General features: G+C 42.6%; 1 protein-coding gene across 1 annotated transcript; it reads right to left on the bottom strand.

The window, feature by feature from the left end:
* Positions 1-18,970: 18,970 nt before the first annotated feature.
* Positions 18,971-59,823, bottom strand: ABCB7 (ATP binding cassette subfamily B member 7). Its single transcript, XM_054169340.1, has 16 exons — positions 59,646-59,823; positions 50,548-50,625; positions 49,315-49,401; positions 43,941-44,060; positions 36,025-36,157; positions 35,326-35,594; positions 33,996-34,084; positions 33,826-33,913; positions 32,694-32,868; positions 31,185-31,342; positions 30,491-30,654; positions 30,190-30,319; positions 29,550-29,721; positions 27,245-27,348; positions 25,561-25,668; positions 18,971-20,445 (listed from the first exon to the last, which is right to left on the bottom strand). The coding sequence occupies exons 1-16, from the start codon at positions 59,811-59,813 to the stop codon at positions 20,227-20,229; spliced, it is 2,262 nt and encodes a 753-aa protein (XP_054025315.1). The 5' UTR covers positions 59,814-59,823; the 3' UTR covers positions 18,971-20,226.
* Positions 59,824-61,603: the final 1,780 nt, after the last annotated feature.

Below are 61,603 nucleotides of genomic sequence, written 5' to 3'. Positions count from 1 at the left end.
GGACTTGCTGATGCCCAGCACCCAAAGGGGAAGGCATGGATTCACAGACACTGCCCTTTGCAGAGCAGGACGGTGAGAGAAACAGGCAAGGAGGGAACCTACATCTATAGATCATCTATAGAGTCTGTGAGCTTATAAAATACACCCATTCTCACAGGCCCCCCACAACAGCTTTTAGTATTGCACTTCTGTTTCTCCATGACACCTGCAGCGCTGCTCACCTCACACAGGCACCATGTCCAGAGTTACTGCACTGGGGACAGGCTGAAAGTTTTGCTGTTCTGTCTTCTGAATCCACACAGTTGTTTAGCAAAGGGTAGCTACAACTGAGGAAAAGCAAGAGGAGTATTAGCCTTTAAGTTCAATTAATTTAATTGTGTTATTTGAGAGAGGTTCCTATTCTTAAGTTACCACTTGAGTGCACAGGAAATTCTGCTGCCTTTTCAACAACACAACACATAGAGTCTAAAAAGTTGATTGTGTAATACTGTGACTAAAATGGAATATATTGAGAACTTCAGTCCTTGTCCTCATGGCATCAGGGAGCCCCCTGTGTATATGCAGTCATAAACCAGGAATAGCATATAGCAACATACATAAGTCTCTGAATTCAGAACACTTTATGCATCAGCTTCCAGCACTATAAAATAAGCAACTAATCTCATTTGGTCTTCATTAACAGTGTTGCCCAGGCTATGCCATACACCGAATAGATGATTTGTTCCCACTGTGGCAGAGTACAGGCTTCAGGTGTTGTGCCCTGCTGTGAAAACCAGCGAGCAGTTAGGGGATTTGACTGAGTCCACAGAAGGAGTCACTGTCACAGCATCACCACCTCCCAGTCTGATCCTGAAGGATGTTTTTTCTCTCCACCATCACCATACTGCTGTGGAAATCACACAGGTCAGTCCATGTACCTTTGTAATCTTTACCACACTGCTGCATTTTATTTCACACACAGAAAAATTAATATAAGTGAGTGATTAATCTGGGTCAGGTAAGATGGTGACAGTGCACCTGCTCAGTAAAATAAATGCATATTTGGATGGTGTTCTTGAACTGCTTTCAAAGTTCATGAACTTAGGGGAGGTTTTGCCCTCAATCAGTCTGCCCCCAGCACACTCACACACAGGCCACTACCTTCAAAAGTACTCCCAGCATATCATAGAATGGTTTTGTTTGGAAAAGACCTCTTAAGATCATCATGTCCAACCACTGACCTAACACAAATATAGCCATTAAACCAGGTCCCTGAGTGCTATGTCTACATGGGTTTTGAACACCTCCAGGAATGGGGTGAGTCCACCTCCTTGGGCAACCCATTCAGCTCCTCTCCTGAGGCACCTCCTTGCATTCCAGATTATATGACTAGGAGCACCAGGGCACCAACAGAGTGTTTTTCAGACCGCTTCAATTCCTCCTGGCATCTCTGGGAAGGAGACAGCAGCAGTGCAGGGAGGTTGGCAACTACAGCAATCAGCAGAATATAATCACTTAGATAAGATTAGACGTAAGCGTGGGGAGAGCCGTCGAGGAGATGAAAAGATGCATTCAATTAAACAAGCCTTGCACCTGGATCTGGTTTAGAAGACGACAACCCAAGTATTTATTTAAATGCTGTCTTGTAGAGAGAACACAAACATAATGGCTCAAAGATTATCCTTGTAGCTGTGATACAAATATAATGCCTTTGTTTTCACTTATATTCACATGCTACTCATTGAAGGTGCTGCAATTACAGAGCTACCACAATGCTGATCGATCAGCAGCATGAAATTCTATGCAGCTTCCTGGGCAATCTCAAAAATTAACAATCTGTGCACTGTGATCTTTTTATGTACTGCCACAAACAGATGTAGAAAGTGGGCTGACATGACGGAAGTGCAGCTACCCACCATGGCTGGGTATTCATTTTCCTGACTGTCAGAGAAAGAGCCTCACAGGTGTGAGAGCAAGGTGCTAAGATAGCTCCCTGGGGCAGGAAGGGCTCAGTAAAACCCTGAGTGAGAAGTGATTGTGATGCCAGCCTGCGCCTTGCTCTGCCGTGCCATGCACCCTTGCTGCTCTCCTGACCTCCCCAGTACAGTGCAGCTGCAACGTGCATCGTAATCATTCCCTACAACCTGTAAGATGGAGCAGATCAGACATTTACATCTGTCCCATCCTCCCAGCTGTCTTCACACCAAATCCGTGTGCCCAGACACAGAGATGTGCTGGAGCCTACGCTTGCCTGTCTGTCTAGGAAGCAGAAGTCAAAGCCTAAAATAGCAGAACCTGGATTATGGCAACAGGCCAATAACATGGTGTTTTCAGTCCTCCAAGTGCCTGTTTCCTGATCTGTCCTTCTTTTCCTGATGCCTGTTTTTCCTCACACGTGGGAGCCTCACCAAGGAACACTCAATAAGGGTTAAATCCTTCATCTGCCATACACAGTCCCACTGGTAGACACTACCAGAGAAAAAAGCAGAGGTTCATAGTAGGAGTCTGGTTTGCCTGTGGCACAAGTACGAGACAAATGTGATTTTTGACCCTCTTGGGTAAGCCTGGAAACCCATGGTTCAAGCATAAAGCTGCCCAGGTATTACAAACCTTAAAAAGCCAAAGCAAAATGCAGCAGGAGAACAGGAGACATCACCCTCCTACCCTACTCTACCCTGCCACAATGAGCAGAAGAGGGTTTTTTCCCCCATGCCAGGACCAACTTTTGAACAAGAATGGTGTGATGTAGACCACTGGCAGAACAGGAGGCACTGCATGCTGGAGATGTGTTTGCTTCAGGTGGGTGAGAGACACACACCATCTCCTCCTTCCTGTCTTCCTAGATCCTAACATACAATTCAGAACTAACTGTATGCTGCAGGAAATAATGCTGAGCCTGCAAACGGTGACTCACTGAGGCTGAAGCAATTCCTGAAGAAGACACAAAGCTGTAATAAAAAACTGCCTCACACAGAAATTCTCCTTTCCTGTCTGCCACATCTGGCAAAACTTGGAGCTTTGTCAAACAATCATCACAACTCTCCCCAAAATAGTTGGTCATTATAAACCTCAAAGGTTGTGGAAAGACACCCTCAAAACTTCTGTCTTTTTGCATTCACTTTCCCGTTTGCTGTGTAAGAGGAATTGGGGAAGCAGTGCTGCTTTGTCCATATCTTCTCTCTGCCCTGATGGGTGATGCTTCAGGAACACTCAGAAGAAACTCAAAGCTGCTGGTGACCTACCTGGGCAGGACAAATTTCCAACAGGCCTGACAGATCTACAGAAGGAAGGAAGATGAGGAGGGTCCCAGATTAGTTGTCCAGGCTTCTCCATTCCTTGATAGGCTCCTTGCTCTACTTGCAACCTCCTCCACCCCAAACCACCCAATTCTCCCTTGCAACCTCCTCACAAGGCTAAAAATCCTTCTTATTAAGGTCAGAGAGTCCAATAGGTCAGCAGCCTCTGAGGCTCTCACGGCCCAATACAACACTTAAACCTTGCTGCTAACAGACTCTGATTCCCTAAATTAGTTTGGCTCTATTTCTCCATTGCCCCCCACCTCCCTCCCACCATTTCAACTTGAACTTCTAAGTCTTTGCTTCAGTTGTGCATTTGTCTTATTGTGTTTCCATGGCCAAACACCTCATTATTTGAGGCTTCTGAACAGGAGGAAAGAAAAGCTTACATCTGTGCCTTGGCCAAGAGAAACACTGCGGACAGAAGGCTCTGTGTTCTCTCCTTTCCTTGGCAGGGCTAACAACCTTGGCCACTTTAGGGGAGGCTACTGGAGTAGCAGGGAGGAGGAAAAAAGGAAAACAAAACCAAAAAAGCCCAACTAGTCTCATGTTTTTGCAATGAGCCAGAGTATGGTTTAGAACAAAATCTGGGGAATGCAAACGGATCTGAGTATGTCACAGTAGAAAGCTGGGATGAAGGGCAGAGGGAAAACTGGGATGAAGGACAGTGGCAGCTTCTGAAACAGGACAATCAACTGCAGCAGCAGAGCTGTGGAGCTGTTTGCCCCTGGACAGCCCCTGAGCTGCAACTCCCAATGTAACATCACTATCAGGGCCCAGGTCCCCTACTGGAATCCTACATCCATCAGCCCAGTGCAGGAGACACAGATGATTATGAAATAGAACAGAGAGATGGGGTTGACTCCCTTGGTTTAAGGCTCCTGCACTTCTGCACAGAATTTTGGCATGGGAGCAGTGAGCCCCACACAGCCTGGGCACACTTAATGTTCTGTTCCTGGAAAAAAATCAGTTCATTATTGATTGGATTTACTCAGGACAGTAAATCTAATGTCCCAGGTGAAGCTGGACACCTCTGCTCTGTGCACTAGATGAAGAAACCAGAGGTGCAGTAGATGTTTCTGGATATCCCATAGGCCAAACTTCACTGCTGCTTTGACCAAGCTGGCTGGCAGCTGAAACTCCTGGACAAAGATGACAGTGACAAGCGCTGGTGAGGACTCTATTAGCAGGTGGAAACTCAAGGTTCGCTGACTATTGGCACCTTTCCTGATACTCTGTTTGGGGCAAGCTGCATGAAAACAGGAGAAAAGTTCAGTCCTGTTTCTTGCTGAGGGAATTGTTGCTTGTTGTATTCTAATAAGTCATTTAATTTCTTTAGGAAACATTAAGCTCCTTGTGCCTCGAGGCACCTTCTGCTTTATGCTCTTGCTTCTAACAGAGGACACTCCAACAGTCAACAGAGGCCACAGCAAGTGGAGCTGATGAGGATGGTTATTGCCATGCAGACAGGGCAGTAACATAACATGGCCACAGAGGTCTTGCCATCCCCATTGCTGCTTGGCCACTCTTCAAAAGTAAATCCAGCCTCAGAGAAATACAGAAAAGTATGTCCATCTCAGCATCAAAAACATTCTCTCAAATGGACATCCATGAAAATGCTCACTTCCTTTGAACCTAAACATCCTTCAACTATTTTCCTGAAGCACCGGAAGCATGGGAACATCTATGGGTTAGCTGCAACTCACCCTAGCAGCAGTTTTGCTGAATATGCAACAGTCCCCTCACCATATTTGGATGTGGGGAGATAGAAGAAAAAGGCCATTTTGTTTCCATTGCAAGGATTCTACAGGGTCTGAGTGACATGGAAAGGACAGAGCCTGCTCCTGTCTATCCCAAGTCATGCCTCTTGCTTGCATCTCTTGGATGTGCCCACATCAACCTGAACAGAAAAGTGTAACAAATCTCAGCGTTTTCCCTCCCCATTGTTCCTCAGGACTGCAGTTCATTAACTACAAGAAATGCAGTTTCATTGCTGTGCATTAACCAACGACTTCCCTATTAGCACTGCTGTCTCCAATCAAAGAATCATTTATGGAAAACAAGGGCAGAGGGAACAACATGCTTTGGCAGCTTGGAGATGATACACCCAGAGCTTTTAGACCCTCTGTCTTATATTTTTATGTTAAAGTATCACGAGATATTACCATATTTTTCATTATTATTTGTGGCACTAAATACTGCAGCACTCAGTGCCAGATGGCTAATATTCAGAATAAAAATACTGCGAGGCCAATCTTAGAAGGGCTCAATGAGAATCTAACAGCATGTATTCATCCTACTTTCCTAATGCACACAGCTAAAATATTAGCAGACTCAAAATCTGGTTTTCCAATATAGAAGAACAGCATATTATAGAATTATCAGCATGCAGATAGGCATATATTTAAATATGGATGGGTAAAGATTTTAATTTCTTGCCATTTTATTTGCATGTTTTAAGGGTCTTAACATAACACATGGATACCTCTTCTGTCTCTCTTTAGAAGGTTATTTTGACCAGTAGAGAAAAGGAAATAATTTCAAAATGCATCAGGAACACAAGCAAAAAAACCTTTTCCCAGAAACTGTTATTGGTACAAAATACTTTTTTTCCCCCTTCTTCTTTTTTAATATATAAACAGCTTGAGTCCTAAACTTAACCAGATGGAAACGTGCCTACAAAGAGTTGGATCTAATTCAGAAGAGACTGACAGCCAACAGATGAGCCAATTTAGACCATCCCATGCCAAAAATGGTCAATCATGTTATCTTATGTGTGACTCTACTCTGGCAGATGCCAACTCTATCCAAACAACTTCAAGCATCTCTTTGGAAGTCAGGATTATTTTACACATGCTTAAAAAAATATATCATAATAATGCCTGATTTTTCTGGAAACATTCCACTTAGTTTCAGCATTTTCACATGAGATTTTTATTAATTTATTTTAAGGATAGATCTGGTTTTTAGAGCCTCCTAACACAATAAATGCTCTCAAACCCAACAAAGACTGATTAAAAAAAAAATTAAATTGCATTTCAGTGATTTAAATATTAATAAAAGGAAAGCTTTACACCTGTGCAAACCAATTTAGCTTCTTTCTCAAGGCAAAATGTTTGCTTTCAGAACCACAAAGAAACACAACAGTAAGTACAGATTAAATGTGCCTCCTACATTCCTCATCATCTTCCCCAAAATTAAGACTAAAGTTAAAATTAAAGGACATTTCTTTTATGGTGAGTGATTATAACCAAGGCTTTTTTTGTTTTAATTGGTAATTCATAACCTCCCAGTGAATTTATTTTTTTTTCCCTTCCAGAAGACGTGTCAACAGATTTGCTGTTAATCTGCCTCAGACTGCAACAGGAAAGGACCAACCTCCTCCTCTGTCTCCAGTGTAATGTACACACTCCCCCTCCAGGGAATCCACCACTGGTATGCTTGGGTTCTTTTCCCCCTGTCTTGCCTCTAATTTGGACAAGAATAGTCAAAAAAAAACAACAAAGGGGGGGAACCCACTTATTCAGTTATTAGTCCATCCAAACAGCACGTGGCCATTCAATCCATTCTCAGCACATCACATAACCTGTATTTAAGTCCTGTATCTGCTGCCAGCTTCATCTCTTTAGACTCATCCAAATTTTAGCCTCACACTACAGCCCTAGGAGGTCTCAGGTGATGAGATTTTTTTTCTCTCTGTTAGATTGAAAGCTGCAGAAACCAGTGTAAACACTTGGTAGATCATCATCTTTCACAGGACACCTTGAAAGGCCACATTTAAAAAAAATATTAACGTCTTCAAATCTATTGTTTCCAGAGAGAATAATGCAGGCTTTTCTCCCAAAGAAGAAGAGGGCAGCAGTTCTGATAGATAGCCTGTAGTTTGGGTGTCTTCTTGACAATTGCACACAGAGTTGCAATTTCATTTTCCATTTGTACAGCAGGTAATTGCACTGCTTGTGTGAAGTAACCTCACCTCACATGGCATCAGGGAGCCAGGCAATTATCTGTAGGAGCTACAGCAAGGTCTCAGTTCCCAACCTTTTCGTGGTGTCTTTTGTGATGACAGTCCCAAGATTTTGAGATCCACATGCATTAATCTAGACTGAAGTCTAGACATTTGGAAGGTTTTAGAGAGCTTCCTTATAGGACAAATACATATTCTCAGTTGTGCGATCATTTTCTGATGTTGTTCTTGCTTCTCTTCAAAAAGATGTGTATGACAGCATGCCTGGATGTGGATGTTGTCTTTGCACTTGAGACAACTCTCACAGAAAGGGTCAGTCACACTGAAAAGGTTCACATACAACATTCAGTTTTCAGATGATGGAAACACCAGGGTTTGGGTAACTGCTCACTGGTCACATCAAAATTTCCCTAACTAGTCCTGGTTTGTAGATTATATTGTTCTTGTACCTTGGCAGCACGTTGGGCTCCACTCAAACAGTTCTAAGATGTTTCTGCTAATCCTTACAGGCTTCAAGTATTTTTGACACTTCCAGAAACAGAGCATCACATCAAATGGTATAATACAGGGTCATAAAATCCTTTAGGCTAGAAAAGAATTTTGAGATCATCAAGTCCAACCATTGACCCAACACTACCAAGTCCAATGCTAAACCATGTCCCTCAGCACCATGTTCACATGTCTTTTAAACCCCTCCAGGAGTGGTGACTCCACCACTGCCCTGGGAAGCTTGTTCCAGGGCTTAACTATTCTTTCAGTGAAAACATTGTTCCTAATGTATAACCTAAACCTTCCCTGACATGACTTGAGACTGTTTCCTCTTATCGTGTCACTTCTTATGTGGGAGAAGAGACCAACTCCCACCTGGCTCCAACCTCCTTTCAGGAAGCTGAGGTCTCCCCTCAGCCCTCTCTTCTCCAGGATGAACACCCCAAGTTCCCTCAGCTGCTCCTCACCAGACCTGCTCTCCAGTTCCTTTACCAGCTTTGTTGCCCTTCTCTGGGCATGGTTCAGCCCCTCAATATCCTTATTGTAGTGAGGAGCCCAAAACTGAACCCAGTATGATATGCTGCAGACTGACCCACTAAGATCCATTTCCAATCTGTGCTGAGGAGCAGCTTCAAGGTGACTCATTGGTAGGATCAGAAATGCTCTGTCCCAACCTGACCCAAGGCTGGTGTGAAGGTCTGGAGCCCCTGGAGAGAACCATAAGCTGCTGGAGGGGCTCATGGAAAGAATGGAAAGCTAACTTTCATCACCTAGGTGGATTTGGTTTTCTAAAATAATTCACGTCCTCTGTTTATGGACAGCTTAGTCCTTGGGTATAGAATAGAATAGAATAGAATAGAATAGAATAGAATAGAATAGAATAGACCAGACCAGGTTGGAAGAGACCTTCAAGATCTTCGTGTCCAACCTATCAACCAATCCAACCCACCTAAACAACTAAACCATGGCACCAAGCACCCCATCAAGTCTTCTCCTGAACACCTCCAGTGATGGTGACTCCACCACCTCCCCGGGCAGCACATTCCAATGGGCAATCTCTCTCTATATAGAACTTCTTCCTAACATCCAACCTAAACCTCCCCTGGTGCAGCTTGAGACTGTGTCCTCTTGTTCTGGTGCTAGCTGCCTGGGAGAAGAGACCAGCATCCGCCTGTCTACAACCTCCCTTCAGGTAGTTGTAGACAGCAATAAGGTCACCCCTGAGTCTCCTCTTCTCCAGGCTAAGCAGCCCCAGCTCCTTCAGCCTCTCCTCATAGGACTTGTGTTCCAAACCCCTCACCAACTTTGTTGCTCTTCTCTGGACACCTTCCAGCAAGTCAACCTCCTTCCTAAACTGAGGGGCCCAGAACTGGACACAGGACTCGAGGTGTGGCCTAACCAGTGCAGTGTACAGGGGCAGAATGACCTCCCTGCTCCTGTTGGCCATACTGTTCCTGATGCAGGCCAGGATGCCATTGGCCCTCTTGGCTGCCTGGGCACACTGCAGGCTCATGTTCAGCCTACCATTGACCAGCACCCCCAGGTCCCTCTCTGACTGTCCGCTCTCCAGCCACTCTGACCCCAGCCTGTAGCACTGCAAGGGGGTTGCTGTGGCCAATGTGCAGAACCCAGCACTTGGATGTGTTAAATCTCATGCCCTTGGATTCTGCCCATCTGTCCAGTCTGTCAAGGTCCCTCTGAGCAGCACTGGTTGAATTTAGTTGGCTATACTGTAGCTACATGGTAAACCAAGTTCTTCTGTGTCTGTGCCACCATTCTAGAAGGTCTTAAAGCAGGTTCAGCACTGAGGACTTCAAGGACAAGTGTGTATTAAAACAAGTTGCCTGCATAGTATGCCTTAGAGGAAACTTTGTTCCACTAAGATGCATATACTTCCATCACAAGGCCCAACAAACTAATCTAGCAAGGAATCTTGTAGAAAGACACAGCTCTTCTACTTGACTGAACACACTTAGACATTTTGCATATTCAAGGCCTTCTACAGTTAGATGACCTCTGAGTTTGCATCTCTTCTAACACTGTCCATTTCTTTTTAAACTGTTGCTGATTTGCTCTGAACCATAAAGCCATTAGTCTGCATCCCCTTCCCATGCAGACAGCACTGGTCACCTGAAAGCACTCAAGAGCAAGGATTCCATGAGGGTCCTCTCCTCTTCTGTTCCCGGCAGAGTTCAGAGGCTAACTATTTTCACTTCATTTTCTCCTGCACTCAGAGAGAAATAATCTGTTGAGTAACTCCATTTTAATCAAGTGTTAAGAATTGTGTCACGGTCATGTCTATGGAAGTTCACCTGAGTGACACTGCGGAAAGTCCTGGATGAAGACTTTTGGCTCCCACTTTGGAAGACAATTGCTCCATTTCTATGAAATACCACCTGCATCTCACTGCAGTCAGTAGGAACAAACCCAAGCATGTTTAACAGATGTCACAAACAGTTCCCAGACTGTCACAGCTTTCCAACATTTCCTAGTTGGTTGTTATTACAAGATCCCTGTAAGTCCCCAGCAAGCACTGCAGCCTCTTACTCTGCTCCTCACATTCTGACTGGTGACGAGAGCTGTCAGACTGTAAACTCAAAGTTGTCAAATAGCTATAAATTTGCAGATTTAGTAAAAGAGCTTAACATTCCTTTGAGCAAAGTACTTAAGAGATGTATGCCATGGAATTTACGGTCTGTGAAAGTCTGCACAGTTTTCTGGCTAGAATAGGAGCTCCATAGGACAGCTCAGATGTCAGGAAAGCAGCTTTGGTCTAAATCAGGCACTGCCATTAGACATGAGCTTATGTTCCCACTGAATGAACTTCCTCAGAGACTTTAATATCCAGGTCTAAAACCAGCCATTTGTAGGATTTGCTTTTCTAGACACCTATTAGAAATCATATGGACTTTTACTTCTTAGACCTTGACTGCTTTCCAGTAGACTAAATAACAGCTAGAAAGTTTGGGGCCTTAAACTAAACACCCCTTCCCCCCCCCCAAAATAATCTACAGAAAACATTGCTGTCAGCTTCTGAAGATGATCATACACTGAAAAGCAGCTTCATGTATTTCCCTTTGGTTTGCACAAGTGCTATTTGCATTTAGCTTGCCCTCAATTACTCCTGTGCTGTTTATCTTCTCAATATTGCCATCCACCTTCAGTGGTTTCCTGTTCCTTCTTTTATTAACTGTGGTCTCTGTGGTTTTATTTAGTACTTAGGGCTTGATGGTGTGGCATGATGGCTTTATCTGCAGGAATTACGAGAAGATATAAAGTGTTTTAAACACTGGTGTGTGGATAAATACCTTCCAGACTGTGGCTGAGAGCCCTTGCGTCATGGAAGTATCCAGCTAAGTCTGACAGAATTACAGTAACTAGTGCACAAACCTATGACACAAAGGAAGTCTTAGAAAGCTTTAAGCGATCACTTTTGCATGCAAAATACTTTGTGACTTGAGAGTCTAACACCTGATGGACATTCCAACCACCAGTTCTGCTGGGAGCACAGCCCAGACAACAGCAGCTGCTTGTAAGAAGCCCATCCTCACGTTTTGCACCCTGCTAGCAAGCACAGGAACCTTCTTGTTTAGGAGGGCTGAATCCTGCCTACCCTGAGTGGTTTTAGCCATGGAATTCTCCATGTGGTGGAGGAAGGTTTCTGTGGTCAGCTTGAGATTTCTATCAGAAGTCCCAGGGAACTGATAAGAAAGCACAAAGCTGATAAGAGCTGGACTCAATTGCCTCCACCTCTTACAGTGCTAAGCACCTGAAAACATGCTTGCCCAGATATGTATGATGCTCTTTGCAGCACCACTAAGCAGAGTTGAAGGGTTCTGGTAAACACTAGTTTTTGGTGGAGATGACATTCAAAATTATTCTTTCCACACTGCAAGAAATGTGTGCAGCTACCTTTCTCTGAGATACCACCTCTGACCATTTTGGAGGCTCTGCTAGGTAGAATGATCACACACAGACACTGCTGAACATCAGATGCCTGCACAACTCCAATAACATATAAGCCACAGAGGACAAAAGCCAGCTCCGAGCAGGCTGTTAGCAGCTTCCTCATATTTCATGCTACTTGCCTGCCCGGCTGGAATAAGCAGGCACTGTGGCAGAAAGGTTTCATAAAGCAAGCCTCTCCCCACAAGAGAGCTGCTACATGAGAGGTCCACAGGCAGCACAAGGGCCTTCATTGTGCAGTGTCCCATCCCAACAAGGTCACCTGGTAAGGTCCTTTGAAAGACAGAACTTCCCCACAACACATGAGGGGAAAGGGCCCAGAGCTAAGACAGAAGCTGCCAATGTTCCTTTGAATTCATAGACAGGAAATATTTCAGGTAGGATTGCAGGAAAATTGCAGCCCAGATACAGAGCAAAGTGAGGTGATGTTGGAGAAATGATCAGCTTGTGTGCAAAGCTGCCAAGAGAACTCCTGCAAGCACTGTCTGGGATGAGCATTCAAAGTTTGCACGTAGGGGGTTGAACTTAGAAATTCTTCTTTCCCCCACTAACCCAAACTCACCTCTCTGAATTCCTCTTCCTTTGATATTTATATTTAAATACTGTAACATATCAGTTTTTAAAAAGTTGCTGCATTGTACAACTTAAGGTCATTCATTTACTTTTACCCTAGAACTTCAGAAACCGTTTGCTTGGGCAAAGGACATTTTCAGTGACATCCAGCACAGTCACTCTATGATCACATCACACACCACTAAACTTTAATCAATTCCCTCCACACCCTCAAAGATAAACTTCAGGTGCTCTGCAATACAACTTTCCAGGTTACTAAACTTTACAGATTCCTCCCAGTCTGGTAACACCTGAAGTACTGGGTCCAGTTCTGGGGTCCCCAGTTCAAGAGAGACAGGGAACTACTACAGAGATACCAGTGGAGGCTACAGAGATGCCGAGGGGCCAGGAGCATCTCTGTGAGGAGAAAAGGCTGAGAGACCTGGGACTGTTGAGCCTGGAGAAGGGCAGCCTGAAAGGGAAGGGAGAAACTTTTTCAGTGTGAGGGTGCTGAAGTCCTGGAGCAGGCTGCCCAGAGAGGCTGTGGAGTCTCCTTCTCTGGGGAGATTCCAAACGCCCTTGGACATTGTGATCCTGGGCAACCTGCTATGGGTGGCCCTGCTTTATCCAGTCCAAACTGGATGATCTCCAGAGGTCCCTTCCAAACCTCACCACACAGGGATTCTCTGATTAAAAAGACTAAAATCTGTCAAACATCTTTTTCTTGTTAATGCTCCAGGGATATGTGATGCTGCTACACAGCCTGGGGGAGAGCTGGCCAATACAGCAACATTCACCTACATTCATCACACCAGGTGATGCACAGTTCCCCAGGTAAGTGGTAATATGTAATTACTTTGCATTTTAGTTGTTTTCTTACTTGCTAGCATTTAATAAGCTGTTGCTCAGAGCTTCCTTCCCAGTGAGACCTTACTATCTCAGGTCCAAATACCATTACCAGCAAATCTTTACACAGGCTTTAAAAGAAACCAAAGGGAAGTTTGCACAAGGAACAACTCCAGCCTAAAATGCCTTGTGCTCTCCTTGCTTCCTTGTGTCCTGCGAAATACCTTAGATTACTTGAATCACAGAACAGTAACATTAGCAACAAACCATGTCACTCACCATCTCTCACAAGCTCTACACTGCTCTTCCCAGAACACTTTCCCTGCTTTTCATGGTCAGTAAGCCCCATCTTTTGCCCATTTCATAATTCACGGATCAACTGTGTTTGAAATGTTCACTCCAAGTTACAGACTGACCTTCATATTCCACTTTAACTAGTGTAAAATAGAAACTTTTCATCTTTTCAGCCTCCATTTCTATGAATATTTGTTGGTGCACACACAAGGTCAGGCAAATCGTCAGAAGACACTTGCAGAGTACTTTACCAGGTATTCAAAGGACACAACACCAGCTGGCATATTATATTTCAACTTGTTTCTTTCTCTCCATAATGGAAGGAAAGAATATTCTCTCCTTCTCCCCCTCTCCAGGATAAGGTTGATAGCTGTACAAGACACATTGTAAGTTGGTGTGACATAAATGCTTTACTTGACAATTTCATAAAGAGCTACAAAGCATTGAGGACTGGAAATGAAATGTGGAGGAGCTGTCACGTTAGTCTTTCAACTTTGGGGATGCTATTTTAAATTCTGCCCTAAGACACCAGTAAAAATGCATTTTTCCTCTTCTTTTCAAATTAATAAATCCACTGTGCAACTCAGTACAATTGGCACTTCTCATCTGAGAGATCCTGTGCTGAAACATTGAGGTGACTGTGGTCACGTGCAGGAAACTTGCATAGCAGCTCTGAGAATTCAGAGATTTAATTATGCACACAAAGCCTATCCCACCAGCCCTGCTTTCAGAAGTGCCCAGTAACTCAAAAGAATGTTAATCATCATTTACTCTCATGGGACATACCTGGAAGTCTACTAAGGAAGATACCTTTAGCCTAGCACACAGCTTGCTGGTATATCTAGCATTATCACATGGAGGATCATAACTGCTCTAATGACTGGCTGAGACAACTGGGGTTGTCCAGTCTGGAGAAGGCTCCAGATCTACCTCTTCTAGTCCAATCTTCCTACAGTCAGCAGGGACCTCTGCAACTAGAGCAGGTTGCTCAGACCCACAATCAACCTGACCTGCAGTGGTTCCAGGGATGGGACATCTACCACCTCTTTGGATGTATTGGGCCAGGGTTTCACCACCCTCACTGTCAAACATTTCTCCTTTTCCTCCAGTCTACATTTCCCTCTTCTAGTTTAAACCATCACCCCTTGTCCTGTTCACAACAGGCCTTGCTTTCTGATCAGCCACTTAAAGTTCTGAAAGGCCACAATTAAGACTCCCTGAAGTCTTCTCTTCTCCAGGCTGAACAACCCCAACTCTCTTCAGTCACGTGAAGGGCTCAGGCAAATTCTTAAACCCTGATGTACTTCTGCTGTTCACAAGTTGAGAGTTTACGTTTATAAAATGCAGACGTTTAAAGTAAGAACCAGTCAAGGTTTTTCTTGATTTGTTTTGATGTGTCATTCTCATCAGCATGACACATCCAACATGAGTGCTCTTGATGTTTTTGCAGCTCCATGCACTGAAAGTTAAATGAAAGCTGAGTGGGAACAGAATTCAGGTGCACTCTTTGGACTTACCTCTCTGATCCGTCAACTGGAATGTCTTTTCCTTACACTAATCCACATCCCCATCATTTGTGATCAGCTTCACTGTCATTACCAAGCTCCTCATCCATTGTTTTCATTTAAAACACCTATCCCAAGCTTCCCAGAGCCCCTACAGCTGTAAGACCACTGCTCTCAGTGTCCATACTAGTGTGACTGTGTCCCCTGCAATCTCCTGCAAAGCTGGAAGAGCCATTTTGACAGGACACCCATTTCTAGTCACAAAGATACATCTTTTATTTTCTAATCATTATCTCTATACTGAAGAACATCAGGAGTCAGGGGAGGATATTTATACAATTTGTTGTGGTTCCTGAACTCCTGTCATCTCCCTGTACAATGGGAATTTATACATTTTCATTCTGAAAAGGAACTTGAACATCATTTCAGTGCTAAGAGAGGTAGATAACTACTCATCCATGTAACAGAAGTGCTGAGGGTAAACTGAGGGATCAGCTGCAAACAGCAAGTTATGAACATCCATTTGTGAAAACAAAATAGCCTCCCCCCCCAGCCATTAAGATTTCTCCTTAAGAGGTGAGAAGAACCCCAAATCTCTGCTCCATTCTCATGAGACCCCACCTGCAGTGTTGTGTCCAGCTCTGAAACCCCCAACAGAAGCACATGGAATTGTTAGAGCAGATCCCTTCCAACCCAAAAAACATTCTATGGTACCATGAATAGCAACAATTAGTATGTTGTGTCTTCATATCTTGTGCCTAACAACTTTTTACATGGGAATTATAATCAAACTCTGTATGTTCATTGTTAATAGATGAACACTGCAAGGAGCAGCCCCCTTTTAACACCCATTGTTCACAAACACATTTCCTTTAAGAACAAAAAATTAAAAGGGAAAAAAAAAAGGCTTTTTCCACTCTAAAATTGCAGACAAAGACTTTATCATGGGAGTAGATGGATGGCTTGAATTTTGAAAAACAGGCAGGTTGTTCCAGAATATGAAAAGCTGCTGTTCAGAAAAGTGATGCTTCCGACTGCAGAGGAGCAGAATTATCAAGATGCACTGAGGCTGGCAAAGAGCTCCAAAACCGACCTGTTTGTGGTCAGACAGCATAAAGTCACAGATGCTGTCCTAGAAGCCAGTGCAGAGTCCCTCCACATCCAGGACACTGCCATTCAGCATTCTAAATGTCTGTTTTAATTGGTGACACTTTGGAGTCATAATGTATCAATAACAAATAAAATCACAGAATCATAGAACTATTTTGATAGGAAAAGATCTCTAAGATCATCAAGACAACCACCAACCTAACACCACCATGGATATTAAACCATGTCCCAAAGTGCCATGTCTATGTCCACAAGTTTCTTGAACACTTCCAAGGATGATGACTCCACCACCTCCCTGGGCAGCCTGTTCCAATGCCTGACCGCTCTTGCAGTGAAGACATTTTTCCTAATACCAAAACTAAACCTTTTCTGGCACAATTTCAGGCCCTTTCCTCTCCCTCTATCACTTGATACTAGGGAGAAGAGACCAACCTCCACCTCACTATATCCATTTTTTAAAACAATAAAACCAAAAAGAGAGCACAAGTTTTACTCTCTAGCGGCTGAGACGATCACCCAGTTTGGCTCTGCTCACAAAATGTAACTCAGTATTTTGTTCTTGCATCTCCGACAGAGCTGAAGCAGCAGAGGATCCTGCCCACAACGCATCAGCCACAATAGGACCTTTTCTGCTTTTAGAGGAATTTTGTCCCATTTAACTTGGGAAAGTAATGGGGCAAGCAAACCCTTTTGGCTCTCATTAGTACAGATGCTTTTTTCCTCCCCATCCCGTTCTCCATTTCTTGTGCGTAGCTGCTATCTGGTGAAGTCTATTTCTATAACCTGTGCCTTAGAAGCAGAGAGGCAAGCAGAGAGAGCATCCCTTCAAAAAAAGCCCCAAACTCTGGAATGCTTATCCAGCAACTCCACCACACAGAAGTTTTCTGTCATCTCCAGAAACTCACTGCAACTCTTCAAAGCAAAAATTCTACTCTGCAACTGGCCTCTGCTTTTAGTTAAGTGCCTTTGTTAAGAGCTACCTCCCCTCATTCAGTTTGTTCAAAGCTGGACAAAGCTGCAGTGCAGTCACTGGCATCAAAACTGATGGCAGAGGTTGTGCATGACATTGCAGCTGTAGTGAACCCTTCACAGATTTCAACAAATGGGAATTATTTCTGGTATCTACCACAGAAAACAAGCCTCATCCCAAACCTGCTATACCCAGAGGACTTGCAAAGTCCATCCCCACTAATAAATTCATCAGCTTTATACAACCACTTGTTCATCTGCAAACTTCCATTCCCCAAATCAATCATATTTGGCATTAGAATGGCTTCTGCTTTCAGACAGTGAAGATCACACCAGCTCCTGTGCTCTCTGCAGTTACCAGTATGTTGAAGCCCTGCAACATGGAATACCGTTCACCAAGGGAAAAATCTTCTCCAGCTTTCAGCTCAGTGACATTTCTAACCCTCATGCCAAAGGAAATCTTCACGACTGAAATATTCTCATTTTCAGCCTTTGCACATGATCTGCTGCAAGCAACAGCAGAGAAATTATTTACTTCCAACCACCAGCTCCTGCAGAGACTAGGGAGGGACAATACATGGGCTAGGTTTTTACTAGCCACAAAACAGGAAAGGGAGATGCCTGAGAAAAAGACTTTTGAATAAACCTTTGCTAACTGTTTCTGGCAGTTCAGAGATAACTGCACCTTGAGAGCCAACCTCACTGCTGTCGGAAACTGAAAATGAGACAATTAGTGAAAATAAAAGGAAGATGGTAAGCTAGAAGAATTCTGAGCTGCCACCACAGTAATAAGGCTTTGCTTTGCTTCTGCACTCCAAGAATGACAAGAGAAGTCCCTCCATTTGCTACACTTTAAACTGGAGATTGATGCCAGGTTGGTTTGTGGGTTTTTCCCAACCATGTTGTTTGTTTGTTTGTGGGTTTTTGTTTTCATCCACGATTTTAATACAGCCAAAATAAGTTTCTAACAGAAACGACAGCAAAGGTTTCACCCCTTTATACTAGTTCCCATGTTCATTTACAAGGGAAAGTATAACATCAAAAAACAAACACTATTTGCACCTAAATTTCCAGCAGCACTGAATTCAGTGCTTTGCTAGTGCCCACACTGAGAAATCTTGCATCTGATTTACAACCATAATTACAGTGTAGTTATACTGCTAAAATTCCCCAGGAAAAAAGGGAAGAAATTAAAAAAAAAAAAAAAAAGAAAAGATGTTATTTTTCAACATCCAAGAGAAAGATTTTTATTTTTAATTTCAACATGACGAATTCTACCAGAATAACCAGAAATGGTAAATTTCCCTGAGGAGATAAGGTCCTGTTGTACACCAGGTGCCCACCAAAGCCACTGTCGCTCCCCCTCCTCAGCTGGGCAGGGGAGAGAAAAATACAAGGCTCAGCTCCTGGGTCAAGAGGAGTACAGGGAGATACACTCAGCAATGACCCATCACAGGCAAAACAGACTTGACTTGGGGGAAAATTAATTTATTGCCAGTTAGAAGTCAGAGCAGGGTAATGAGAAATAAACCCAAATCTTAGACCACCTTTTCCCTATGCCACCCTTCTTCCCAGGCTCAACTTCACTCCCAAATTCTCTACCTCCCCCTCTCAGCAGTGCAAAAGGATGGGGAATGGGAGCTGTGGTCAGTTCATCACATGCTGTCTCTGCTCCATCTTCCTTCTCACACTCTTCCCCTGCTCCAGCGTGGGGTCCCTCCTACCGAAGACAGTCCTCCATGAACTTCTCCATCATGGGTCCTTCCTACAGGCTGGAGCTCTTCATGAACTGTGCCAGTGTGGGCCCCTTCCATGGGGCATAGTCCTTCAGTAACAGACTGCTCCAGTGTCAGCTACCTACAGGGTCCCAGTCTCCTCTGGGCGTATCCACTTCCTCAGGTGTGAGGTGCTCTACCATGGACCTCCATGGGCTGCAGGTGGACAGCCTGCCTCACCATGGGTTTCACCATGGACTACAGGAGAATCTCTGCTCTGGAGGACCTCCTCCCCCTCCTTCACTGCTGCCTGCAGAGTTGTTTCTCTCACATCTTCACTCCTCTCTTCTGACTGCTTCTGCTTTCATGTGTTTCCCCCCTGCTTCTTAAATAAGTAATCCCAGAGGTGCCACTACTGTCACTGATGGGCTCAGCCTTGGCCAGTGGCAGGTTCATCTTGGAGCTGGCTGGCAATGGTTCTGTCAGACGTGGCGGAAGCTTCTGGCAGCTTCTCACAGAAGCCACCCCTGTAGCCCCCCCGCCACACAAACCCAATCAGAGCGCCTGAGGTTTTTCGACACTGAAGAAGTTCTGACTATTGAAATGAAGAGATGATTATTGCAAGGCTTTCCACATTATCCAGGTCATTTTCTCATACATTAATGACATAATAGAAATTTATGGAAGGCTTTATTGAATCTTAATTGCTCCCTAAGACCATGACTGAAATAGAAATTGTGACTGCATTCTGTGTTGACTGCTGCAGCAGATGCTGAGGATACAGAACCCTGAATTCAGGTTCCTTCCTTTAAGGATAACTTCCTACTCTTCCTATTTACACATGTTTTCTATGTTTTCTGTAAAGTCACACAATACTTTGTCAACTACAAATTTTTGCCAGCTCTTAAAAAATTCTGTTAGCTTGTAGGCTAATACCCAAACATTCATGATAGTCCCCTGTGAAAGTTGTTTTGGAAGGGTGAGATGGATAACTCCAATATTTAGTTTGCTACTAGAAGGCTCTAATTTTTTCTTGAAGGCTTCTCTTATTCTTTTACAAGGAGGAACATTTTAAACCAGAACACCGTGGAAGAAATGAAATTGCACCTTCCTCACTAGCAAATGAGCTCAAAGTAGCCCAATTACAATTAAAACATGACATCTTTATCATCCATTAATGATGAGAAATACTGTAAGTCAAGGACAAATCTGTTTACAATATAATAATCCACCTCAAGCGACTACCAGGAGAATTTACCAATGCCTAAAAAATTGCCATAAATTACACTCTTAGTGGAGAAGTCTGAAGTTTCTGACACAGTTCAGCTCTTGCAGACGCCACTGAATATTAGAGATTTCTAAATATGTAAAAATAGAACTCCTTTGGTTGAAATGATGTCCCTCTGAGAAAGTGGAAAACCCAGAAACTGCAAAACCCAGGAAAAGTTTTTTGAAGGCTGACTTAAAAACAAGAGCTGCACTCCAGTGTGATCTTGTGCATTTGTAACCTGTGTTAGAAGATGGATGCAGGACCATATTTAGCAGGAACAGTTTCCACAGCCTTTCACACTGTTGCTAATTTCTTCCTCTAGTTTCTTCCTTTCCTCCTCTTTGGACATCCGGGTGTTTCTCTCTTCCCAGCTGGGATTGTTGTGGCTATTCAGTACTTTGCTGCTCTGTGTGTGCCACATCTCATAATAGAGGTTGTTTGGACTTGCAAGGAGATCTGAATGTCTACCACGCTCCACAACTTTACCCTGCAAGAGAAGGCAAGTGAGTCAGTCACCAACATCACCAGACCTTCAGCAATATAAATGCTACCAACACACAGGACAGGGGTTTGCAATAGGGATTAGCACAGAGAAGGATGTTGGGATAGCAACGAGAGACTGAACATGATGCACTGAATTGTGTGTTACATGGTGAGCAGGAAGGGGAGATTCAGACTGGAGATCAGGAAGAAATTCTTTCCAGCGAGGGTGGTGAGACACTGGAACAGGTTGCCCAAGGATGCTGTTGATGTCTCCTCCCTGAGGGTGTTCAAGGCCAAGCTGGATGAGGCATTGAGTAACCTGGTCCAGCGGAAGGTGTTCTTGCCCACAGCAGCAGGTTGGAACTAAATGATCTTTTTAAGTTCCCCTCCAACCCAAATCATTCTATGAATCAATGAAAAAAAAAGGAGCTGTGCTCCTCTCAACTGAAAATAAATGGGAATGAAAATGCCTTTTGTCCAGTTGGTCAAAATGTAAAGCCTATCAACATGAAGTTTTAATGTATCTTCCAGTTTAAGCAGTAAATGTAAACATAGAGATCTGTTTGAGGAGCAAGATGTTAAAGAACTAGTGCAAAAGTAGCAGCAGCATACCAACCAAATGTGTTTGGCTTTGCTTGGCAACAAACTCACTGACACTAAGGAGCTAAAAGAAAAGAGCACAGAGAGATTTGTACTAGATGTGTGCTACAGGTCTTAGCACAAGAAGGACATTGACCTGGTTTAAGCAGGTATGGAGGAGGCCAGGCTGAGAGTTTGGGTTGTTCAGCCTGGAGAAGACAAGGGTCCAGGGAGACCTTCTGGTGGCCTTCCAGGACTTGAAGAGACCACTCAGAAATCTGGGGACAGACTTTTGAGCAGAACCTGTTGTGACAGGACAAGGGGTGATGGTTTGAACTAAGAGAGGGAGATTTAGACTGGAGAGATGGGAAAAATTTTCTTATACTGAGGGTGGTGAGACCCTGTCCCACGTTGCCCAGAGATGTGGTAGATGCTCTGTCCCTGGAACCATTCCAGGTCAGGTTGTCTGTCACTCTGAACAACCTGCTCTATAGTTGCAGATGGCCCTGCCGACTGCAGGGCATTGGCCTAGATGAGCCTTAAAGGTTCCTCCCAACCCAAGCCATTCTGTGACTGTATGATTCAAAAATCCAGACTCATCCCTTCACTCTGAGATACACTTCTATGTTCATGGACACCAAAGTACCGTAATATATTCATCCTGCAGATCTTCTGTCTTTTGGGAAAAGACAGTGTTAGATGGACAACTACATGGATTTTATATTAGTTCTAAATTCTGATCTACAATTAAATCTACCTCCTTGTGACAGCTGCTGATGAACATGCTGGGAAAAAGAAATGGGTCTTGTCACTTCCATTACCAGTCATGCTGGTGGAATCTGAATAAACAGACACTTGACCAACATCACTGCAGAATTTACTCAGACTTTTCAGCGGTTAGATTTCGGAGCAGCAGAGACTAGGTGTCCTGGTCTGAGCTAGACCAGAACTAATTCTGTTCAATGTTTGGATTTCCCAGCTCAGGCTCTGCTCAGTGAGGCATTTTCTGAAGTTCAGGGCAGGTTTACACAGCCAGGGGCTGCTTCTAGCAGTGCGAAGCTCATGGGGAGAGTTCCTGCCAAGGGCTGGGCTGCAGAAAGGCTCTGGCTTGGCTTTGCTTCTGGGCACACTGAGGGCACCGTCACATCTTGTGCCCCACCTTGGAGTGGAGGAAGTTAAAAGGTGGCACTTGCAGGTGCCCTTCAACTGACCCACAAGGGATTCCATCCCATGGATGGCATCTTCAGGAGAAAGCTAAGTGTCACCAGGATCAAGCCTCTTCTTCACTGACCAGTGTTCAAGGAGGACTCTCTCCCTTCTGCCTTCCATTCTGATCCCTGTGTTCCTGAATCCAGTTCCAAGATCCAGCTCCTGAATCTAGTTCACATTTGCCGCTGATTCCAGTTTGGGACTTGCCCAGTGCCTGCCCCCGAATGTTCTTCTTTCCATCCCAGCTGGTTTAGTTTCTTTCTCAGCCCATCAGGCTCCCTCCCTTCTTCCCCTTCTCCTCCCTTTGGAGAGCAGAGGAGTTCATGGGAAGCCTCTGACACTCGTTTGGTCATCAGCCCATCCTCAACCCTTGACACCAGGCTTTTGAACTATGGCTTCTTGTTCAGTTGGGGGTTTTTTTAATAACTCTTGAATGCTCATCAAAATGTAACTGCTCTGTTCAGCTTCACAGTGTGAAGATCAATATAATTAATTCAACATTAGTTTACTCACTCAGGGATTATTCTGATTTTGCCTAGGCAAAGATGCTGGAATTATGATGCTCCATGTCCACTGCTAAGCAAAACTAGTCACAATCACCTCATCTCTACTCCTCAGCCCTGTTTATCTGGTTCTAGGACAGTGCTGATCAATCAAGCTGGGACAACAAGAGGCATCTTTCTGCTGAGCAAAGAATGCCTCACAAAGCAGTGAGGCACCCCAAGTGCTGCACCACCCTGCCTTGCTCATTCACAATCTTTGTTCCATCACCACCACTCAGGGAAGCGAGAGCTCTGCCTGGTTTACAGCTTCAGGTTGTACTTTTATTTGCAATTTAACAGTTACACCCTAACACAAAACATGCTCTTAGCAAGCTGTGAAATCTTGCCTTGAAAATAAAATGTTGCAGATTGTCTTGTAACACTATAAAAAACCCCACAAAACACTTGCAAGATGTTTTATCATGGAGTTACAGAAAGGATACACCTTAGGAAGTGGTTCTGCAGCCAAAGCTGAAAAAACAAGCTGATCAAAAACAAACCAAAACTCCACAGAGCAGCAGGGGTGGTTTATTCCACCGCTTCACTTGTGAGTTGGAAGAGACCTTCAAGATCGAATCCAACCTTCAACCCAGCACCATCAGGGCCATTAAACCAGGTCCCCAGTTGCCACGTCCACACATTTCTTGAACACCTTCAGGGACAGTGACTCCATCGCCTCCCTGGGCAGCCTGTTCCAATGCCTGACCACTTTTCCAGTCAAGACATTTTTCCTAATATCCAACCTTAACCTCCCCTGGCACAATTTCAGGCCATTTCCTCTCCTTCTGTCACCTGTTACTAGGGAAAAGAGACCAACCCCACCTCACTCCAACCTCCTTTCAGAGTTGTGAAGAACAATGAAGTCTCCCCTCAGCCTCCTCCAGAATAAACAGCCCCAGTTCCCTCCACTGCTCCTCATAAGACCTGTTCTCTAGACCCTTCACCACCTTTGTTGCCCTCCATACGAAGTTAAAACTTGTATACCAAAAATAGTTCTGAATGTCACCATTTCAGGAGATTTTGTTCTGATTCCCCATGAAATCTTTAACATACTGTAGGAATAATGTATTTTCTTTTAGATATGCATATTTTAGTCACTAAATACACCTATGATCACAAGCATATAAATAGCAACTGAAAAAAATGAACGCAGAGATAAATTTAACATCTATTATCAGTAGATTAGAGCACTAGATTTTCAGCATTATCAGTTAAAAACCTATGAAGGTATAATAAGGACATGTTTATTTTAAATTTATAGCCAGACAGGGGTAATAGAGAAGAAAACGGACTTAGGAGAGACTGAATGTAAGATAACAACCAAATAGTGATATTAGTAAATCAAATGATGAAACTTTTTCCCCCTTAGAAGCCCATAGAAAGAGAATAATCAGGTACAATATTCTCCAGGTACAATAGAGAACAGTGCTCAGATTTATCACATAATTAGAGTGAACAATCCTACAACAGTTTTATCTGCATGGAAACAGAACACACTGTCCTCTCTCTTTCCATTGAAAGAAAAATAAACAATGGATGTATGTGAAAAACAGACTCACTAAGCACTGAGAGTAAGACAAAAATTGGGGAACACACGAGGAAACCTGATCTGACAGAAACATGGAGCAGATGATACAAAACACATGCAACATGAAGCCAGTGTAATGACTGAAATTTGTCATAATCCAGATCAAGAACACAGAATTAAATGAATCCCTGAGCCCCAGCATGGTGGGCTTGGAAAAGACCTCTGGAGCTCATGTAGTCCAATCCCCCTGCTGAAGCAGGGACACACACAGGTGATTGCCCAGGATCACATTGTCCAGGTGGGTTTGAAATCTCTCAAGAGGAGACTCCACAACCTCTCTGGGCAGTCTGCTCCAGGACTCCAGCACCATCACACCAAAGAATTTTCTCCTCCTGTTCAGATGAAAGCTCCTGGGATCCACTTTGTGCCAATTGCCCCTTGTTCTATCACTGGACTCCACTGAAGAGTCTGGCCCCATGCTTTTGCTCCTACCCTTTAGCTCTTGCTGATCAGATTCCCTCTCAGGCTGCTCTTCTCCAGGCTCAGTGGCCCCAGGTCTCTTAGCCTTTCCTCCTCACAGAGTCCACTGGACTCTCTCTAATAGTTCCCTGTCTCTTTCAAACTGGGAAGCCCAGAAATGAACCCAGTACTCCAGATGTGCCCTCCCCAGGGCAGAGTAGATGGAGAGGAGACCCTCCCTCAATCCAATGATCACACTCTTCTGAATGCACCTCAAGAGACCATTGACCTTCTTGTCTACGAGGGCACACTGCTGGATCATGGTGAACTTGCCCACCAGCACCTGCCCATATGTTGAACTAGACTGGACCCAGTACTGACCCTTGAAGAACGCTGAAATGCAGGACTCCATCTAGACCCTGCATGCTGATCATAACCCTCTGAGCTCTGTCCTTCAGCCAGTTCTCAATTCAACTCACTGTTCACTCATCCAACCCATGCTTCCTAAGCTTCCCTGTGAGGATATTGTGGAAGACAATGTCCAAAGCCTTGGTGAAATATGCAAGTGAAGTAAAAACACAACACACAAGAGAGTCTCACATCCCAAGTTTCTGCAACTGATAAACTGCAAAGAGCAACACAAAGAGCAAAGCTTGGCCTAGGACTTTCTAAAGTTGTTCATTTCCAAAAAAAGACCTTTCAGGAGCTTGGTGGGAGTGTAATACTTGAAAATGGACACACAGAGTCTAAACCAGACACTGACATGATGTGAAAATTACACATCACCAGGTGATGACCTCACCTTATCCAGCACAATGATTTCATCTGCATCAACTACTGTGGACAGCCTGTGAGCAATGAAAACTGATGTCCGGTGCTTCACCATGGCCCTCATGGCACTGAGGATGTTCTGCAGGATTAAGAGAGAGAGAAACTCTTAGACACTCCTGGGTGGTCTGAAAAGCAAAAATGCTGTCTGGAAGCAGGCAAATTACTGTAAATCAGTTTTGAAAAGTGTCTCCAGCACTGCTCTAGCTTCACAATGAGATACAGCTACAAGTAGGGACAGAAAAAGCCCAGAATAATCAAAAGCAGGTTCTGATGAGGTCCTCAAACAGCAAAAAACCAAACAACCTCGTATTCATAGAAAACAGTTCAGGGAACACAGAGAGAGAAGTGTGCCTTGATTTCAGGTCCCCACATCACCATGCTACAATAGCAGTAAAAACATGAGATTTACAAATCATCATCAAACTTCCCAATTACTGAAGCGAAAGAAAAAGAATCCCTCTCAACAGCATGCCAGTGTGGAACATGGAGTTAAAGCAATCATGTGAGTTATCTTTATTGTCTTCCTCTCTTCCTTCCCTCCCATCTTCTCTTTCTTTCTTCTTCTCTTACTCTCTTCCATCTTCCCAAAGCAAACTCAGATCCTAGCAGTGCTAAATGGGATGTTGTGCCCTGGCCATAAGAAGCACAGCGCAGTGCTGTCCTTCTCCTGAGCTGCCTGTGTCAGACAGCATCTCAATTACCAGAGATACTTTTGTGCAAAGGACTCATTTTAATTTGCCTGCCTTTAAGAAGCAGTTCTGCTCTAAACCTTTCAGCTTTGCTCATGGTTCTTGCAATAAATACAGCAAAGCAAAAGAGAGAAAGAATCCAAGTTGAGTTCTGCAGAACTGGGTGTTACAAACATTTCTGGCCCAATGAGGAGCTGGGCTACAGTTGAATGTGCACTGTAGAGCTGTGCAGTTTGGACTTGTATTTCTTTGTGTCTGGAAAATGAAAGTAATTTAGTGATCACAGGTCAATACATTTGCTCGATAATCTGCATAAGTGAACACAAACATAGCTCAAGCTATGTTTGTGAAATTACGGCTGCTGTTGAGAGTTGAGTGTTTAAGCAATGATGTGGTTATGCAGCCTGATGCAGTTACTGTGGTAGTGTCATGACATCAATGTCACAACACACTGATGTTCCACAGCCCTCCTGTGAAAGGAATACAAATTACTGCAGGTTACACCTCCCCGATTTGCATCCACAAAAGATGCTGCACAGTCATCAAGAGGTTTTCTGTTCTGCATGATGTCACCATTATTTATAAGACATTTTTAGTGAGTGCTAGATGTCATCTAAAAGCTTTCAAAGTGGTTGGAAATGTCCACACTTCATGGCCACATGAGGTACACAAACAGCTTCAAGAGAAGGTTTAATGGTGAACAGGACATCAAGACTGCAAAAGAGGAAATACACCCAGGGACAGAGTTGGTGTTCTTCACTTTGTCTGATGGTGAACAGCCTCAGTACCTCTGTTCTGGCCTTTAGGACCAGAGACTTAGACACAGGATCTCTGAACAATGACACCAAGAAACCATGAAAGCAACCAGATGAAAAGAACAGAGTCCTTTCTGAGAGGAAAAGAAGGGAAAAGCATCAGAATCAGACATCATTACACCACTTAAGGTTTAGATTATTTTTTTATTACCTCTTCTGTAATTGAATCTAAAGATGATGTGGCTTCATCGTAGAGAAAAATAAGTGGCTCCTTTAACATTGCTCTAGCAATTGCAACTCTTTGCTTTTCTCCTCCTGAACAGGTGGGAAGGAAAGAAAGAAATAAAAAAGATGACATTACAATTGTGCTATTCCAAATCCAACAGCAGACATGACATTGGAACAGGTTGCCCTGGGAAGCTGTGGATGCACTCTCCCTGGACTTGTTCAGGTCTTGACCAACCTGGTATAGCGGAAGGAGTCCCTGTCCATGCCATAAGGGTTGGAACTGGATGATCTTTGAGGTCCCTTCCAACCCAAACCATTCTGTGATTCTGACTGCTTTGGGGGTTGGCTCTTTTTGCTTTTTAATATCCACCATAGTTGTTACTGATAAAGGTCTGCACATGTTACATCAGGTATCACATGACTTTCTGCTCCTGATTCAAGACTAATCATCCTTTTTGGAAAGGACAAGGCAGGAGCTACAAGGCAGGAGCCTCATACAGGTAACTAAGGACGATGTGCAGTATGTAGCACACCAGGGAGCACGCTTATTCAGCCGGTGTAAGCTGTACCCCGAGCAGTAACTCCACACACATCCATCCTGGTTTCTCTCACAAATAAACGCTGCTCTGCCCACGCTGCTGTATTGAATTTCACACACCTTGCACACACATTTTTTTCCTTCAGGTCTCTCCTTGAAATTAATCTTCCCACTCCATAATGGCCCAGATTTAATGTGTCATAGAATCATAGAACCATAGAACTGTTGAGGTTGGAAGAGAGCTTTGGGATCATCAGGCCCAGCCACTCACCTAGAACTCACAATTCCATCACTATTGCTAAGCTACTGCCACTAAACCACACCCCTCAGTACCACATCCACACATCTTTTAAATATCTCCAGGGACGCTGACTCCATCACCTCCCTAGACAGCCTGTTCCAGTGCCTGAGAACCCCTTCTGGGAAGCAATTCTTCCTAATACCCAACCTGAACCAATCCCCTGGCTCAATTTGAGCCCATTTCCTCTTGTCCTCAATTGCCGCATGTGAAAAGAGACCAGCTCCCACTTCACTCCAGCCTCCTTTGAGGTAGCTGTAGAGTGATGAGGTCTTCCCTCAGCCTCCCAACAGTTTTAAGCAGCAGATTTCATTAAAGAATCAGAGTATCTTTGGGCGGAAGAGACCTTCAAGGTCATCCATCACTTCAGGGTCACCACTAAACCATGTCCCTAAGCACCAGGTCCATTTGCACCAGGGATGGTGACTCCACCACTGCCCTCATACTAAAACCCACCTTCATTATGCAATCTACTGCCCACTGGTTCCTAATGTAACCCAGTTTCAGGCTTCTTTCCTTCCTTCACAATTCTTACAGCCAACATTTACTCCAGAATAACTGAGGACAACTTTCACAGACAAGAAAACAGGTGCATCTGGGAACTTAAAATCTGCTAAACATTTGGCATGCAACACAAACACTTCACGTTTGTGCACTTGTCCTCCTTTGTTTTATTCAAGACTTCAAAACATTCCATTTAATACCACTATATCCTTGTTAATGTTCCATTCCTATCAGGAGAGAACACGCTTTAATAAACCATTTAAAAGGCTGATAATCATGCTGCAGTTCACATTTTCAACTGTCTCTGGCAGAACTCAGTGGCAATTAGAACTGTACAATTTGCTCAGTCTATTTTAATACACACTCTTTATCTCTCTCTCTCTTCTTTAAAGCACGTTCAAAACTCACAGCTTGACAGTATCCCTGTCTGAAAGATACACTGCAATAACAAAATCCAAGGTCTTCCTTTACTTTTGCAACATACTGACACATTGCTTCATGTTCTTCCCCATCCATCTTCAGGACAGCAGCAGGTTAATTGTTTCATTTACAAAATCAGGAGTTTGGGGCTGCTACCTCCCAGGAATTAGGAAACACTGAAATGGATTCTACTTGAAAAAGTCAAAATAACTTTTATTTACTTAATGAATCAATCACCAAGACCAGAATTTTTTTCCTAATGTCTAATCTAAACCTCCCCTGGTACACCTTGAGGCCATTACCTCTCATCCTGTCACTTGCCACTTGGGAGAAGAGACCAACACCCACGTGTTTCTAACCTACTTTCAGGGAGTGCCAGAAGGTTTCCCCTCAGCCTCCTTTTCTTCAGGCTGAACAATCCTAGTGACCTCAGCTGCTCCCCACAAGACCTGTTCTCCAGACCCTTTATCAGCTTTGCTGCCCTTCTCTGGACCCACTCTAGCAACCTGTGTCTGCTTCAGGACCTACCTGAGAGCTTGAGTCCTCGTTCCCCAACCTGAGTGTTGTAACCATTCGGCATTCGAAGAATAGCCTCGTGGATCCCTGCCAGCTTCGCCACCGCATGCACCTCTTCTGGAGTGGCACCGATATTGCCATAGAGCAGGTTGTAATAGATTGTATTGTGGAAGAGAACAGCATCCTACAGGCATGGAGAGGTTAGGTTAGATGAGAGACCCTGAACAAGGGTTTAAAAACTGTCCCCAGTTCATGAAAGAAATCAGTACAGAATAGTTCATATTTTTCTATAAAGCCTGAAGGTAAAAGTATTTGGGGAAATTTCCCAAAACTGGGACTAATACATTTTGTGTCCTAAATACATGTTGTGGATATTTTAACCACTTTGCTAAATCATTATGGGTGGTAATCAACTACAAAGCTAAATCACTTAAAGCTGGAGGCAGTTTCTCATGAAGAGCCTTAAACACATTTCAAAAATGGGATCTATATGATGCACACAAAAACATCCTGAGGGGACAAGAAGCATGGCGACTTCCAGAGGAATGAGACACCACCACCTGAAAGGATTTGCCTCCATTAAAGCACAGGGTCAAAATACAGGGAACCACTGTTCCGACAGACTCTTTGGGGAGAAAGGAACACGGTCTACCTGAGGTACAACTCCTATGGCCTTTCTCAGACTTTCCAAACTGACATCTTGTATGTTCTGTCCAGCAACATAAATATTTCCTTTCTGAGGTTCATAGAAACGAAATAACAATCTCACAATTGTGCTTTTCCTGAAATATAAAAGAATTGAAGCTTGTGTTACACTGCTGGTTTGCCATTTACAATCTCCAAACAGAACTGATGTCACAAACAAAAACGATGACAAGCAAAACATAAGAAGAAATGCTTTTAAGAAACAGAATTCTGCATCATTGATTGGTGTATTTAGTCCATTTACCCACCCTGACCCACTACCTCCTACAATGGCCACTTTTTTCCCTGCAGGGACTTCAAAAGACACTCCAGCAAGAACTTTCTGCCCCTCAAGGTATTCAAAATGCACATTATCAAAGGCGATGGAAGCAGTCTGTGGTGTGATCTGCAGGGGTGGAGCCAGCTCTTTGTCCTGTTAAAAGAAGAGTACCACTTTATCTGCTGTCCAGAAGGTATCTCCAGCAGTTCAACAAACTGAACAGTCTATTTCCAAACTCAGAAAAAGGCAAACAGACACTGCAGCTTGGATATGTTGAAAGTAATTATAACCCACCACAGAAGTGGAATAGGTTTGTTCTTCCTTTCCCTCACAGAAGGTAAAAACTCCTCCTGTAAACACTGCTTCATAACTTCTTTTGCAGTAATAAATTCTGCATCATTAATTGCTAATAAAAATTCCAGCACATGGCATGAATACTTAAATAAAACAATCTCAATACAAACACAGCTTCCGTGAAGGTACTTCTGCTGTCACTAAAAGGTTCTGCAAGAAATAAAGCAGCTGCTGTTGCACAAGTTGCACTTCAAGAGGAGGCAGAACAACATCCTTGCAACAACATCTCTTTCTTGAAGAGAAACTAAAAGCAGAGTGAAATGGTGGCATTGCCAGGAAACAGCCCTATCAAACACCCAGATACTTTAGGAAAATAAGATACTACTTACTTTAATTTTGGTATCTACACTGAGAAGTGTGAACAAGGTATTCATATCTATAAGTGCTTGTCTTGTCTCTCTGTATACTGTTCCCAGGAAGTTTAGGGGAAGAGAAAGCTGGAACAACAATCCATTCACCATTACTAGATCTCCAACAGAAAGGCTGCCTTAAGACAAAAGCGATGTGAGAGAATAAGGAGACTTGAAGGGTTGTCTTCTTAGGAAGCACCAAAAGGTTTAAAAATAACAATCAATCAAATGTAGTTGCTTTTATCCCATTTCTAAACCCAGCTGTTTAAACAGTAAACAAAACACATTCCCAGAAGATCAGATTTTATACAGGAAGGTGCCTGAAATAAATGGCAGTATTTGTGTGGGTTACTCTTAAAAGATGTAACAGCACCTGGAAAATAAGACAAGCAACATATCAGGAAAGTCACAGAAAACATTAGGTTGTAAAGTTGCCAGTTCCACAGAAAGAAACATAGATGGGGTCCAAATCAGTTTGAAGGAGGAGAACTAACACATGAAAGCAAGAATCAGGAAAGACAATCTTAAACACAATGACAGACAAATCCAAACCATGGAATTTGTCATGGGAAGAGAGGCCTCTCATGCCATGTACAGCAGAGCTGCCAAAACATACAGTGAGGACCTCTGGGCAGCTTAACATCAAATAGGCTGATCAAGGGAACACTCAGGATAACACGTAAGTTAAAGGTAAGCGCCAGGTCAGTTCAGCTGAAGCAGATCCACAAAGATGATTTAAAGCCATATTTCTATCATCCTGCTTAAAGGCTATCCTAAATGTTCTTAAGAACAGCCATAAACTGCACCTCCTGACTTATCCACTCTCAGTTTAACTCTTCCCTGTCAGAGCATCTCATAACAAAAGAGCAAAGCAGATGCAAAGACAACATATAAAGGTCTACACTTTAAACTCATCTGATACTAACAATGTTTAAAACATCATTGTTTTACTCTAAAATCACGTTGTTTTGCTAAGCCTCATCCCCATGCCTCTACAGTGTTTTCTGAAACAATCAGGCTTCGCTTCATGGAGTAAACTAGACAAACAGAGATTCAACCCAAATTTTAGTGATATGTCCTTATTAATCTAAGAACAGTGAGGAATACTGGTATTAAAATAAACCACTGGGGAGAAGTTCTGCATCGTGCCAACATGGGAGGGAAGAAGGGTAAAATGAAAGGGTCTTTGTAGAAGGTCTAGGGAAATATTTGTATTTACAGAAGCGTCTTTGATAATCCTTCAACAGAAATTTCCCAGAGTTACATTTCCTTAGGATCTTTTTCTAACTGCTAAACATTTAAAGTGTTTCTAATAAAATCATGCTAGACACTGTTGTATGCATGTGACAGAATTAATAATACTCCAAGAAACAGAAATATCCCAAACTCTCAAAATGAACTCACATGAACTCTAAGTTAATTAACACTTCTATTATCTGTAATTAAGGTAAATGAGAGCCATTTTTAGCTTATAGACAGATGAGTTACCTGCGACAATGCCTTGACTGGCAAGCACCATGATGGCTGTTAAGCCAACGCTAAAGATAGCACTCTGTCCAAAGTTCAGGAGAGCTAAAGTAGAGATAGTCTTCAGGGAAGCATTTTCATATATCCTCAAGAATTCATCATACCGTTGGGCTTCGTATTTTTCATTGTTGAAATACTAAGATATACACAAAAATAGTAACTGTCACATTCCCAAACGTACTGGACTGTGTATTTTTCCAGTTATAAAATTCACTATAAACATACTCCATGCACAGACAGAAGTGCTGAGGAGGGGTTGTGTGTCTAACAGCTAAAGAGAAAAGATTAATGTGTGAAACAAAAAACATGAGCAAACGCCAGCAGACTCTGCACTGGGAAAGGAGACACCATGGAGATCCCTACACCAGGCATCTGGTCTTGCAGGACTTCTACCTGATTAATGTCAAAACTAAACACCAGCTGCCACTAGGTACTACAAAGACAAAAAAGTTACAGTCCTCTATGTACTAGAACATCCTTGTTGCTGTGACCATGGCAAATTGTCTAGAATGGGAGTTCTCACACAATGTCTACCTCTGGGTCCTTCTTCACAGGTAACTGCTGTGCTTATTTTTCTAGTTCGAGATCTTCCAATTAAAAGAAGCACAAAATAAGTGTAAGCCTGGAAAACCTCAGAGCTGTCCACAGGATTTTTTTAACAGTAGTAGCAGAATGACAAATAGGGTTGTGCTCTTTCATGTCTGGTTGCAACCACACTAAGTAATGAAAACAGTGCGTGTGGCCATTGGCGAAGGCACCGTGCTCCAGGCTGACATTCAGAAGACAATTCAGCAAACAAGTGAAGAGAAGTTTTTCCAGGACTCTAAGTTTACATCTTGCACAAACTGATGGTCAAGCTGATTCAGTCACAAAAGAAACTTCTCACTTTTTGTTTGCAAGTGGATTTCCACAAGGCCCATTAACAACTTCCCTGCTACCCTGTCACTACTATGTAGTACTCTTCAATGAATAAAGTTTTAAAAGCACGCTATCACTCCACACACATAGCCCTCTAAAAGATGAATCTTATGACTCACCTTCCTTAGGCTGACAGAAGTAAGACAAAGAGCCTAGCAGTAAAGATTGGTCTTACCTTCACAGTCTCATAATTCAGTAGGGAGTCAATTGCAGCGTTACCCGCATCATTATCTGCTTTGTTCATTTCTATCCGAAACTTAGTCCTGTAAAACAAAGGTTTCACACAGTCAAGACTTGAGGCTGAGGCAACACTACACACCCTGAGCAATCTGAGGGCATCCTTACCTCCACTGTGTGACCCCTATCGTGAATGCTGCATAGGCTCCCAGAGTTCCCAGGGTTACTAAAGCAAACTCTGCACCACATTTGTAATACTGGAATATTGAAAACAGGAGAAAAAAAAGAGTCAGAGTAATTTTCAAAACCTCACTGTTGCCTCAAAATTGTAACAACTTAGTCTAAACCTAGAACTGTGAAGGTCTCTCCCACCACACTCCCTGCTCTGAACAGCTTCAAAAAGGAAGGAGCAAGAAGAAGGGCGCAGAGACAAAGGCTGGAGAAGATAACCAAGAGCAGGTGTGTGTCTTAATGCTGCAAAATGATTTTTTTCCATCATAAAACATAAATGGTGCTGATGTTTGTGCTGTCATCACTAACAAACACTTATTTGTATGCATTTTTGGTGGATTTGGAAAGAAAGCTCAAGACTGCAGAAGAGGAAAAAAGTGGCCTTGCAAAACAATTTATGAAGCATTTGCTCTACTTCAGGGTGCATCAGGAGAGAAAAGGCATAAGAAGAATTAAACCATCAAGGCAGACTGGCTGACAGCCAGCTTGATCTGCAGCTTCCAAAGGCTGTAAAATTTAACCCAACAGGGGTTTTAATTCATTTTGTTACATTCAAATTTGATTAATTCCTTCTAAAAAACCCCAACCAACCAAACAAAAAAGAACAAAGGTTTTGCTTCTAATTTAGACTAAGCCACATAATCTAGATTTAGATTTTTAGAATGAAAAGGTCCAAAGATCCTGATTTCAAAAACAGTGAAGTGGGATTTATAACTTGTAAACAAGCAAAATGTACAAAATTATTTATAAACAGAAGTTTAAAATTGAGCTTACTAACCTTAAAACCTACAAAAAAGGAGAAGCCATTTTCCAAAAGATAATTTTCCCTTTTAAGTTCTGGATAAGGATTGACCACCACTATTCAGAAGAGAGCAAACAATTACTCCCTCCTCTACACTCAACACACTAAGACAGAGCCTTCCTAGGCATCTATTCTTTGCTTCCTAAGTATTTATCCAGATATATTTCACACTTGTGTGCAGAGTTTCCTTCCCTGCTTTCTTTGCTTTTATAACAAATCTGAAGAAAAATGATGAAAACTAGTCACATAAATACCACTGTCTGAAGACAGGAGTTAAATGTGAAAATAATTTCAAGTGAGCCAATTTAAAGTAACTAATATATGAAAATTATGGCCTGCTCTCCTTTACAGTGGCTGCTTTCACAAACACCCTGTAAAATCAATTATTAACACTCAGTAGACTTTGGTAAAAGAAAAATCAATGTATTATTCCGAAATTCCAACCCACAAACAAGCAACACTTACCAGAATTCCACTGACCAGAGCCACTTCAAACATCGTTGGCCCCAGATTAAATACTAAAGCACTAAGAACAAAACTGATGCCTCTCGTTCCTCTGTCAATGGTTTTTGACAGAGCTCCAGTTTGCCTACTTAGATGGAAGGCCAAATCCAGGTTATGAAGGTGCAGGAAAACATTCTTTGCTATCCTTCTGATTGAATTTTGAGCTACTTTCCCAAATACTGCATTTCTAGCTTCATTAAATAATGCTGCCCCAGCTCTTGAGATACCATCTGAAAAAAAGATGAAGAAGTTTACAAAATGAAAATAATTAGATCTCCAACTTCCCTTCATGCATGAAATTACACTAGACTCATTCTTTATATATTTTCAACCTTTTTAGTCAAAGGTAATCTATACTTAATTGGTCCAAACCTTTCTGCTATTTTTCATTTCTAAACCATTGTGCAGACATTCTAAATCAGTTTCTTTTGCAGCTGGTTCTAAGAAAGGAGGGGAATTATAATCAAGAATCATTTCTGTAAGTATGATTTCATTTTTTAATTGGAATACCACAAGCAAGGTCACAGAACATTAGAGACAGACATAACACAGAAGTGACTATGAAATAACCATCCTAGATGCTTGGGTCAGAACTCTGCCATCCCACAACCTTACAGCAGAACATCAACCCTCGCCAAGTGATTTGGGAATGCCACTTACAGCCAACAAGAACAGCAGTTGCCACTGTTGCCACTGTATTTGGTGCAGCCTCGAGATTCAGAATGTTTCCAGATATTTGGTTGAGGTTGTCTACTGCGTATTTAAACATGAAGGGGACCAATATATTCATGGCCTAAAAGCAGGAGCACACCAGTTAGTTCATATGCATTAAACCACTTAAGTAGCATGCCTGTTTTTTTCTGAAATTCTCTCCTGTTACATTAATTCTGAACCACTTAGTGCAGGTGGGATGGCTCTTTTGATTTCCAGCATGATATTCCCCATACTATTAAGTCTTTACCCCTGGGACTGCAGGGTTAGTTTCTGTCTCTCGCAGGCTCCTTTTAAATACTAGTTTCTATCCTGAACAAATGGTATGCTGCAAAGGCACTTAAACTGAGGCTGAGCACACAGCACAGCAATGGCAAGACCAGGAAGATTACACACGACACACACTCTCAATGCTGCCAAATGATGTTACAGTGGCTTGCTCTGGGTGATACTGGCTATACTTAGTAGGAAGAGCTACTGCTACAAAAGAAATAGAAGTCATCTACATAAGTCAAGGGAGGGGTTTCTGCCCCTCTGCTGAGACCTCACTTGCAGTGCTGGGGCCAGCTCTGGAGGCCACAGCAATGACGGGAGGGCTGGAAGCCCTCTGCTGTGAGGCCAGGCTGACACAAGTGGGGTTGTTCAGCCTGGAGAAGAGAAGGCTCTGGGGAGACCTTCTGGTGGCCTTTCAGGACTTAAAGGTAGCTGATAAGCTAGAAGGGGACAGACCTTTGAGCACGACCTGTTGTGACAGGACAAGGGGTAACGTTTTAACCTAAAAGAGATTCAGACTGGAAGGGAGATTTTTTTTTTTTTTTGACTCAGAGAGGTAAGGATCAGGTTGCCCAGAGATGTGGTAGATGATCCAACCATTCCAGGCCAGGTTGTTTGGAGCTCTGAGCTACCTGCTCTAGTTACAGATGTCCCTGCTGACTGCAAGGGGCTGGACTAGACAAACTTTAAAGGTCCCTTCCAACCTAAAGCTTTCTGTACATCTATGACAATGGTTACACTGAGTCAGTTGGGATGTATTAAATCAAAGCTCTAGTGAAGCCAAAGAAGTTAATCCATCCTTTGTCTCCTCTGTTAGTACATTCATATTTAAATGATGCTTTCCATTTGCAACATCTCTAGATACAGTAACTTAATGTCTACATTAACCCCAACACTTGGCACAGCAACACAAGAGCCTTTCCATACAGCTGACATGACACTACAAAGGTATTAAAGTCATATCCACAACCTAACACATCACTGGATGTATATGTAAGAGCATCAAAACCCAAATGCATCTCCTCTAACCATGGAGTCTCCTCTATATGCAAAAAGCAAGACAGCTCTTGATGTAAATGGAGCAACTTTAGCATGTTTAGTTTCCACAATACTAGCATGAGAAAATACTGAAAAAAATCTTAAAGAAAGCAAAAAATTCTTACATCTTTTTAATGCTCACTTGTAACATCACTCATTCATACAAGTATTTACTGTCAAACTTCACATAATTAATAGAATTCATTAATTCAAATTGCTTCTGTGAAAATGTGAAAATAAGATCTACAATCTTACAATCACAGCAGATGTTAAAAATACTTCAGTCAGCTGACATTGCTTAAAGTTGTTTTATTGTGGTTTTCTTTTTCATTTTCTCAATATCCGGAGAAAAAAAATCATGGGTAGATGACAAATTATGTTACATGTGAAGAAACAAAAAACTGAAACAGATTGACAAAGGTATTTCAGCTCCCTGCACCAAATGGTTTGTGTAGCCATTTAGATCTCAATTGTGCTTAGGGACGTCTGGCAGAGCTGAAAACCTGTTGAAAAAACCTGTAAATTAACAAGATAAAACTAAGGTCACCCTCTCCCTTCTCCAGCATAATCAAGAACTCCCACTCTCCCTGCCATGTCAGAGAAATTCAAGTTTTGGGTGGCATTTTGTTCTTTATAATTAAGAATAATAGCAGAAGGGTTGGACTAGATAACCCTCAGAGGTCCTTCCAAGCCGCACCACGCTGGGGTTCTGTAAATATGCTGCCATGCGAGTTACAGTGATGACCAACAGGACAAAGGGCAGGTTTTCCTGGGAGAGGCTACTCAATGGAAAATAGAAAGTACTGTAATGCAGATCATCTCCATTTGCTGCAGATTCTCACAAATCCCTCTGCAGGGATTTCACTCTTCAGCAGACTATGCCACACCACAGGTAGTTTAGAAATAGAACTACAGAGATATTTTAAAGTCCATTTAAAGAAAAGGGATGTATTCTTTAAACTGCAGCTCCCCACTTGCAATTAATTTAACTGGTAAGAGCCTACAAGTTTGCAGAAATTTCTTCTTCTATGTCAATATAATTCTACCCAATAGAGTTTTAAAGGAAATTTAAAGCCTTGTCTCAGGTTATAGTTGTTCTGACTCCTGGAGGGTTAAAGCCTGAATAAGAACAAGGCAGCAAGGATTGCATTTCATTATCAATCAAGACAGTCTGCTTTCCAGTCATTTCCAAAAGAAAGTTAATCTGACAAAGTTTATAGCAAGAGAGATGAGGAGCCATTATTAGAAACAGCCCTTTCCCCACTTGATTTAAGGCAATGAGATCACGTTCACATTAATGGAAACAGAGTTTCAGCCTTGTACCAAAACTCACAGCTACCTGCAGCCCTGTTTTGTTGGCGCAGACCAAAAAGCTTTAAGTGCACCTAGGTAGGCTATGACAAGCCTCCATGCCTTATACAATATAGCTATATTCTCCCTCCTCTTTCTCAAAACTTGCTAGAGACTCCCATTAAAAACATCCTTTTAAATATGAATTTGTACATCTTCAATTTGTAATTTCAAATGAAGAGCTTGTCCTTGGCCAGTTCATTGCAAGTAAATACAGAACCCATGAAGCCATCCCAACTCAACTGCCCACATTTAACAGCACATTACACTGTAAATGCATCACACAAATAATTGTCTTTTTTAAACATGACTGCACTGTTTTAAGATGATAACACATCATCAGCTCTATTCCCTTCGGGGACTACACACTTTCAAGGCAAACAGGCTTACCTTCCATTTCACTCTTCCCAATATTTCTTGTTTAATAAAGATGATGAATTACTGTCAGGCTGAGCTCTGACCAGATAAAACTGGTCTGCAGTGAACTCCTCTTCTGTCAATAATTCAAGGAGAAACACTGACATGAAGAAGACTGAATTTACATCTGGACTAATATAAATGTACACATCCAACAACTCTGTTTGTGGTAATATAAACAGAAAGCTCCATCCCTCGCAGAGGTAAGGCTGCTAAAGAACTATAAAAATGTGATTCCAAAGAGGAAAGAAGCATCTGGCTCCATGCCTTTTTGAACTGAAAGAGGAGCTGAAACGTACATTCCCCCAGTGTGACAAAAAAACAAATTGAAAATACTTTTCACCTGAAACTTCACAAAAGGGTAACAATTTCTAAACGTTTCTTGTAATTATTTAACTCCACCAGTCCACAAAGGGCTGAAACATCAAGCCCATGGGCAGATACTTAACTGATCACACCGGTAACATTATCTTTGTGTGCAGACCAAATCTTCTATACAGCACTTGTGTCTTGCCTCCTCAGCCAAATAATTTCTTCTCCCGAAACTTGAGAGATTTAGCAGTCAGTAGAAATGCACAGCCTGAAAGATTTCTCTGGCTCATGTGCTTGGTCTGTGATAAAGAGGCCAGCAACCATTAAAGACTGACAGAGGTGACAAGTGAACTTTGTCATAGTGATGTGTTTATCCCAGCTTCTCAGAAGCCCAAGGACTTTTTCCTCTTGTGCCACAGAGTAAAAAAGGTAAGAAATAGAAAAGAAGGTTTTACTACACCTACCCCAGCAGAGAACACAAAAAACAGGAGAGGGAATGTGGAAAAAGAAATAGCAGGTACACAGAACCTGAGCAGACTAATCTGTGTCTGAAAACAGAGTTAATGCTTTCTGTACTCGTCTCACCTGTCTTCCTGTTGCATCTTTCAGATCACACACACCTAGGTAAGCTATAAATATTTAAGGTAAAAATTTAAAGCTTGTCATAATACAACAAATCTTCCAAAGGGGAAAAAAAAACCCACCTCACTAGCCTGAGAGCAGACTCCATCCTGTCAGCTCGTAGTCATAAAAGCCAGACAAACAGCTCACTTTGAAGGCTAACAATACTACCAGTGGTTATATGTAGACAAAAAGGAACCAAAAATCACAATAATTTGTTCAATGACAGTCAACTGGGCCCCACAAAAGCAGTCAAGACAGATTGTAACTGCAGGCTCCTCAGTAGCTGCACACAAGCTGGCTTTTGTTTTGGAACTGAATTTTACTGAACCAGAAGATTTAAAGAGACAAATTATTTCTCAAGCAGCAGGACGAGGAGCTATGCTCTCCAGGGTTTTTGTGTTTTGTTGGTAAGCCAAATCAAAGTGGGTATAAACTCCTCATTTTTTTCCTGTGGCTGAGGATTTCATAACCTACCTCTCCACTATGATTCCTCTGGAGTATTCTTAGACTAAAACTGAAGCCATCCTGCAGCCTCTGTCTCAGAGAATCACCATTTGGAATTTTTATAACAGAGAGGTATAAAACCTCACCAAACACTTTTGCCAAACTCAGAAGAAAATGGCCAAAATGATTCTATGAAAAGGCTTACAAAAGCATTTCTTATAGGGGAAGTGACTAGTAGCAGGCATCATGAACATACAGTTCCCCATGTGAAACCCCTACAAACAAGCAGCCTTTAAACAAAATCCATAATGAGGATTTAAATCCTTCAGATGCAGACAAGTTCATAGCACACAAAGAAATGAGGCCAAGACTGCAGTGAGGAGAAAAGACATACTAGCATTCATGTGCTGACACAACTACACAGCAGAGAAACTTGAACAAACTGCTTGTGTGGTCTATAGAGTACATTGTAATTAACCTCACAAGCAGTCAGAACAAAAGAGTTCCAAAAGGGATAATGAGGAAACTGCACAGGATTATACATGGTCTAGGCAAGCTACAGGTAAACTAATTTGTATTTCATTTTCTCGAGGACAAAGTGACCTTTTGTTTGCTCTGGAAGAAAAACAGATGTTCAGGGCTCAAAGATATGACACAAGTACTACAGCTCTGTAAGAAGCTACTGCATGTCAGTCATGCCACAATAACTACATGCATATTTTATAGGAGGAAAAGAAGAAAATTTACCCCACAAAGGAAGAGAGGGCAGAGCTCAGGTGATGAGGGTTAACTTCTGCAACTGCAGTTATTACAGAGGTTTGAGTTCTAACACAACTTTGTTACAACACACAGAGCACAAAAAGAACATTAGCAAAGGATAGCTAGAAGACATGGGTGAATTTTTTCACCCCAGTCAGTTATATATTCTGTAGAGAACTTGCTGTGTGTTTTCCCAATGAAATCCTTGTTTTTCCAAACAAACACACTCACAAAACACTTCTGCTTTAACAGGCATATCCTAAAACCTGGGCAAAGCTCAACAGCTTTTCTGCTCTGCTGATGAGAATCTCCTCTGGACATCAGGGCTTCCAGGCTGCCTTGTACAGAATCTGAAGTATGAAATTTAGGAGAACACTTAAGAGATCCAAACACTCAGTGGCTTCCTCAAAAAGCAACTAAGTGTCTGATTTTTTTGATCAGGGGAAACCTCTCTCTCCTCTCTATTACACCAAACAGAGCTCCTTCCAAGAGTCAGGCACCCTGGCCATTAATTGTGTTTACATTACACCCTAGAAAGCTTCTGGAAACAGTAACAGATTTCCTAAAAGCAAAGTACAATGTTGCCATATGTAGGATTAGATTCTGGATTTACAAGCTCCATCCTATTCATACAACCCTCTGAACCAGCAAAGTGAGGGTAGTGCAGAAGAGAAAAAGAGAAAAAAATACAAACAACCAAACACTTCAAACTTATTTCAAAATTGCCTTCAGAATATTATAAATATTACTAAGAAGAGGCTTTAAAAAGAAGTGAGTTAGATATATCCACCTGGTAAATGAGGTGCTCTTAAGTATACAGCAAAAAAGCTCAACAAGCCAAGCTGATAATCAGTTAAATATTATGGCAAGAACAACTGCAGAGTATGCAAGACAAAATGCTCCTGGCACCTGCATTTTGAGCAGATGGTTTCCCAGGTAGTTAAGTCTGATGGAAAGCACTGCTCTATTTTGCACAGGCATCTAAAAAGTTTACTTGTAGAGACATGTCATATTCTGCATATCATTACCTGCATTATCAGCAATGTCCTGACCCACAGTACCAGCTAGCACCTGATAGACTGCTCATGAGAAAGAGCTGCAGACCATAAGACTGGCCTTTCCCCTTCAGCTTGAAGACAGGAGAACATTTCTTCTCCAAGTACACTTAACACCTACATAGCTGAAATTTGCTGCTTCTCCCTTTTTCATAACATGGCAGTGCTGCTGAATGCTAGCAAGTTGCTAGTACGACTAACTTAAGTGCTAAACTCATTGCTAAGTGGTACCTGCTTTAGCTCATCCCAGCATGATACTAACATTAGCTTTATGTTTGGTAAAAATTGCTATACTTAGAAGCAATCCAGTTGAGCCTTATGTCTAAATGAAATTTACTCCTCAGTGTCTTCCATTTGAATATTTCTTTTCTTTCAAAAGCAATTTTTTTTTTGCACAAAGTTAATATTTGCTCTTCTGAACTATTCCTACAAGGTTTGGACAAAATTCGAATGATGTCCTCAATTAATCTATGGAAAGCAACAGTGTAAGAGGTCCTTTCACACCACGAAGCAAAGGTAAGAGTAACACTCCATTTCACAATCAAAAGACTACAGGAAAAATCATTTGAATGAAAGCACAGTTGAATATAAAAAAAATCAGTTATAGAGCTTCTTTCACATCAGGACACCGGAGGAGTCCCTGAAACAACAGAAATTCCACTGTCATCTCACAGAGAAATACCAAGGAAACACTGGAGCTCAAATCTCCTTTTCCATAGCACAGCAAGAGTTATGAGTAGGCATCACCACACTGCTTGAGCTCAGAGTTGAGAATGGGCACAGAGGTTTGAAGAAATCTTCTTTTGACAGATACAGCACCACGCAAGGAGAAGATCTGTAAGCAGCCTTCAACTTACATTTCCCATAACGTAGGATGTAAATGATTAATTGGCAAAGGAAAATCCCGGACTATGCTGATGTGAGCAATAGAAATTGCCCCAGAGGTCCCCTCCAACCCTTACTTTTCTGTGAAATAAAGATTCTGGTCATCATGAAGATAGTCATGATGATGGGTCCAGAGAAGAGGTCTTATGAGGAACTGCTGAGGGAACTGGGGTTGTTTAGCCTGAGCAAAGGAGGCTGAGGGAAGACCTTCTCACCCTCTACAACTCCCTGAAAGAAGGCTGTAGCAAGGGCAGGGTTCATCTCTTCTCCCAAGTAACAAGTGACAGGACAAGAGGAAATGGCTCCAAGTTGCACCAGGGGAGGTTTAGGTTGGATATCAGAAGAAACTTCTTCACTCTAAGGGTTCTCTGGATCACTCAAACACTTCCATGCCTGGAAGTGTTTAAAAGACACAGAGATGTGGTACTGAGGTTCATAGTTTCACACCAGACTTGGTAGGTAAATAGTAGTTTGATGACCTTAAAGGTCTTTCCAACCAAAACAATTCTGTGATCATCACCTCCTGAACCAGGCACACACACATCACATGCATATACATCCCAGTAAAATTCCCAAGTTAATATTTCTATTCCTATATGCTCCTCATACAGCAAACAGACATCTTAAGATTGCAAAAGCCCTCAAATAATAAAAAGTAAAATTATTCCCTGTAGGAACTAGCACATACAATGAAACATCTGCTCTTACCTTTGCACCTGCTAAGAACCCCAGCGATATGGCTACTCTGGCTCGCAGGTCTGGTCTGTCTTTGGGCCACACATATGACAACATTGCTCTGATAATCTTTTTGGCATCTATCTCTTTCAGCTATTGGAAAAAGCAGACAAAACCATCACATTATAAAGAGACCCCAGGGGGTAAAGTAACAGTATAAACAAGAAGGAATTTTATACATTGTGATCACTTCTGTATTTTATTAGCTAGGCAACAGACACTTGACAATGTTTGAGACTAGGGCTGCATGTTAAAATTTCCAGTGGTAAGTTTGGAGGTTTGTACCCACAATACACTGTTCGAACAGATGAATTGCTCTTCTTTCACATGGCCTCATGAGTGCAAGTACAGCTAGCTCTAAGTGGAATACAGAGACTGCCACAATTCACCAGAGCTGAAATGCTTCACACAACAAATAAACTGACCCTCCTTTTTTGTCTTCTCAAGGGCTGGGGGTTTCTTCTTTGGAAGCTGTTTTAACACCACATGGAAACAACAGGAGGGAAAATGTAAAAAAATAATTCATGAAGTAACAAAAAAGAAAATGAGGCAAGAAGGAAGTCTGAAAGGCCTGCAATAAATGTAAGTAGTTTGGAGAACATTCAGTGAGTCACAATAGAATTTAGTGTATATATACACACACACGTAAGTGTGCATATATGCATGCATGTATATATTTATATCTACACACACTTAGAACTGAATATAAATCTCTGCCTAGATAATTTGGTTGTACTACTACAAATGTAAGCATTTCCAACAACCACTGTCACAGCTTTTTAGTCATAACCTTTGCAGAGAGCTGAAAAATGCTCTCATTCTGCACATGTCTTTGAGGGTGTGTTTTCAGGACCCCAAAGCAGAGTCTTTCAATGGGTGCTGAGTAATGTTATGACTATCAGCAATAAAACTTTCTGGAAGCTGTGTTAAGGCCATTAATATCACCACTTTATTTAACAGAATGGGCCCTGAATTTGGGTAATCAGACTTCACAAAACAGATGTACATGCCCACATATAGGCTTCACTAATTATGTCAAACTCTAATGACTCCCTCAAATATTTCTTCAAATTCCCTCTCCAAACCTCAAATTTCACTCTAAAGACCACAATTCAATGAATGAGTCTTTTTGAGAAATATTAGGGGGGTTGAGTTGGGGTTCTGGGTATTTTTTGGGGGAGGGTTCATCTAGAGATTTTAATTTGTATTTTACTTGGAGGAGGTGTGGGCGTTTTGGTGGTTGTATTTTTCACAGAAATATAGGTTATTTTACAGGGGGATAGACATCTGTATCACTTACACTTCAGATCTATTCCACCAAACTTCTAAATATATTCTCTGAAACCTAACTATACTACCCAATAGAGAATAACAGCACAAGTATCAACAACTCATTTTTCTGCCTTGGCTACCCTGAGGTGAACTTGAAAGACAGAAAGGTTATCTAAAGCTGAAGGGAGGGCAGCAAATAGCAGCTAATCTCTCGATTTCAGGCACTGTTTTGTAGTCAAGAGGGGGAGGGAGACAAAAAAAAGTTAGTCCACACAATTTAAAGATGACTTTTCATTACAGAAGTCAATAGAAATGAGGAGTTTTACAATGTATTTTAATGCTTTCCTCACTAGATTGTGCACTTTAAATACTCCCTCCTTGACTTTGAGGATAAAACAAATTAAAATAGAAAGTCTCTGTTAAGGTCAGACTGCTGAGGCAACCAGGGAAGCCAATCCCATAAATGCAAGCTCTTAAAAGCACCACAAAATTCAACTCAGTGTCTCTGGTCATAGCTTCAAACAAAAACCAAAGGGTAAGAGATACTGCATTTTGTCAACAACTGCCCATGTACTGGAGGATTATACAGTGCAAGCACATTACAGACAACTCTTAAAAATGGATGTATGGAAGATTTGTAAGTGAAGAGAATGCACAACTGTTTGTGTTGTGTCCCACTCATTCAGGAGATGGAGGTACCTGCTGCAGCATATACATGAATCTTTCTCTTTGAGCCAAGGATATGAATAAATAGCAGTTCAAACATTTGGAAAGTATCTTTGATCACCACTTACAGGTTAAAAGGGAGTTAAAAAAACAAGTAAAGGTATCGCATTAGTACAAAAGGTACCAGTGCAACCAGAGCATTCTAATTACAGGTTGCTATTGGCTAGTCAGACCTTGCACAGAAAAAAGCTGTTAAAAAAAGAACAAAATACACTGGCTGCAAACAAGGAGTCTATTTCCGTTTCTTCATGGCTCTGAACAGTGACAGAAGTAAATGTGTTCAGAAAAAAAGGCAGAAGGCAGCCAGTCATTTGCCAAAGGCCTTGCAAAGGAACAAGAAGAAATATCAAAGGAGATGCAAAATGCACACATATTACATCAAAGTTTACCATGAAATAAATGTTACTGTTGTACAGAAACATGAGTTGAAAATGGTTTAAATATGCAAGTGGCAACATTAAGAATTAAAATGAGCAATCTAGTTCATGGATTCAGGCCCTTTTTGATTCTCTCTGGTATATAAAAAGGTTAAGAGATGCATTTATTTCACCTCCTTTTAAGTGGCACTACGGTTTTATATTTTCTTCCAAGGCCTATTTCTACAGGAATGACAGGAATGAAGAGAAAAGTATTATAGATCTAATATAACAGGGAGCAAAGAGGAAAAGCCTTTTCTTCTTTTTGAATGCAGCATGTTCTTAAAACACACTACCACATACTGAAGAGTGTTTGTAAAGGAGCGAGCATTGACCATCTTCCTGTCCCCACTTCACCCATCCCATCCAGGTTCTGAACCTTTTAAAAGGGGGGGGGGGGGGAAGAAAGTCATCATTCCTCTTCACATTGAGCATTGCAAAGCATTCACTGGGCTGACCCTGGCTTTATGGATAAAGCCTATGCCAGGATGATGAGCTATCAGAAGCATGATGGAAGAAAATGGTAGTTTGACTTGCATTTAAGCTGTCATTGCTGATGAAGAAAAAAAGACCTAGTTCTGGCTCCCTGTGTCCTCACTCACAAAGCAGTAGCATCCTCTGTATTGTGCTAGCACAAACTGTCTTACATCTGCTCGAGGTTATTCTCCAAACCACTGACAGCTTGCTTCCTCCCTTGCGTATTCCTCCCTTTGCAGCACTCAATTGCAGTCCCAGCCCATTTCTCACACCACCTCTGGAGCTCAGGAAATACCTTGATGAACCAAGTCAGTTTATGAAATATGAAGAAAACTCTTTGGTGTTTGCTGCAGGGTTTTGTCTCAGACAAATATACAAACTCAGCAGCAGGAGAAAAAGCAGGGCTGGGAACAGAATTTACTGTATTTTAATAGCAGGAGATATTTGGATTATTTCAGCTCAAGATATGCAGCTTGCCACAAGTGAAAGCAGCAGGACTTTAGGAAGGGGTGTCCCCACCATTTGGACATGCTCATTTGCATATAGATCACTCCACACTAGCTCATTACCTGACTATAGAGGGACTTATGTATCAATCCACCAAGGTGAGGAAGAAGGCAAGATTTATTTATTTCTTCAGTTGAATTATTAGCTTAAATAAATGCCAAATGAGGGCTTTAATTTTCCTTCCAAACATTGGGGGAAAAAGTAGTTAGCCTTCTGTCTTTGTGCCACAGAAGGCAAGCAATGAGTAGCAAACTAAACAGCCACTGAGTGAAATGGTGGTAGGGGAAGGCTAATTATTAGGGCTCCATTGTGACAAATTGTCTGCTTAGCCACAAGTCAGGCATCAGAGTTTTCATTCCTGTCTGTTCTGTGTACAAAAGACTAACACACACACGCAACCCCCCACCGGAACAAACAAAAACAAACCAACCAACCAACCAACCACAAAGGTGGCAAAGAAAAATACTGTTTTCAGTTGCAGTGTTCAGCATATCAGCCACTGCTGCAAGTAAAAATTATTTTGTGAAAAAGCAGATGTGTAAGCTTCTCTCAAGTTACTGGTGAGATGAGGATAATGCACCCTTCTTCCTCTGTGTTTATACTTAGCATTCACTTCTACAACCACTGAAGCTGCTGTAAAAGGCAATTTAAAACATCAGCCCCAAAGTCAGTTTCCAGAATGAATGAGCTGGTTTGTCAAAAAAAATCTGGACGAGAGAAAGGTGTAACACAGCTGACACACACAGCACCTGCAGTGCTCCTAAAAGCATAATCCTGGGCGGGGGGGAAAAATCTTATGTGGTAAATTGAGTGCCAATACTTTTACACACTGACTACAAGTGTGTGTTTCAGACTTCCTTCTCTTCATTTTTGCTGAGGACTTTATGGCTTTTGCACCCAACATTTTACTCTTTGGTTTGTTTTTTGTTACCTCATCTATTGCTGCTTCCTCCTGGACCACCCCTAAGAGCTGTTATTTCAGTTACACAACAGCCTTAACTGACAATGTGCTCTATTAACAACATTACTCCATTTCTTGGAATCAAAAAGTCAGGGGATTGGCAAACACAGGAATAGCTTCAAGAAATGAGTGAACAGGGAATGCCACTGGAATATTTACACTGCCTAGCAGAATAAAAATTCCAGCTGGCATCAAAATTTCTGGCTAACCTACTCTTAGTGAGTTTCAGTGTCAGGGAGCATCCATTGTTCCTTAACATTACTAGCATTTCAGTAAACAGAATCCTTCATTTCCTTTCTGACCAGAGAAAATACTGAAAATTAATTTTTTGAGTGGGTCCAGAGAATGGCAACAAAGCTGGTAAAGGGTCTAGAGCACAAGGCTTATGAAGAGCAGCTAAGGGAACCGGAGTCATTCAGCCTGAAGAAAAGGAAGCTGAGGGGAGACACACTAAGCTCTCTGCAACTCCCTGAAAGAAGGCTGAAGCCAGGTGGGTGTTGGTCTCTTCTCCAAGCAGCAGGTGATAAGACGTGTCAGGGTCTGGACTCAGCTGCCTAGAGAAATGGCTGAATCATCACCCTTGGGGGTATTTAAAAGCCATGTAGATGTGGGGCTGAGCGGCATGGTTTAGCAATGGGCTTGGTAGTGTTGGGTTAATGGTTGGACTCAATGATCTTAAAGGTCTTTGCCAACCATGAAAAAGAAATAATTAAAAAATCTAGCATAAGGCAGACCAGTAATAAATACTTTTCAATAGATTAGCTGAAGCACTTCAGCACAGTTATTACAACCTTTTGGCGATTTAAGGGCTAGTAAGCCGACATCCACAATTAAGCAGTAACCACTTCACTACAGCATTCACATAACTACCAAGAACAGTTACTCACAAGTTATTGCTTGGGGTCTTCAGCATTCTTTTGGGAGGAAGGAGGAGCAGCTGATGACATTTTTTATTTAAAAAGCAAAAGCAATTAAGCAGTATTTTTACCCCTTCCTTTGGATCCGTGTGAAGGCCTCCACCTGCATGACCGTGCCAACACGTTCTCTTTTCTATCAGCTGCCAAGTCGGGAGGATCTGTGGGAAAATGAGAATTCAATTTGCAAGAACCTCAGGTAACATGCATGGAAAAGCCAAGAGAAGAACGAACTACTGGTCTGTTTTCCCTCCTCCCTCATTCTCCAACTGTATCAGCTTGCTTTAAAAAAAGGTATTAACTCTCTCTAGAAACCTTGCCCTGGTTAAGGAAACATTAGTAAGAAAAGCACTAGCAGGATAGTAAGTCTAGCAGGATAGTCAAGAGAATATTCCAAGCAGCCAGGAGGGAAAGATAACAGAGCCTTAAATATTTCAGTCAGAAGGACATGTAACAAGCTGAAAAGTGGACTTAAGAACATAGTAAAGAAGTTATCTTGTTTTGGGTGGAAGAGACCCTTATGATTGTTGAGTCTAACCATTAACCCAGCACTGTCAGGTCACCACTAAAGCACATCCCTAAGCACCACATCTATACTGCTTTTAAATCCCTCTATGAACAGAGACTCCACCACTGCCCTGGGCAGCCTGGTCCAGGGCTTGACAACTCTTTCAGGAAAGAAATTCTTCCTAATGTCCAATGTAAACCTCCCCTGGCATTTATTATTGCTGTTAAGAACACCACAGAATCATTTAGGAAGTTTCTACCTTCCACTCTCCCTCTGCATTCCCTACACTGTGTCTATGACTCCATAAACAGTAAAAATTGCATCTTCCTTATGTTTAAACCAGTGTTAAGGCAAGCAGACCTGACAGGAGTAAGAGCCTGACATCCTGGCCCTCAGAATGAGAACAAATTTCCATGGTTTCTTGAGATCCACAACCTCAGCAAAAGTTTGAAGTAATAGAGCCCCAGCTGCTCAAAGAAAACTTGCAGCTTTCCATGCACTGGTATTTTCTATGCCTGACAACAGGAATCTAAGTATCAAGACATAAACTCTACATTTTTAAGAAGCCTTCTTTATAAGTTACTATACTGTCATTACTTTCTAGAGATTCTTGAAGAGAGTACAAGTCTAAAGCTTCTTACTAAAGCTATTTCTTTTTCTAGAGCCACAAATATAATTTGCTGCACTCCAAAAGTGTAAATAGTGACATTTCAAAACCCCTGCAGACTAAACTAAAAGATGCTCCATGAGCTTGAGTTTCATCTATATTGCAAGTAGAAACAAAACCAATTTTACATACCTCTGAAGCCTCTAATAATGGCCTTGAATGGTCTCCCCCTAGACTATGCCATGATTTTTGCTTGCAGATTGGTGCAATCTACAGAATAAAAAGGGAGGGGGAAAAAAGTGAAATGGAGTCATGCAGAACATGCACTGCATATTCAGAGGATATTCATCTGGTTTATATTAACAAGTGTAACAAGAAAACAAGGCAGGTGGCTTTTTTCTTTCACAACTGACCACAGAAGAAGAAAAATGTTGGGGAGCAGCTGTAAAATAAATTACATTCAACCATCAAATATGCTAAACAGCAATGAACCTTTCCCTCCCCTGAATCCCCCCTCCCATCAGATTTCATTTCTTTTGTACCATGAAAGCCCAAAGTTTTCCCTTTCTTCTCATTTTCCTTTTCTACCAGGTTGTCTTCTGACTTCTTTCAAATATCCTTTTGTGCTGTTTCTCATTATTACATATTATTCTTGTGCTTATAGGTTCTGCCATTTCCAATTTCTCCTAGCTCAGCTCATGCCATGCTTGTCTCATAGACCAAAAAGCCAATCAAAGCTACAGCTCCTGAGAAGCACTGGTACTACTGGAAATAAGAGCATGTCTGACTACGAGTTTTAGGTAGGCAGCACACAAGACACCCAATATTCACATATTCATCAATGCATCTTTCATAGTTATACCAAAAATGTATTACTCAGCACTGGTGAGGCCACATTTTCAGCAGTGTGCTCAGGTTTGGCACCCTCTCTACAAGAAAGGCATTGAGGTACTGGAGTGTTTCCAGAGAAGGGCAACCAAGCTGGTCAAGGGTCTAGAGCGGCTGAGGGAACTGAGGTTGTTCAGCCTGGAGGCTCAGGGAAGACCTTCTGCCTCTCTACAACCACATGAAAGGAGGTTGGAGCCACATGAACACTGGTCTCTTCTCCCAAGAAACAAGAACCAGGACAAGAAGAAACGGCCTCAAGTCACACCAGAGGAAATTTAGGTTAGAGATTAGAAGCAACTTCTTCACTGGCAAGGTTCTCAAACCCAAGAACAAGCTCCCTGGAGAGGTGGGTGAATCCCCATCCCTAGAGGCATTTATTTAAAAGATGCAGAGACGTGGTGCTTGAGGGACATGGCTTAGCACAGAATTAGTACAATTAGATAATGGTAGGACTCAATGGTCTGAAAGGTCTTTTCCAACTGAAATGATCCTGTGATTCTATTTTATTTATATACATACAATAATCATAGAATTGTTTCAAATGGAAAAGACCTCTACAATCATCAAGTCCAACTTGCAACCCAACACCACCATGGACATTAAACCATGTCTCAAAGTGCCATGTGTACACATTTTTTTAACCTCTCCATCAACAGTGACTCCACCACCTCCCTGGGCAGCCAGTTCCAATGCCTGACCACTCTTCCAGGAAAGAAATTTTTCCTAATATCCAATATGAACACTGCCAGGCATCAACTGTAGCATCCTTTAAATGTTACACTGGAAGCAACTGATGTTCCAGAAGGGTATCAAAGGGTCATTTATTTTCCTGAGCTGGCAGCATTTCCTGAGTGGCGAAACAGGGCCCTCTCTTTTGGTCAGCAATGTTGGTGTCACATCATCTTTGACACATTCGATATTAAATCTTTTACTGCCCTGTTGCAGTAATAACCATACACCTCACACTAGAAAAAAGTCACTACCATACAGCAAAAGAGTGAGAGCTGCTCATCAGCCTGAGGCAAAGGACAAATGTCAGAAGAAAGAGGGGGAAGAAAAAGGGAAAAAACCACAACCAAAAAAAACCCTAACTACTTCACCATAAGAAAGGGTATTTGTAACCTTGACCAACAGCAGCACCATCAGGTTTTATACTCTGCCTTAAACATGCCTTTGCTCTAAGACACATGCTGTAAGGTGTAATTTAGTCAGTGATTTTAAAGACAGTTAAGATCATTTCCCCCCAAAACACCACATGGGACCTACTTATTTCAGACACTTCCATTGTATGACATTATCCAGACAAAGAGTAAACATCACAATAGCACTTTGTGGATCTAACTGGCCCAGGTGAATGGCCCTGATGCTTCCAAGATCTGGGTTGAAGGAAGGGGCTGCACTTCATTTTAGATACACTCATAACTTCCTTGTTTCAACTCAGCACAGAAGATTCCATCTAATATGCTCTCCATATGAAGAGTGAACATTTGATAAAGAGAAGGACATCAAGATGCCTCAGTAGATCCCAAGTTACTGCAAATTACTGTTATCATTACCAAGGCATGGCTATTTTGGATAAAGTTCCCACCAACATGCCAGACCAACAGTAAGCACTCCCATCAGTAATAACTATGGTGGCATCTTGGAAGCACCTAGAAGCCAACAACCAATTAAGTTGCACCACTAATCCAAAAGGCAGCAATGTCCGATTCAGCACTGCTCCAGCTGCTTCACCAGCCAGAGGCAGTATGGATTAAATCATGACAGTTTATAATTTATAGTGGAGACACAATCTAGGACATGTCCTACATTCACACCCATGAGACTGAGTTCCTGCCTCCTACAGCCTAGACCAGCCTAGATCCTCAGCATGTTTACTCCAGCATTTAAACCTCCTTAAATACATGATGCTGATAAAAGACTGTTAAGACACTATGTTCAAGAAAAGTTTCACAGGGTCATAGAATGTCTTCAGTTGGAAAGGACCCTTAAAGTTGATCTAGTGCAATCCTGCTGCAGTCAGCAGGGACATCTGCAACTAGAGCAGGTTGCTCAGAGCCACAAACAACCTGATCTGCAGTGGTTCCAGAGATGGGGCATCGACCACATCTCTGGGCAACCTGGGACAGGGTCTCATCACCCTCAGTGTAAAACATTTCTTCCTTCTCTCTAGTTTAAACCACCACCCCTTGTCCTGTCACAACAGGCCCTGATAAAAAGTCTGTCCCCAGCTTTCTGATCAGCCACCTTAAAGGTCACAAAAAGGTCTCCCTGGAGCCGTCTCTTCTCCAGGCTGAACAACTCCCACTCTCGCAGTCTGGCCTCACAGCAGAAAACTTCCAGGCCTCCCATCATTGCTGTAGCCTCCTCCCACTCCAACAAGTCCATGTCTCTCCTGTACTGAGGACTTCAGAGCTGCTATCCCAGCAATACAGGTCTCAGCAGAGCAGAAGGGCAGAATCTCCCCACTCCACCTGCTGCCCATAATGCTGTGGATGCAGCTCAGCAAGTTTAGGGGCTCACAACTCTGCTTTGGATTCTCTCATGACAACACAGCCGAACCTCTCCTGAGCAGCACCATTCCCTCCTGCTTGGCTTTGCAAGAAAAAAAACAACCCTCTTCAGTAATGTAAGAACTGAATTTCAAGTATTTAACTGGGAAAGCATCTTCTTGTTGTATATTCCTAGTACAGGGGAGTACACAACTGATGCTTCAACAGTTAATTACAGTCCTTCTACAGTGCACTCATGGGACATCATAAAAGTATTTCACTAGCCTCAGCAGAGTTAGATAATGGTTGGAGTCTCATCTTTAAGGTCTTTACCAACCAAAACAATTCTATGATTCTGTAATAGTTTGTATCCCTTGACCCCAGAGTTCACAAAGTTCTCTTCTGACTGACATATGAGACAAATGATGTGACAGAAACAACTTCTGTTGAAACACCAGCAGACCTCACCTCAATTACTCCATCAGATAGCCTACTCACTTGACTGAAGCTCTAAGCTGCTGCGGAGTCAAGAGATGAATGCCACAAAAAGATGAAAAGATTTGCACATGGCACACAGGAAAACTTGTTCCTACTTTCATTCTTGAGCCTGAAAGACTAGATGGAGGTTTCAGTCCTTTCCCAAGCTCCTGCTAAACACCAAGTGTTAGCAAAGAAATAATTAAAGAAGGTCAACAATTTACTTCACTGACAAGTCCTCCAGCCATCATAGTATTACTAGCAAACTTGACCAAATCAGTGGGACTGAAGCTTACCCTGGCACATCCTGTGGACAGACTTGGGACTCCCAATTTTCCTCACTGTAACCCTTTCTCAATAAATTTAAGACTACAAAGGCGAGGCGTACTTAAGCTTTATTGCAACAGAGAAAAGCAGCAGGTTATTGCTTTAAAGGAGCAAGTGGCAATTTGTGCTGATTTCTGAATTTAAGAAATGATGCAGGCAACTTCAATTCTGGCATTTCCCAACTTCTAACTGCCTGGCTCCGCACCGTTATGTTCTTTTAATGTATTTTTGGATATGATTCTAAATACTCTAAATGATGAAACAGATGTCTAGTACTGATTGCACATCAAAGTCATATTGCTAAAGTGTCATGACTGTTGGTAGTGGTTTAAATACTCCAAGTGCAAACACACAACAGGGATTAAACACATTTGCACAAGGTCAAATCCACAGTTAGAAGCTTCTCTCTGGAGTTACATGCTATTCCAGACTTCCTTCGCCAATCTAACGGGGATGGTTTTTCAAACCAACTGGTACAGAAAACAAAACTGAAGGTAGGATTCAAGTATCTGTGCAGTATCTGAGTCCCACCATTAAGTTTGCTGAGTTTGCAAGGTGAGAAAATAAAAGATGAGGAGAAAAGAGCAGAGGAAGATGAGACAAAAGATAAGAATATTTTGATATGAATGTAGACTAAAGTGTCACCAAAAAGAACAGTATAAGTTTAAGTGGAGGTATGCTTAATTATGGCCAACATGCAATTGCTCTGCACACATACCCAGAGAAATGAAACCAAGGAGGTTAACAAAAACCCCTTAAGGGGTTTCCCCTGCAACATCTTACTAATATACCCTCATATTTGGCTTGTTTTGGTGAAACACATCTCCATGGCAGAATGGAAAACCCACACAACATCGCATCAGGCACCCCAATGTACAACCAGCAGCTCCCACTACTGCTTACACTGTGCCCCAAGTGACTTTCAGATCAATTTTCCGCATTTCCATCTGTTCGACTTCGTTGCAACAGTTTTCAGTGTTGTTATATGTCCATTTTATAGACAGATATATGGGATTGCTGACCTGCTCAGCAGCAATAATCCCTCCAGAAAGGCAGTTTGAAAACTCAAGGAATTTCAAATTCCCCCTTACAAAGCATTTATCTGTCAGTAAAGACTGTTGACTAATGGAGCTGGTTGATTAATAGCTGCCATGCATCAAGCTGCTCAACTACACCAAAGTCTGGAGAAGAAGCTTTAGCAATGCATGTGAACATGTGAAATGATGAACAGTAAATATCAGTGTAATTTTACAGAACACACTGGGCTTCAGGTTTAAAGAAACAAACCCCCCCAATAGACAAAATGTAAATAAATTTAATTTTAAAAACCTGAAACTTCTCTTACAACCTTCCAGAGCAAGGGATACTATTAAATTATGCAGAACAACACACTCCTTATCATGTCATGTAGCAGCTGGAAGGGCAAGATAATGCAAGGGGCAAAAAAATAGTATCTTCTATTTTTCACTGCTACACTTAAAATAACGTACCAAGTCCTGGTCTCTACAACTACCAAAGTTCTCTCTGAAAGAAGCCCCTCACTGCATTTCTTGACTTATACAGATCCCTACTAAAATAAATATCCTTTAACTAAAGATAAAGCTGTTGGACCTTTTCAGTCAATATTGCTATTTTCCTTCAATTTAAGTTTCAGATCTAACAGAATTTGCCATTGTTTTTATTTTGGAGGTAGGGAAAAAACCAACTCCTAGAAAAAAAGAAAAACTTCTGTTATTTTATCATCATCTTATTTCTATGTTTTTCTAAATTCTACCATATAAGCCCCAGCCAACCTGCCACCAGAAAAGACATTAGGAAAAAATTCTTCCCCATGAGGGTGGTGAGGCACTGGAACACATTGCCCAGAGAAGTTGTGGAAGCTCCAGCCCTAGGAGCGTTCAAAGCCAAGTTTTGACACGCTGAGCCCCTGCCTGCTCCAACCGCAGGAGGGTGAACTGACAGACATGTGCTGATGGAAACACAAGCTGATCTTAGTATCAAGCAATGGAGTCTGATAACTGATCCATAATATTTATGGCATCTGTTTTTCCCCTCCATAAATTTAACTGTTTTCCTCTCCAGGATACAAGTGTTACACGTCTTGTTAGTCAGAAAAGCAAGATTAATCAAAGCTACCGAAGAATGTGTGTGAGGAAAGAACGATGTAGATCTGCAATGCAATAGCACTCAAACAACTCTGCTATATTTGAATGTCATTGTACTAAGTATCATAGAAAATACATATATTGTATTGTAATACAATTAAGCTTACAATTAATTGTAAACTTAAAAAAACCCCAACATACAGCCAACACAAAACAGTGAAGATGGGGGAATCAAGTACTCCAGGGATGCAAAGTAGAGTAGCAGAGGTGTAGTTCCATCCATAAAAGCCCAGATGTGATTGTACAGTTGATTTCACTCACACCAGTGATTTTACCACAGCAGTCAGCAGCACTGTGTTGCTGGTAAAACCATGTCACGTCAGGTGCACCCTCCCAGGAAGGCTCTTGCTGCTTAGGAACTCTTTAGGGAACACACAGCATATAAAGGTGACTATCTGGATTTCACAAGAGGCTAGGTCCTGCCAGTCTCCCACTAATTAAGAGGTGGGATCATGGGCCCTTATTTAATATTTACTGCTCTTGGTTATATTCAACCAACTAGTGCAAAATGTACCCATATCTCATACCTAAAATAGAGCAATAAAGGCAATATAAGAGCTTCCCCCCACACTAAAAAAATATATACTAAGATATGTTATCACACAGTAGCCTGGAAGTTTCCTAAGAACACCACCATTCATCAAACCTTATTCCTAGATAACTGACAAACATGCAGCTTAGGACCTAGACAAACAAGTGGAAGCTGATTTTTTAAATTCAAAATCAAGCATTTCTTCAATGTTTTAATATACAGAAAAGCTTTCAGAGTAAGCCCATTAAAAATATTTAGCTTCATTAATATACAAATGTAGCCGAATAATTTAAGTGGGAAAAAAAAATAGATTTCACATATTTGCTTCCCAGAAGGATTTTTTTCAATGTTGAATTACCTAATTTTTAACTTCAACAGCTAATCCCTCTAAAATAGAACCTGCTGAAGTGCCTAGCCAACTTCTGACAGTCATTTCTATTGCTGCAGGCATAGTATTTTTTTTAACTAGCCAAAGAAAAAAGAAACTGAAATCACAGGTCTGCATTTTCCTCTATCAGCAAATGTCATTAAACATTTTAAGAAAAATAAATCATATCAACCAGTCCCAGAATGTTGAAGGCTATTACAAACAAAACCTCCAGAACACCAAGTTTGAGCTTCCTGCTCAACAAATAAATTTGTACAACACACTCAGATTAAAATGTGGTGCCTGTTTGCCATAATGGAGCAAAGTTTTTATTTAACAAAGTGTAAGATCTTGCTTGTGTACTTAATGAATTCTAATTTTCATCCAACAGAGCTTGACGCAGAAGTGAAAGTAAAAATTAATCACCAGACCATTAAAAAATAAATGCATCATTTCTAACCAGAAATGCCTAGAAACTAAAAGACCAAAGAGATGAATACATATATACACTACAGACATGGTATTAGCAATTTTAGCCGAGAAAATCTAGTGCAAATCAATTTAGCAGCATGTGGCAATTAAAACTTGTCAGCGAGGCTTAATATTTCTCATATGAAAATAAAACCATTCAGAACACAACCAGGATTATAATTAATACCTCTCTGCATCATCACAATAGTGCTGTTTATTCACTAACATCTGAAATATGTTTTCAGGTACACTGGACAGCACTGAGCATTCAGATATATTTTTAAGCATCCAATCACACAGGAGCTTCTTTTTTTTCTAACACCCTCCAAAATGCACTACTTCAGTCCTGTTCATCTCATGTACTACAGAATACGAACTTGACTGCAGTCTGTGACAGAATTCTGTCTGGCAGGGGAAACTAAACAAGGCAGGTGGCAATGAAAGCTAGTCAAAAACTGCGGTACTCCATCAGGAAATAAAAGGTTACTATAAAACAGAAATGAAAGCTATCTGACAGTTTATGGAAAGTTCGTTCCCTCAATCTTTGACACACAATTCCTTCACAGGCTTTGAAAAGTGCTCATCATAGAATCATTAAAGCTGGAAAAAAACCCTCTAAGATCAAGGCTAACCACCAACCCAACACCACCATGGACATTAAACCAGGTCACAAAGTCCCATGTCCACACATTTCTTTGACACCTCCAGAGACAGTGACTCCACCACCTCTCCAGGCAGCCTGTTCCAATGCCTGGAAAGAAATTTTTCCTAATATCCAATCTAAACCTTCCCTGGTGCAACTTCAAGACATTTCTTATTGTCCTATCAACTTGTTACTTGGGAGAAGAGACCAACATCCACCTCACTACAGCCTCCTTTCACATGGATCACAGTTTTGAGATATGTACTCAATTCCTTACTTGTAACCAAACAATCATTCCTGAGAACATGTTACAGCCGTCTGCTGCTGACAAAGAATTCCAATCTCCTTTCCCTACATAACATCAAAATTAGCTGTCACCATAAGTCATCCTCTGTATAAGCGTTCAGCATCCGTTCAGAGGCATTGTTTCTTCCATGCTTGTCCACACATGGTCGAGCAAATGCTCGAACGCACAGAGACAGCTTGGTCACCTAAACATCACCACGACAGCGGAAGAGACAACCCTGAAGTTGTCTGGGCCCAAACTTGCCCGAGACTTTATCGGCCACGGCCAAACCGCTCTCCACAAACGCTCCAAAGACGGCCCCACGGCCACGGCCCCACGCAGCCCCTCTGCCAGGGACTCCCCTGCCTGGACCGGCCCCCAGGAGCAAAGCGGCAGCAACAGTCTCCCGACCCACACCGGGCCGATGCTGGGCAGCGACTGCTGGGCAGCGACTGCTGTCAACGGGACAAGGACGAAACAGGCCGTCCCCGAAGAACTCGAGGGGCAATACCGTGCGGCCGGCCGGCCGGCCACCCCTCCTCAACTCCTCCTCAGCCCCTCCTCAACGCCTCATCGCCCGCCCCCGGCGCCCTCCGCCACCCGCCCTCGGCCGGACCCTGCGTCCCCTGCGTCCCCGCGCACCTGGCCTCTTCCCGGGGCGCCGTGTGCCCGCTGCCGCCAGTTCCCCCCAAACCAGCCATGGGCACAGGCGGCGGCGGCCGCCGGAGGCCGCAACAGGGCGAGGGCGAGCAGCTGTCGCTTGCGAGAGGCGGCCGCCGCCAGGCTCCGCGGAGCCCCCAGCAGCGCCATGTCGGAAGGGCCGCGGAGCAGAGGATTGTGGGTGGGCGGCGGACTCGCGAGGCGGGGCGGGGCGGAACGGAGCGCTGCTCCCGCCCGGCCATCCTGAGGAGCAGGCGGGACACGTCGCCATGGCAGCGGCCGGCTCCGTACCCGGCGCCCGCTGGGACCCCTCCAGAGAGCCCTGGCCCTGCCGCCGGGGCCGTTTAGTCCGGCCGGTGGGCAGCAGCGAGGCTGCCCTCAGTCCTACCATGGTGCTCCGAGGGGACGAGTGCTTCCCTGCCGAGCTGGAGAGCGGCCAAACCCGTCCCGAGGTGTCACCCCCTCAGGAGGAGTTTTATGGTGACTGTACAGGTATAGGCATTCTCTGAGAGAAAACTGTTCAAAAGCAACGTGGGTAGCAGATGGAGGGAGTGAATTCTGCCCCTCTGCTGTGACCCTACCTGCAGTGCGGGGCCTAGCTCTGAAGTCTCAGGAGAGGAGAGACGTGGACCTGCAGGGAGTGGCTGGAGGAGGCCATAGCAATGACTGGAGGTCTGGAACTCTGCTGTGAGGCTCCAGGCTGAGAGACTTAGGGTTGTTCAGCCTGGAGAAGAGAAGGCTCCAGGGAGACCTTCTTGTGGCCTTTCAAAACTTGAAGGGGCTGATCAGAAAGCTGGGGGCAGACTTTTTATCAGGGTCTGTTGTGACAGGACAAGGGGTGATGGGTTTAAACTAAAAGGAGATTTAGACTAGAGAGAAGGAAGAAATGTTTTACACAGAGTGTGGTGAGACCCTGTCCCAGTTGTCACAAGATGTGGTAGAGGCCCCACCCCTGGAGCCACTGCAGTTCAGGTGGTTTGTGGCTCTGAGCAACCTGCTCTAGTTGCAGATAGAATCATAGAATCAATAAGGTTGGAAAAGAACTCAAAGATCATCAAGTCCAACCTGTCATCCAAGACCTCATGACTACTAGACCATGGCACCAAGTGCCACATCCAATCCCCTCTTGAACACTTCCAGGGACGGTGACTCCACCACCTCCCTGGGCAGCCCATTCCAATGGCTAACAACTCTCTCTGTGAAGAACTTTCTCCTCACCTCAAGTCTAAACTTCCCCTGGTGCAGACGTCCCTGCCAACTGCAGAGGGGTTGAACTAGGTGACCTTTAAAGGTTCCTTTCAACCCAAACTATTCTATGTCTCTATGAAAGATGGTGGCCCTCAAGCCTAAGCGACATAACTGCACGAATTGCTCAGCAGCTTTGCTGATACAGTGGTACTTTATAAAGTCTCTCTTGTTTAGCAGAGTCCTTCTTCCAAACTGGCAGTTAGTGCTCTCACACTTTCTCCACACACAGCCAGACACTGTTGTCATTGTCAAAGCAGAAGAGGGGCCTGAGTAGGCACACATCCCTCCCAGAAAATTTCATGAACCCCACAGAGCTGCTGCCCAGCAGTTTCCTGGGCTCGGGTGCAGACAGGCCTGGGCCTGCAGAGCCATGAGGGGAAGGTGTAATCCAGACAGCACGTGGCATGGCACATTTCCGCACAGAACTAGTTCTGCATTCCACACCTTTCCCAGGGTTAAACTCTGAGCTACCTGGCAGAACTCTGGGTAACACAGCTCACAGCTCAGCTGTAGTTCCTGTGAGAGCAGAATAACCCAGCAATAATACTGCTCCTAATTAAACACCAATTTAAGAAGATGGAGATCTGCCACGGATTGCATTTACAGCGGCCTATATACTCCCATCTGATTGGCATGCAGAGCCATGAGGAAGCTGTAACTCTGTGTGGCATTTTTAATCACATAAAGATTTC

Source organism: Dryobates pubescens, chromosome 18 (genome assembly GCF_014839835.1).
Source record: "Dryobates pubescens isolate bDryPub1 chromosome 18, bDryPub1.pri, whole genome shotgun sequence".
Lineage (NCBI taxonomy): Eukaryota > Metazoa > Chordata > Aves > Piciformes > Picidae > Dryobates > Dryobates pubescens.
This window is presented reverse-complemented; position numbering and strand designations above follow the sequence as displayed.

What these genes read in the sequence shown, in the direction of transcription:
- ABCB7 (XM_054169340.1), bottom strand. Translation starts at nt 59,813, where the DNA reads ATGGCGCTGCTGGGGGCTCCGCGGAGCCTGGCGGCGGCCGCCTCTCGC. An exon ending in GCGCCCCGGGAAGAGGCCAG is followed by an intron (nt 50,626 to 59,645) that starts GTGCGCGGGGAC and finishes TTTATTCTGTAG; the next exon opens with ATTGCACCAATCTGCAAGCA. An exon ending in AAATCATTGTGCTGGATAAG is followed by an intron (nt 20,446 to 25,560) that starts GTGAGGTCATCA and finishes CTTCTCTTGCAG; the next exon opens with GGTAAAGTTGTGGAGCGTGG.